Source organism: Neltuma alba, unplaced genomic scaffold (genome assembly GCF_004799145.2).
Source record: "Neltuma alba isolate B1F8T4 unplaced genomic scaffold, ASM479914v2 tig00006052_pilon, whole genome shotgun sequence".
NCBI lineage: Eukaryota > Viridiplantae > Streptophyta > Magnoliopsida > Fabales > Fabaceae > Neltuma > Neltuma alba.
In genome coordinates this window covers 1-56618 of record NW_021634331.1, presented here as the reverse complement: position 1 = coordinate 56618, position 56618 = coordinate 1, and the positions used below count along the sequence as shown (strand labels likewise).

General features: G+C 35.6%; 5 protein-coding genes and 2 pseudogenes across 6 annotated transcripts; 2 read left to right on the top strand and 5 right to left on the bottom strand.

The window, feature by feature from the left end:
- Positions 1-1396: 1396 nt before the first annotated feature.
- Positions 1397-6271, bottom strand: LOC114749460 (uncharacterized; annotated as a pseudogene).
- A 12607-nt stretch (positions 6272-18878) lies between these two features.
- LOC114749459 (uncharacterized) lies at positions 18879-19694 on the bottom strand. Its single transcript, XM_028937956.1, has one exon. It carries the CDS (start codon positions 19692-19694, stop codon positions 18879-18881), a length of 816 nt encoding a protein of 271 aa, XP_028793789.1.
- Positions 19695-24150: 4456 nt separating this feature from the next.
- LOC114749457 (pectinesterase inhibitor-like) lies at positions 24151-24696 on the bottom strand. The gene has a single exon (XM_028937955.1). It carries the CDS (start codon positions 24694-24696, stop codon positions 24151-24153), a length of 546 nt encoding a protein of 181 aa, XP_028793788.1.
- Positions 24697-28313: 3617 nt separating this feature from the next.
- LOC114749454 (RING-H2 finger protein ATL72-like) lies at positions 28314-29968 on the bottom strand. Of its 2 annotated transcripts, XM_028937953.1 has the most exons (2): positions 29047-29156; positions 28314-28963 (listed from the first exon to the last, which is right to left on the bottom strand). In XM_028937953.1, the coding sequence occupies exons 1-2, from the start codon at positions 29067-29069 to the stop codon at positions 28645-28647; spliced, it is 342 nt and encodes a 113-aa protein (XP_028793786.1). In that variant the 5' UTR covers positions 29070-29156; the 3' UTR covers positions 28314-28644. The 2 variants fall into 2 exon arrangements, with proteins under 2 accessions (XP_028793786.1, XP_028793785.1); XM_028937952.1 differs by having other exon boundaries at positions 28314-29968.
- A 9386-nt stretch (positions 29969-39354) lies between these two features.
- On the top strand, positions 39355-42642 carry LOC114749455 (bZIP transcription factor 18). The gene is made up of 4 exons (XM_028937954.1): positions 39355-39947; positions 40306-40438; positions 41106-41190; positions 42049-42642. The coding sequence occupies exons 1-4, from the start codon at positions 39508-39510 to the stop codon at positions 42432-42434; spliced, it is 1044 nt and encodes a 347-aa protein (XP_028793787.1). The 5' UTR covers positions 39355-39507; the 3' UTR covers positions 42435-42642.
- Positions 42643-49777: 7135 nt separating this feature from the next.
- On the top strand, positions 49778-51199 carry LOC114749453 (expansin-A8-like). Its single transcript, XM_028937951.1, has 3 exons — positions 49778-49991; positions 50131-50443; positions 50548-51199. Exons 1-3 carry the CDS (start codon positions 49850-49852, stop codon positions 50849-50851), a joined length of 759 nt encoding a protein of 252 aa, XP_028793784.1. The 5' UTR covers positions 49778-49849; the 3' UTR covers positions 50852-51199.
- A 1764-nt stretch (positions 51200-52963) lies between these two features.
- LOC114749458 (mini-chromosome maintenance complex-binding protein-like) lies at positions 52964-56383 on the bottom strand (annotated as a pseudogene).
- Between the last annotated feature and the right edge of the window lie 235 nt (positions 56384-56618).

Genomic DNA, 56618 nt, shown 5'->3' with positions numbered 1-56618 from the left:
AGAAGAAAATAAATATGGAGAGGAAGAGAGAAGAGGAGCAAAATGGAAATCTTGTTTTCTTTCTCAAATCTCTCCATATATGGAGAAAAAATTTGAAAAGAAAATGAGACATGAGACCTACTTTATTTTTTCTCCTACTTTTTGTTTCTCCTATATTTTATCTCCTATCCAAACAAGAGAAAACTTATTTCTTCTCATGCTTTCTTCTTTAGTTTTCTTTCTCCCTAATTTTCTCTCAATCCAAGCAAGGGGTTAGGTTCCATTTGATACGAAGCATTGAAAATTAGAGGTAAAAATTTTGATTGGGATTAAAAAAACCTATTAAAATAGTATTTAACTTGAAATTGCTTTTTATATGAGATTAGTCAAAACTATACATATGGATTAGAAAATACCATGGAAAAAGTAGTATTTCCAATTCCACTTCTATAGGTTTTGTCTAATCCAATGTACCCAACAATTACTCATACTAAATACTATTTATGATTTTTTCAAATTACAATCATAATCTTTATTTTTTCTTTTTAATGTTTTGTATCAAACAAAACTTATATTTATAGTTATTTAAATTGACATAAACCACTCATTTTTAGCAAAATTATTTTATATCTCATTAAAATTAAATTGAACTTTTGAGTCTTAAATATCATTCCCTTAAATTTATAGGATTTATTAAAAGAATCAAATTAAAATTTAGTAAAACTAGAGATCAACCTAACATTCGCAATGAGATTAACCTATCAAAAATAATTCGCCAAAAATGCGGAGAAAGCGTAGAAAGTGCTGTGTTCGTACCATCTAACATGAAGATCAGCCATAGAAGCTGCTTGTTCCAATAATTCAGCGACTAATCAGAAATTCGAATTTATCAGCTTATGAGCTACCCCAGATTAACAAATGCTTTGCACTTGATCCAAAATGCTCAAGAAACTGAAATAAAAAAGCTGATATTCGTGATTCATGAGACAAATAACCAATAAGAGTTCAGTCCAGACTTAGACTTAGCCATTATCTTCCTTATGGTATGAGACCATTTACAATCTCAATTAACAACTTATTGGTACCAAAGATTTAGGCACAGCATCAATCTAACAGATTCAGACAAATGAGATGGAAAACAGGAGGGAAATTACACCGCTAATGTTACAATGTGAAGTAGAGGCAATGAGAAATAGTTCAGTCACTATCTAGACATAGCATTACTCTGAACAGGCAAATATGAATGTGAAAAGAGGGGGGAAAACGGGTGGGGGAAATATCCCACAGCTAAATGCTAATGTTACAATCTGAACAAACCGCAAAGCTTGCTCATCTCAGAACTGAATGCTGAGTTTTTCTACATGTTGATGACAATTTACTGAAGGCCGCTGCTTCTCACTGAGGAGAAGAAAAAGAAGAAAAAAAATCAGCAATAATTAAATGGAGGTTACAATTCTCAACGTCAAATCGGGATCAATTAGCTTTGTGACAATAGGAAACTGCATGTTGAGTATATAGAAGCCGCAGCTGCACTGACCGCTAACTCTTTCTCTGAGCTAACTCTGTAAAATATGAAATACCTATATTAATGTGACATTCGTGGGAAATAGTATTCTTAAGTACGTTTGATTGGCTTTTTTTGGGGATGAGAACATGCTTTCGGCTATTACAAGAAAACACTCAGAAACTAGTTAGAAAAAGTACCGGCATAGAAATACATGGAATTAGTTGTTCAAACCCAGTTTAAGACGACCGTCCAAGTCAAGGCACCGACATGCAAATTTCACACTCCCATATGTTTCAAAGTCAATAATCCAATTTTCGTAATTGAAAAACAAAATCACAATGTATGATCACAAAGCAGCAAACTAAGACCTTGTCGTTGTTAGCCACAGAGAAAGCAAGTTGCAACAAAAACCAAGAAAATCAATCCATTCAGAAGAAAGAAATTGTTAAAATTTGGGAAGAACGTTAATAATTACGATGTGCCAAGAGGCCAAGCTAAAAATAGTAGACTCGCTAGAAAATGCGGATTAGGTTTCACTTGCAACGAATACTAAACTGAAAAATTGCATCAAAGATCACAACAAAAAGCAAAGTTCACTAGACAAAAACCCCCCAAGATATTTATTGTGTTTGAGAAACGTGAATGTTGTTACTATCCCGGCCTATGAGATCTAATCCACGTCTAGGATATATGATTGTGCTATTTTTTTTTTTTTTTAATACCAGCATTCAAACACAGAATCCCAAGGTTCAGCCGTCTAGAGGTGTCCATAGAGACTAGAACCAGATTTATCAGTAAATCCACGCTCATTCAACCAAACTATAATTTTATCATTTTTGTAAGTTTTTTCTCTTCATCTAAACTAGAGGTAAAAGTTGATCCAAGACATCTCAGACCTTCAATTCTATATAACGTATCCCCTCAATTTTGATAATGTGAACAAGGGTTTTTAGGGTTTTAGACAAAAAATATTAATAAATGCGGTAGTTCGCACAAAATTAAAATTAATAAATTTGTAAAATCCCTGGTCGGTTAAAGTTCAGCCACGACTGAATCCGAGCCAAGGGAAGGTTTGTTTTGATGCATTAGGAGATCTAAACTTTTGACCTCTACCTTTACTGCACACTTATCATTCGAGTTAAGCTCAAGTGGGAAGGGATTTTTGACATGAAAAGTACGTTTCCTTATCATCTGATTGCCCAAGAAAGCAAATCATATTTTTTTAAGGGGGTTTTTATAAGAATGCTCTGTAATTCCAGTTTTTTTTTTTCCTCCTGTTTTCTCCAATTTTATAAAAACATTGCCACATTATCCCCAAAAAAAATGTGACCATTGTTATGCCTATTATCAGCTGAATTGTGCTTTAATTTGTACGTTTTGATCTTTCCTAACACAGCGTCTTGGAAATATCATCAACAGATTATGGTTTTCAGTTTTACCACATGTAGATGCCATAAAATATGCCAAAAGACGAAAGCGGCATACTGTAATATTTTAAATAGCGGAATTCTAGTCGTAAGTTCATAACATCAATATCATCAATAGTTAGTAAACGGTGAAAAAGCTTCAAGTGCAACCTTTACATCTGTACTATTAAATTCTCCGACAAAAATAAGCTTTTTAAAACTGCGGATCACATTATTAGGCACTTTTTTCGCAAGATTCTTCAAACATTGCATGATTAGGTATGAGACTTGCACACAAATGTACGGGTTTACCACGTAATTCAGTCTTTGAACCCCAAAAAAAAAAAAAACAAACAAACAAACATGCCATAAGTGTATCAAAGAGCATTATAATAAATACACAAAATAGAACTCTATCTAAATTTGGTTTATAGTTAATACCAGCTAAGTAAAACATATACCTGGAGTCCTTTTCTATAGTCCCCGGTTGTTGCGAACCATAAGTTGCGTTCCAATTTACATGTTGGAGGCCCTGATCACATAGCAGTTGCTTTTCTTTTACCTGATTTAACCAACTTTCCTGAAATTATGAACCAGGAACAGTGCAGGCTTCGATTAAGAAAAGCAAACAAAGGCCTTCCAGTGCAACCGGATCACAAAACCCTTAAAGCGAAATTATAAGTTTAAAAAAAAAAACCATTATCCTCCTAAAATGTTATTTCACCAGCCCCATATATAGGGCCCAGATTCAGATGTTAGCCGAGTAGATTGGAACCTTGGCTTCGCTGATAAACAGCGGTGCGTACAACATTTCAAACCCCTGGACGACTTCTTCCCATGAAGTTAAACCATCACTTAACCCAAAAACAAATTATTTTTAAACATTAACTATGAGGCCAGTAAAAGGAAATGTTATTTATCTATTGAGTACTCACAAGTTGCTTTTCTTCTTCAGCGAGTGCTTCATCCATCTGATCAAACAAAGCAGTCCATCTTGTCCGATGCATTTCTGCAATTATACTATGCGGGAGTTCGGTAGTGGTTTTCATAACAGAAGAATCATTTTCTTGGATATTGAGAATTCCTTTGACATAAGGTAAGGTAATTCAGTATTAATGACGGTTCGAACTCTCCTTCTACTGCGACGCAAAGCTGAAGAAGTAGAAAAAAGAACGATACTGAATGTAAGCAATTGCACTGCCCCACGATATGGCAAAATAAAATAAAAATGGAATTACCCGAGAGACGCCCTTTGATGTCTTGATGAAGGAGCTCCAACCATTGAGACGCGACAGTAGCAGCTGAAAAAACAAACAGAAGAATCCTTATCAGCAAGACGCTTTTTTTCCGGTTGCCGGGTCTTAGAAGCGCAATTGGCAAGGTGAAATATGATAGATTAAAATCTCTCCCGAATGCATGATGATCTAAGAGGCCAATTCTAAAGCATAAATTTTTTAATACAACGTTGATTGCTAACTTTCAAACAACTAAATTTTCCATCTGTTTTATCTCTACAGCGGGAATGTCTGAACGAAAAAAGCATGAGGGGGGATAAATATAAATCTTAAAGAAATCATAATATTGCATAAGTAGAAGGAAAGTGTGACACTAGCCTTTCAGGGAAAGAGACGAAACGCTAGGAAAGTTTGATGATTCCTCATTTGACATAGAGCTAGAACTCACAGATGCCTTCGCTGAAGACAATTTCAGAGCTAAAATGTCATCTTCGGCGAGATGAGTGAATTGTGATCCACACTTTTAAGCCTTTCTTTCTCCTCCAAGCATCTGTCATTTTCACCAACCTTACCCTCCAAAGTCCAAGAATCATCCGTTGCCATGGGATACTTTTTTGCCTTCCTACTACCAGCAGAATGGTGCACGGTCCCTTCTTCTCGATGAAAGGAATGCTGATGCTTTCCTGTTCCTGTTACGTACTCGAAATCCCTTTTGCTAACTTCTGTACTTTCACCTGCAAAATGTGCTGCTTGCTTGCATCCGACGTTGGCATTTTCATGCTTTTCAGACACAATAGCCTCTATAATCGAATGGACCTGTTTTTTATTTCTTACGTGATTAATAATCCCCGGGTTTAACTCATTCAGCAGTCCACTTGGAGCAGCAATCTTTGAGAACCTGTCAACTTGTTCCCTTTTTGCAAGTTCTAACTTTTTCTTGAGGATATCATTTTTACTTTTTCTACCACGTTTGCTTGGCATAGGAATACCTCCATGAGAAGATGAAAGAAAACCATTTCGCTTCATCTCCCTCCATAATCTCATGGGATCCTTTTCTTTTAAAGGCCCAGTACAGCTACCACTCTCAGAAACGTCCTTTGACTTAAATTGATCGTGTTCTTTGAAAGACTGTGCCGAGCCCAGATTTATACAGCTTGTAACATCTTCTGCATTAAGATCAACGTCAATTCCTTTGGAGTTCACACAAGTAGTAAGGGGCTCCCTGTCGTGCTTCCCAAGAAAGGATACTTTGGCGGGATTCTTGCCACATTCACCACTTCCATCACAGGATGAATTTCTGGGACAGAGTGCTTCGGAATTAAGATCAAGTGATCTGACGACAGGACTAACCTCTACCGAGCATGTGCTCCTTCCAATTTGTTCCGGTTGAGAAGCAGTGTGTTCCAGAGGTAAAGGGACCTCTGTCACTTGTGAAATATCATTTTCACTCGACGGTAATGGAAATTATGTTCTTTGTCCCTAAAACTCCCTTGAGGACGGGTATTAGTTTCTGTAGCATAAGCAGAATAAATTAAATTCGATCTAAGACAAGCATATGCGCAGTATGACTCATATAATTACTTCCTTTCCTGGCTGAAAGGGAAAGCGATTTATTGTGAATGAATTAAAATATAAACCCAATCGACCAAAATCGCATACTACTTGCTCTCGGCAACTCCCTGCCCAGCCGCAAGGAAGTACTACCTAATCATTCTACAAAACATCAATTATATCATTAGAAACCAACAATGTGCTAGTGTCGAAGCAACATTTCAACTGTAGCGTTTCATAAAGCTCAATTCTTTGCAAAACAAATCATTAGACCTTTGCTTGATTAGGAATGGACAGAAGCATACGAAATATCATCGTTCACTCAGACTAACCTGCGGATTGAACCACGGACTCAAGATCTCTCATTTTCACTCTTTTTCGAGACAGTTCATTGTTCTCTCCCAAATGAGTCGTGCTTGGACGCTTCTCTCCGACGGCCTAAAACACCCGGAGGAATGAAGCAGAAGACGAGTAAGAAAATAGAGAACTTCATCCAGGACAACCCAAAAACCGGAGATGCCTACCTTGTAATCTGATCTCGAGGTTGTCAAAGATTTCCCTGGTGCTATCATCGAATTGCTCTCCTCATCCATGAATCCTCTGAACCCAATTTAATCCAAACACTTGCACCGCCAAAAATTGGTTTGAATCATCAATCAAACCGCTGTGACCGAAAAACGGATCTCAGTGCTGTCAATGATGAATGACTCGGAAGTGAAGTGGATCGATGGAATTGGATGAGTAGGTTGGATTAGGGTTTCTGAAATTGGCCAGGGAGGGAAGGAGGGAAAGGGATATGTGGAGTTTGTCGAGAAGTGTAATTGAAGTGGTATAATGGGGAATTGATTTGAATTGAGAGAGAGAGTGAGAAAGTGAGCGCGCTCAGAGTTTAGAAACGTTGCATGACGAAGAATAATAATAATGGGGTAGGAGATATGGATTAGATGAGAACTTGTTGGGCGTCACTAGGAGGGAGACGCCAAAAAGGCCCCCCTGGGTTTTGTTCAAATTCAAAAAAGCTCGGGGGTTGGAGGGAGTCACTGTAGTTTGCGCTCCACGTCGAACACAATTATCACTCGTGTCGTCTGCCATTTTTGCCACATAAACGACGTTACTCCTGTCGCGTTTGGTTGCTATGCTTAAAAGGCCCAAACCCAACTTTCTTTTGGGCTGCATCCAATTGTGTGGTGTCATCGATGATCTTTTTATTTTTTTTTGGAGTACAACTGACAAGTATTGAACTTGAGATGTAGAGGGATGATTTTTTTTTAAATATATTTGTTTTTATAATAATACCTCTTAAGTAGTCTTTTATAATATGACGAATCAGAATTTAAATCTCCGGTAAGAGAGATATTCACATTTAGGATCCAATAATATCTTAAATAGGATTATTTCTAATAGAAAAATATTTATACATAGCAAAAAAAAATGATGATATCCCTTTTTCACTAAAAAAAAATTCCTGAATTTCATATCTTCTTGTTATTTAAATTTAAATTAGGATGTTTGTTTTAGTGTGCTTCACAGATTTGAGACGTACAATAAAATATCCATCCCGTTGTAGATAGTATATTTGTTTCATTTCATACTGTAAGTTTCGTATTGATTGCTTTATTTATCATGTATTTTTTTTATTTTTCAACATTGAATTATATTTTATATTTACATGATTATGGTGATTTATACATAAAATAATATGGTTTAAAATAAATTAAGAGCATAAGAAATCAATTGCATTGAACAATATTCCATGCCCGCAGACACGCCATATTTTTCTGAACAAAAAACTGAATCTATAATCAAGATGGAAAATGCGTAAGAAAGAGAACCAGTCTACTATTCTGCTCAAATGATTAAAAAATGATCAAGAATACAAAAGTTAACAAGAATGTTTCGCTAACCGGATGAGAGAACTAAATTCCCTAGGAACATGATAAAAATAACTCGTCAGTCCTGTGAACTAATAACATAATATCATTAACCAAGTCCTTGAAAGGGTGATCACTGTCGCATCCTCTAGAAGCAAGATTTATTGCTTCAATGCGGCTTGAAGAAAGACAACTTTTTCTAAAACCTTTGGACAAACAGAGGCTAAACCCATTTGGGAAACCAATGGGCCAAGCAATGGTAGGAGGAGCTCTTGTGCGTTTGCAGCTAAAGTCACAAACCCATCCATCAATGTTATCCTAAGTAATGGTAATAGTAGTTGTGGATGGGTGATCAAAGGTAAAGATGGTAATTTGACTGTGGGGTTTAGTTGTAAACTTTCTAGACTCCCGTCAACTATCTCGGAACTCATCAGTATTACTCAAAGATTATACCTCAGTTGGGTTAGGGGTTTTAGAAAAGTTCATCTTGTATTAGATTGTCTGGAGGCCCTCGACTTGGATGTCTGAGGATGTAATCGAAACCAACGTTATCGTGATGTAGCGGAGGAAGCCTGAATGCTACTGTGTAGGGAGTGGCACTACAAAAAAATATGTTAATTCTAGCGGTTATGGTGTTACATTTCTAGCGGTTTTAACCGCAACAAATAACATTTGTAGCGGTTAACGAAACCGCTAGAAAAACAGGTGTTAGAAAAAATTTCTAGCAGTTATCTCAACCGCTACACATCATGGTCAAAACGATAGAACATTTCTAGCGGTTACGAACCGCTAAAAATTATCTGAAGGAGACACATTCCTAGCTACACGTTTCCCCGGAAAAAATTTCTAGCGGTTTTGTAACCGCTAGAAACCTGCTAAACGGGAATTAAATAATTTCAGTAGCGCGCGAAAATTACTAGCGGTTATAGAACCGCTAGAAATGTTTGGGAAATTAAATTTTCACACCAATTGAATTTTTAGAATGGCGGGAAAATTTTCTAGCGGTTCTTAACCGCTAGAAAGTTTGGCGCGAAATTTAAATTTGACGAAATATTTCTAGCGGTTCTGAACCGCTAGAAATGTTTACCGTGCCAGAAAAAAAAATTTATGGTTTTTCATATTATAATTTTAAAAACCATTAAATAAATTATTTTGAAGAATTTTTGTTAATTTGTATAATTAGTTATATGTTACATTTTATATATTCAAATTTTGTAATAAAAAATATGTAATTAAATTATGAATGTGTTAAAGAAGTGAATTTAATCTAACAAGATAATTTAATTGAATATTTAATAAGATAGTTGAATTGAAGATGATATATTTTGGAATATTGAACCTATAGTATTAAGTTGATGAGTATTTGAATCAGTTGAGGAGGGCATGACAAATGTGGAGAAGAAAAATCTGAAAGGAAAGGAGAAATAAATATGTTAGTAAATTTTAAATAAAAACAAATAAAAGATACAATGAATTATAAAATAAAATTCACTTACCATAGAGTAAAGAGAAAAAAACCACAATATGAGATAGTAAGAAAAAAAGAGAGAATTATGAAGAAGAATAGGAGAGGAAGGAAAAGAGATGGAGTAAATGAATGTAGAGAAGATATGGTATTTATAGAGATCAGCGACACATTTGTAGCGGTGTTTTTGTAGCGTTTTATAACATTTTGTAGCTGTTATTCATTTTCTAGCGTATATAAAAGCGCTAGTAATTAGTAGCGGTTACATATGTAGCGGTTATTAACCGCTAGAAATTTAGTATTTTTTATTTTTAAAATCTGAACGAATTTTAATTTATAGGTATGTATTTTGTAGCGGTTCATAACCGCTACAAATTTTTTCACGAAATTGTAATTTGTAGCGGTTATGAACCGCTACAAATGAAAATTTTTTTATTTTTAAAAAAATTTTACGAATTTTAATTTATACATATGTATTTATGGACGAAAAATTTGTTAAATAATTTATTTTGGATGCTGCTACTCTCCATCATCATCCGGCCTGAAAGGACATATTTTAAAAAAATTTGTTAAATTTATGTTGTATTTGGAAAAAATTAGTAATTAGTAGTTAATTATTTAAATAATTTAAGAAAAGACGTGTACCTGATAAGTGGCAAATTATCATCTCCTTGAGGAAAGAAGTCTTCAAAATTCGAGGGTTGGAAGGGTTCACTGTCGTAAATAATGTCACCATCACCCATATCGTAAAGATCCCGTGGCTTGAGGTGAACGACCATATTCCAGTCTTTATGTTTCTCGTCCTCGACATAGTAAATTTGGTGTGCCTCAGAAGCAAGGATATATGGCTCATCATCTTCAGATGCCCCCGTATGAATAAGTCTTGAGAAATTGACTGAGGTGATGCCCAAATGGTCAGTAGCGAGTCCCCGTGAAGTTGTCGTATTTGCCCAGGAGCATTTGAACAGTGTCACGGTGAAAAGCTGGTAAGTCAACTCAATAATGTCAATTAGCTTTCCATAGTAAGTGACGCCTCCAAAGCGCATATCGCCATCACTACTGCTAGCATAACATCTCGTTCCGAATGTCCCGCAAACTCCAGAGTTTTGTGTGAGCAATCCCTGATCACGTGCAACCGTACAGAACTTGAAGCCGTTGACATTGTACGCGGTAAACCTCCGTGCATGGTCTAACGGACCGAGAGAAAGAGCTCTGAATTCATCTGTGTATGGGCTGTTGTCATTACGTATTCGACGTGTAAACCAACTGGGAAACTCTTTGTGGACTCTTTTATCAATGTCAGCAGAACGCGCACGGCCCCGTAGCTGACGCCTGAGATAACTCCTAAACTCACTATAGTAAAGTGTAATTTGTTAGAAGAGTCAATAAGAAACAAATATAAAGTGTAAAAGCTAGTGAGCTTATATGATATATATACTTACTGCATGAAGGGTTCAACTTGGCTGCAATTTATCAAAACGTGTCTGTGTGCCTGGAGTTTCTCTGTAGGAGTGAGTCTGAAGAATTCATATCCTCCAACTGGTTTCCCAACAGGAGGAAATAAAGTTGACGTGGAAGGACCGGGAGGAGAATCATCTACGCGACGCGGGCGGTTAAAAGATGTCTCCATGTCATCAAAGTACCTCGAACAGAAAGTTAGGACCTCATCTCCGGAATAACCTTCTGCTATTGACCCCTCAGGCCATGCCTTATTCCTAACATATGATTTTAATTTTCCCAAGTACCTGTAAGTTAAAATTGCATTAATAATTACGAGTAAATGAAAGAACAATGTGAAATTTAAAGACGCGGGAATAAAAGATAATCTAGTACCTCTCTATAGGGTACATCCATCGATAGTGAACTGGGCCAGCAACCTTTGCTTCTCGAACAAGGTGGACAGTCAAGTGAACCATAACAGTAAAGAATGATGGAGGAAATATCATCTCCAAGTGACAAAGTGTAAGAATAATTTTATTTTGCAGCTGATCAAGCTCTTCCGCTACCAAGACCTTCGCACACAACTTCTTGAAAAATGAACATAATTCTACCAAAACCACCGATACATCAGAAGGAAGTGTGTTTTTCAAGGCCAATGGAAGTAACTGTTGCATAAGAACATGAGAGTCATGACTTTTCAACCCAGTAACCTTTCGAGCCTGCAGATCGATACACCTTGAGATGTTGCTAGAATATCCATCTGGTACTTTTATGTTCTTCAACGTCGAGAGGAAGATATCCTTGTTCTGCTTTGTCAAGGTGAATTTAGCTGGCTGAAACTTGTCGTTTTCATCAGGCCAAGCCTCTTCACGAATTCCCCAGGCCCGTAAATCTTTTCTAGCTGCGAGATGGTCTTTGGACTTTCCAGCTTCATTGAGCAACGTATATAGCACATTATCGCACACATTTTTTTCAATGTGCATAACATCCAAACTGTGTCGTAGCAAATTAGATTCCCAATAAGGAAGAGTGAAAAATATGCTTCTCTTCCGCCATTGCATAGGTTGCGTATCAGATGTCCCACGAGATCGTCGTCCCAATCGTTCGGGATCCACACTCTTACCAAACTCGATATGAACATCTTCTAACTGCCGCAAAATATCCATACCAGACAAAGTAACAGGAGGATCTCTCTTCTCCTGTTTCCCATCGAAGCGAATCCGTTGCAATCTAAGTCTGTGCTTGGAATCAAGGAACCGTCGATGTCCTATGAAGCACCACTTGCGACTGTGTGGAAGGCGACATGGCACAGAATCAAAATTGCACTCAGGACAGGCCAACCCAGTATGCACATTCCAGCCAGACAAAGTTCCCAAACCGGGAAAATCACTTATTGTCCACATCAAGGCTGCACGGAGATTGAATAGTTGCTTGTCATGTGAGTCATATGCCTCAACACCATTCGTCCATAGGTCGAGCAATTCGTGTATCAACGGTTGCAGGTATACGTCAATATCATTTCCTGGTGCTTTCTTGCCAGGAATGATCATGGAAAGCAAAAAGGAGCTCTGCTTCATGCACATCCAAGGTGGTAGATTGTATGGAATTAACACCACCGGCCAGATACTGTAACTTGTGCTCATGTTTCCGAAGGGATTAAAACCATCGGTTGCCAATGCAAGACGTACATTTCTAGGATCATTGGCAAAGTCTGGAAATTTCGCATCAAACGCTTTCCACGCCTCCGAGTCTCGTGGGTGCCTTAACCTACCATCTAGGTTTTCCTCAGTCGCGTGCCACCTCATGTGCTGAGCCATTTTTGATGACATATACATTCTTTGCAACCGTGGTTTCAAAGGAAAGTATCTAAGAAAATAATATATTAAAAATTTAAAATACCGAATATTTTTAGAGACGGAACAAGTAACACGCTGTAATAATTTGTACCTGAGAATTTTGGCCGGTTTCTTCTTTTGCTTCTTGCCCTTTCGTACCGACTTATAGCGTGACGTCTTGCATCTCGTACAAATCTCTTTGTTGGCATCATCTCCCCAGTATAGCATACAGTCGTTTGGGCATGCATCTATCTTCTTATAGTTCAAGCCAAGCTTGTTAATAATCTTTTTTGCTTCGTAAAAAGACGGAGGGAATTCAGCTTGGGGGAAAGCATCTCCCAGTAACTCCAGCAACATAGACATCGCCTTGTCAGTCATACCGCACAAGCATTTGATGTGATACAGCCTCACCAAGAATGACAACTTCGAATACTTTGTACACCCAGAATAAAGAGGCTTGTCAGCTTCGGTCATGAGGTCAAAAAATTCCCGAGCAGTTTCGTTTCTTAGAAACTCCGGTTGAGGTCCCTCTACTTCATCTTCGTTGGGATTCGAGCTTTCGTGAACACCAAAAGCATCACGCACAGCATCATTCACGGCATCGGCCTCATCCACTCGAACTCCCATCCGTGAAACTACTGGCACTGACTCAGCACCCATATCTAGCCGTTCCCCATGTAGTTGCCAAAATACGTACTCTCGCGGAAAAGGCTTAAAGATTAAATGTTCCCTAACAATATCTTTGGGATGCCACTTTTTGAAATTACATTTAGGACAGGGACACTGAATCTTACCATTTACGGCAGCATTGGCGAAAGCAAAATCCAAGAAATAGTTTAGACCAGCCAAGTATTGCGGAGTCGACCGGTGCAAGTTGATCCACGACCTATCCATGACTAATAATGCTCAAATTTCGTGAAAATATGCCACAGAGCTCAAAGAGAAGTTAAAATGAAATTCAGTTGAAGTGCTTCAGCTTATAAAGGAGGGTGGAGGAACGGTCATTTTTTTGTAGCGGTTACAAAACCGCTACAAATTTGTAGCGGTTTTAACGGAAAATTTCAATTTCCAGCGGTTATTAACCGCTAGAAATTCTAAATATCGGTTACAAACCGATAGAAATTTCTAGCGGTTTAACGGGAATTTTCTCTCCATCTGTTTTGAATTTTCTAGCGGTTTTATAACCGCTAGAAAATTCGGTCAAATTTGAGAATTTTCTAGCGGTTATGGAGAACCGCTAGAAAATTGTAGAATTTTCTAGCGGTTCACCAGAACCGCTAGAAAATTCTACAGTTTTAAAAATATTTATTAAATTAATAAATGATTATAGAATTATTTCGAGTAATTAATATGTTTAACGTGTTTAATAAATTGTAATGTTGATGTTGTAATAAATAAATAAATATTTCAATATTAATTAGTACTTGACATAAATAAAATTATAGAAATAAATCAATAAAGGAAACAAATAAATATAAAATTTAGATAAATATCTAAATAATATATAAAACCGTAAAATTAAGATTCTAATAAAATCCGATACAATGAAAGCAAATCATGGGTGGGGGGCAGAAGCAGCATCATCGGGATCATCCTCTGCTGAATCCTCCGGCTGACGGTGGGCAGGCCGCTCAACCTGCTGGGACTGGACTGGCGGATGGCGGGGTAGGGGCGGGACTGGTGGCATGTGTAGGTCGGGGATGTCAGGAACCGAGATGTTTGGAGCTATACTGACCACCACATGACGCAGAGCCGTAGCAGCTGCCAAGAGCTGGTCAAGCTGCGTCTGGAGCTGACGATCACGCTCCTGGAACTGACGATCACGCTCCACGATCCTGGCCTCGAACTCTTGTCTGAGCTCCTCTCGCAATTCCTCTGAAGATGAGGAACCCGGCCGCTTCGCACTCGCATGAGAGCTCCCAGCAGTATATGAAGGGCCAGCGCCACTTGAGCGGGGCAGCCTAGTCGGTGTAGGTCCAAGTCCAAGCCCGCTAACTCGACCAGGGTGCTGCGGCCGGCCAAGACCCGCTAAAAGTGAGGCGGTGGGATCCAAGGCAGACCCCTGAGACTCACGCAACTCGGAATCGACCTGAGTCATCCGTGCCTACCAAAATTAATATAAAGAAGTTAATTATAATATAATGATATCTACACTGTGATATTATATTAATATTTAATTTATTACTTACCGCTATCTCCTCAACCTCATCCGACGCACGCCCGTCTCGGGGTCTATACACCATCGGCCACATCTCGCCATAAGTGGGCGTGTATCCCCGCTCCTGCTGCGTCTTTTCTATCTGTAAATGAAATCAAAGAAATAATTAGTTACAAATTAAATACATCTACATATTTAATAAATTTATTTCAAGTACTCACAATCTCGTCATAAGTGATCGCAAAGCTCCTGGATCCAGCCCTATGACGTATCGTCTGATGCCTGACGCTCCTAGCATTTCTCCTAGAAAGAGCCTGAAGCAAAATGTAAAAAAATTAAATTAAATGAGTCAAGTCGGATAAAAAATAAAGAAATTATAATTAATACAATATTATCATACCATCTGGTCAGCCGTCATCCTAAAATAGACGTAAGTGGACCAGTCTTGGTCCGGGACTCCACCAGGTACATCTGCCAGTATCTCCTGGAGGGGCCTCGTCCCGTCACCTTTCTTCTCCCTCCACAGGTCGGCCCTCCTGTTCTTCCATGCCATCCCCAGCCTCTTGATCGTGTCAGCCCTCAACTCCTCCCCCAGAATAAATTTACTCTATGATTAAAATAATAAATTAACTAAATAACAAATTATAAACAAATAATTAAGCAATTTCAATAATTAAAAACAAATAATTAGTTTTTAACTAATTTAACAATATTATAAATAAAATATAAATTAATCAAAGTTTAATAATAATTAAACAATTAAGTAATTTAAATAAAAAAATATTTTTACTCAACTAAATTTAAAATTATTATAAGTAATAAATTAATGAAATCAATAACAAATTATTTTCATTTAACTACTTTTAAATAATTTAAATTAAAAATATATATTCATTTAACTACTTTTAAAAATATTATAAATAACAAACAAATTAAATAAATAAAAAATTATAATCAAACAATTAAATTATTTGAAAACAAAATATATAATCATTTATTTAAATTAAAAAAAATTATAAATAACAATTTTATATTACCTTCATTATTTCCCAGCCTTGCTGCTTCTTGTCTGAGGTGATCTTCTTCCAGTCCTGCACGTAGATGGGGAACAGCGTCCACTGCTGACCAAGGAGGCGCACGTACTTGTTGTACAACTGGCCACCTTTCTTCGTCGGTTGGCCCAACTCATTGAGCGGCACAACCACTCGTCCGCCCGTCATCATAGACAGCTCTCTGGCTGTCAGCCTCCGATAGGACCTGTTCCCCTCAGTGTCTACAAAATTTAATTAAGAAATAAATTATATATCAATAAATTAATATAATTTCTATATAAATTAAATACTGATCAAAACTTTAAAAAGTTAAAATAAATACTTACCGACAAATTCCACCTCATAACCAGCCTGACGTCTCGGAGCAGGACGCTGTGCAGCCTGGGGATACTCATTCCCCTGATCCTGCTCCTCCTCCTCCTCCTCCTCCTCGTCAGCAGCATCAGCATGGGGTTGCTCATCCCCAGTAAAATGAGCCTCCTCAGTCCGCTCAATACCATCCTGCTCCATAAAACTGAGGATATCCTCCTCGCTCAGATCGTAGTCATGAATGCTGGGAAATGGCTCATCAGCATCATGATGAACCTCACTGGGTCCAGCTCTCTCAGGATCAACTGGGTCTTTCCCATGTCGACGAGGCATCCTAATAACAACAAATAGTAATTATTTATAAATGAAATAAAAAAAATTAATTTATAAGCTATAACATAATAAAATTAATAAAATAAAACATAAAATAAAAATTATTTATCAATAAATTACTATTTTTACTTGAAAATAAGGATCTGCAACTGAATCAGAACTCAAATATGTTTGTGAAGAAAATTCAGCAGAGCTTCGCTTCCAGAACGATTGAAGAAGTGAGAGTGTGGGGGGGTATATATAGACCGAGACTTTCTAGCGGTTAGGCACAAAACCGCTAGAAATTTCTAGCGGTTTTGTGCCTAACCGCTAGAAATTCCCAACGGTCATATGACCGTTGGGAATTTCTAGCGGTTCACGGCCGAACCGCTAGAGATGTCTAGCGGTTCGGCCGTGAACCGCTAGAAATCTCTAGCGGTTAGGGACCGAACCGCTAGAAATTTCTAAACTCCTCGGGGAATGAAAAAAATTTCTAGCGCTTCATGCATCAACCGCTAGAATTTTTCAGTGTCTAGCGGTTTATTAGCCTGAACCGCTAGAAAGTAAACGCTACAAATTTGGCGCCAAGTTCCCGCCAAAGCCCGGGAGTTTTCTAGCTCTAATTTTCTAGCGGTTAGGGGGTAACCGCTAGAAATGTGCGTTTAATGGTCAAACCGTCTGTATTTTGCAGCGGTTTTTGTAGGAACCGCTAGAAATATCTGAAATTTCTAGCGGTTTTGTTTAACCGCTAGAAAGGTTCCGCTGCTACTTCTACAATTCCTTGTAGTGTGGCAAATTCTGATTAGGCACAGGGATCGCGAAGAACTGTCCATCACGGATTATTTGGCAAAAACGACTCACAAGATAGCAGGAAGTTATAAAGTCTTTGATCAACCTCCCTCTTTCGATTTGCAGGGAGATGAGGGATGATGAGAGTTCTTGTTTTCTGAATTGTTTAAATTCTTTTGACCTTCATTTCTTCTTATAGTCGTTAGTTTGTACTCAGTTTAATTTTTTTTTTTTTTTAAAAACGTTGTCTGGATCACACCAAATTCAAGCAATTAAAGCATGGGACTCTCCCTCTACGGTTCTAGCCATACTTTGGTTTTCTAATGCACATGGAACTAGTCATAGTGCTGATTTTTGGGGTATGGAGCTGTATTTTACCATTTTCCCTCTTATTTTATGGACTTCAATTTGTATTTCCTTGGTTTTGCTTTTTAGTGTGCTGCCTCGTTTTTTTTTTTTTACCCTGATGTTCATTCAGTATGATGCCATTATTTTGTTTTAAAGAAGGAGAGCATTTACCCAAAGAGGGTGGGAAAAAAAACCTATAGAATCCTAATTAAGGTTATAAAATATATCATTAATTTTCAGCATATTAAACATACAAACTTAACCTTTCATTTTATTCATTTTATTTTAAAAATAACTTTTCCCCTTCTGAAACATGAAACATAAGTTGACTTAAAAATTCAGAGTGCAAGCGGGTCAATGGAATTGACAAACCCTACTGAATTTTTTATCCTGTCAACGGACTTCAATCATCCTGACCAGTTTCTCATGCAACACACGGCTTTTTTAAAACCAAATATTATAAATTTATTTTATAACTCGTAGTTATCGAGACAATTATTCAACACCATGCATAAAACCGTGATGATCATGCGGGTTTAATCGACTCCCTCAAAAGATGAACTGTGGTTTTGAATATCTGGCAGTGATTAAATAATTTAATTTTTAATATAAGACCTATTTAACTAATTTGATTAGATTAAAAAAAATTAGATAAGTTAGTTAATTATAAAAAAATGACATTTTTTTCTAAAACACCATAACCATCTTTTTTAATATCCTCCCTCCCTTTTCTACTTGATTATGGTTAAGAAAGTATCTATAAATATAATTTAAAAAAAAACTGATAATATAAGAAATATGTACGAAAATCAACTCAATAATTAGGTTTGATATTAAAAATTAAAGGAGTAAAATATTAATCCAGATCATGTTGCTAAGAAACAAGGACTACTCCGACATACTCCCCCCACCTATAAGCAATTCCATACCAAGTCATTCCTAAAATAATGATTTGAGCAATTAATTTATAATATTCATTTGCTAATTTTGTCCCTGCAAAATTTTTTAATTTTTTCCCACAAAAAGTATAGGCTTCTATTTAATTATTTATTTATTCATTTATAACAAAGAGTCCGTGTTGGGGAATGTGCGCAAAGATTCATCAAAGGAAGGCGACTAATAGAGCATGCACGTGGTTTCCCCAGTCGTTATTTATTGTTTATTTGCTGGAATGTGTTAGAAACAGTTATAAAATAATTAATTAACAATTAATGGCTGAAAATAATTGATGTGATACTGGAATGTTTGAATAATTGGATCGCAGTGACCCCAGCCGCACAAAGCTAACTCAAAAGCAATGACGTATGGATATCGGACAGCCACAAGAGCCAGCCACACCAAAGCAAATAAGCAACATTATCGAAAATCATAACAAAGTACAGTATAAAATTTCCATCGATTGAAAATACTCCGCCACGAAGAATAAATTAGAGAATGAAACATGAAATATTAATGTTCAAAAATGGATGCCAATATTAAAATATTTCACTATGTCACTGACTCTGTACACATCCGCAAAATCATGGCCAGAATAAGGTCATGCGGCACACCGCAGGATGAATCTTATTTATATTTTGCAGTTACTTAATCAAGTATCTAAAGAATAAAATTACTTGATCATTCACTGGTTCTGGCTCTGAGTTAGCCAAAGATTCTTGAATTGTGAATCGACAGTCTCCATCAAGTTCTTCACCCTTGTTAAGCAATAATGGGTGCAAAAGGGTCCCGACTGGCATGACCCGACCCGAGTTGTCTTCAACAAATAGCAGGCCGGCCCGCACCCCGCCCGTCTCCCCTGAACCACCACCCCCCACACCTTCGTCGTGTTTTCCCTCCCTTCTGGTCGTTCTTTCCCAGTCTGATCGTCGCCGGTCAATTCTTCCACCAATATAAGGCCTTCCGGCAATAGCGCCATTTCCTGTCGCCATTTTTCCTTCGCCTCTGGCCAATTCTCCTCCATTGCCCTCTTCTCTGTCACCAACGTCGCCGTTGTCGTCGTCGTCGTTATCATATGATCACCATTGTTCTTATCGCCGTCAATATACCCCGTCGGAAAAACCTGCACTAACAACGGCGCTTCCCGCAAATTCTTGACGATCTCCACCACAGAATCCCTCATCCACTTGTCCAACCTATCGATCGTGTCGGCAGCGTCTTTTCCTTCTGCCCGATCGCCAGAGCCACGCGTTTCCATATCCAAACTCAAATAGTCCTTCTCGACACCGGTCGCCGCCATGGCCGGCGCGGCGGTCAAGGCGGCCGCCGCCGCCGCCGTGATCCTCCTATTTTGTCCTCTCGAACTGCTCTGATCGCCAGCGAACATCACAGACATCGGCCGTGGCGCATCGCCACAGAGACTACACCAATTATTGTCGATGCCGAACCTGGCAAAGCCATGATTACTGCTCGTGCAACCAATGCGGAGAGAAAACGCCATCAAGTGGGAAGGCGGGAGGAGCAAGTCTGAACAAAGAATCGAATGGCGAAGGAAGAAGAAGGATCGGATGGAGAAGAGCAAGAACGAGCAGAAGACCAGTTATATAGCTAATTGCTTGCAACACGTAATTGTAAAGAAGACGAGTGAAGATTGAAAAGCGAGGGAGGATTTAGTTATCGTGATAGATTCTCTTGGAGATTGAACGGTCACGATTAGATATAAGAGTTCCAGGGTACAGTCTAAACCGTCGCTTATTATTAATTTTAAATTTTAAATTAATTTTTGAAATATCGAATGCTCCAATTAGGATTCCTTGTTTAGAGAGGAAACATCGCTTGCACGCCAGAGATGTGGTGAAAACTGCAGGTGAAGTTTCTGTGCGGACGGATGTATTAGATTATGGAGCAATCCTCTCCCAGTTGAGATCGATTTCTTGATGGACGGTGACGATGGATTGGAGCAAAAGAGAAAGGAAAGAGTGAGCGTGTGTGATTGGCGGATGGCATTGCGTGTGTTGCCTGGAGAAGGATGAAGAGGGGCACGTGGTTTCACGCGAAAAGTGCATGGATATCGAAGGCGGACACACATATGGCATTGGCCTGTACACAATCCTGTCCAATAAAATCAGTTGCGCATGACACGTCAGTATATGCAATGCCACATCAGCAATGGCGCTGTGAGTTGCGTTGTTTTTTGTAAAAATAAAAAATATAAAAATAAATTTATCCCCCGTTATTTACAGAAAAAAACTCATCATGTGACAAAGGTTGTTTATAATTATAACTTTGATTGGATTCCATTTTATATCAAAATCAAATTTAGCCTAAACAATGGTCATTATTTTTTAAGTAATTTATTATATATATTGATAGATCAATGTTGATTTTTCCACTTCTATAAGTAAATACTACACTCTTTAATTTTTTTAGTAAAGGAGCTAGAGAATTAATTTAAGAATATTAAAAAATAAATTAAATTAGTTATTTTTTTCAGTAAATTAAATTAGTTATTTGTAACAAACAAATAGTACCTATTTTATCATATTCTTTGGAAATATTCTTTGATGAAAATAACTCAATAAGAGTATTTGAAAAGTATATAAATTTAAAAAATAAAATGAATTAAAATGTAATACTCTTCCGGTCTTTAATATATGACCAAATTCTGAGTTGATAATATGTTTGGCAATTAAAAAAAAAAAAGAACGTGATATAATATTATATTACTATTATTTATGGAGTCAACAAATTTTAATAACAAGTAATTTTATTTGCATTAAACCCTCTTCGTCATGAAAGTGTGGAGGCATAAAGCGGGCGCATCCACGTGCAGCCCTTAGGAAGCTAAGGAGAAGGCGAGTTTTTTGACCGGGAGGAGAAGGTGAGTAGATGACGAACTGTTGGCAACTCTCTTGGGAAGTATTCTGCAATAGATGACTAGAAGTCTAGAATTACATTCAAAGCTATTCTTTTTAGCAGGCTAAGATTTAAACTAATTAATTCTTAGTTGAATAAAGAAAAAATTATAAATAAAAACCTCTTAATATGTAAAATTATGATTTAGGACCTTGAATTTAAAAAATAACAAATAAAAACACAGTCTCACTTTTGTAAATATAAAATCATGATAAAATGTCTGAAATACCTCTCAGCTAAATGACAAGTTTACTATGGGAAATGACAAGTTCACTTTAGCGAATGAAAACTCCAGTAGACCAAATCACAACTTGATTAAGAGTATGTCAAATGAGACTATGGAAAATGATAAGTTCACTTTAGTAAATGAAAATTTCAATAGATCAAATCACAATTTGGCTGAGAGGCGTTTTAAACATTTTACCCACATTTCATATTTGTAAAAGTGGGACCCGATCCTTATTTGTTATTTTTTAAATTTAGGATCTCAAATCATAATTTTACATATTGGGAGTCTTTATTTGCACTTTTTTCTTGAATAAAATAGTTAAAATTTGCATTACAATTTCAAATAGATTAAAAAAAAAATATCCAAGTGAATATGTTGAAATACTTTTGAATTAAAAATTTTATAATTTTAAATTATAATTAAAACATTAAAATGTATAGCTTTCTCTAAAAATTGACCAGCATGCGTATGCAACACTTTTAATTTCTTCTACTGAGGGGGTGTTTGGATGAGGCAAAACCATAGTTTGCAGAATAGCTTCTGGAGAATAGATTCTGGAGAGAATAGATTTTGAAAAAATAAATTTTCTAGAAAAGTGATTCTGATAAAGTGAGAGTGTTTGGATAATTATTGTCAGAAGTGCTTTTTGATATGTAGAAATTACTAAAAAGGACATAAGTTTAAATGATAATTACATATAATATATATTTCATAATATATGTTTATCTGAAGTAATAAATTTATTAATAATATATATTTTGACAACATAATAAATATGGCATAAATAATATAAATTATAAGAAATTAGTGTGTATATATATTAATAAAATAAATAAATATGTTTTTAAAAAATGATTTATTTTGCCAAATAATTGTACCCCCAAGCTGAATGAGTACACCCCCCAAGCGTGCTGAATGAGTCCCCCCCTCGTGCTTGTTCCCTCTGTAGCCAATAATTGTCCCTCCGCCTGCTTATCTGAAACCAAGGTTTTGTTGGGTTTTGCCCAAAACCTTGGTTTTAAAAAAAATAGGGTTGTTTGGTAAATTTTTTGCCAAACCATGGTTTGGTTAACCCCATTATTAATCATGCGATACACGCACGCTACAACATGCGTAATTGCGTACACTCCTTTTTTTTAAAAAAAAAATTAAAGGCAACTTTATGAGAACAAGATAAAAAAGACAATTGGGCTCACTACAACAAGCGCACATTTCCTTTGCTTCCGGACAAAAACTTCTTGGGCCCCAAGAATGGCCCAAAAGAAGGAAAAGTGGTGCGGCTCAAAGAAAAGTTAGCATTTTCCCCACGAAACAACAAAAAAGAATTTGAACCAATAAGGGTTGGTCCAAGTGGTAAGCGGTTTAGTATCATTTAAGCAAGATCTCGAGTTTGAGCCTCAACGTATGCAGAAATCCCTGTTAGGAGATTCACCCATCATAGCCAGGTACGCGATGCGGATCGGATTCAGATGTAGTCAGAACAAAACTCCAGTGAACTGAATGAGCAACCAAAACAAAAAACAAAAAAGAATTTGTTACGACTTACACGCCGAAGAAAAGAAAAACTCACACGCCCCAACAAACGTACAGCACTCACCAATCACTCATGAGAGATCAAGGAACCAGCAACAGGTTAGCCTTTACTATTACCTCTAAATAGGAGACTTTAGACCCAGGGAGACTGTGCAATTACTCCCAAAAACCCGCTAAAACAATAAATATGGATACCTTTCTTAACGAGGATTCGAATCTTGATTCTTCAAGAACTAATTTATTCTGTTAAACTTAGTCCTTTCTCTCCTATCATAACATTAATTACTTCCAACCTCCTTTCACATTTTGTTTTGTTAGCCCGTCTTCTTACTTCTGTAGCTAGTCCCTACTCAGTCTATGCAATTTCGAGATAGAAAAAAACGGTGTTCCTATTATTCAGATGAAATAAAAGAAAAATCCATGCACTTTCCTCATCTTCCACATTATAGTTCATGCAACAATTCAAGAAGCGGACAATTCCATGTGTTTTCCTCGTGTTGCAGGTGATGAATAAATAAATCTATACATAGGAATCACATGAAAAATGAGCAAAAACGCTTCAGCTATAATGTAGTACTCCTCCGGTCCTAATTATAAGACCCAATTGACTTATTTGAGGAGATTAAAGAAGTAAGTTAAGTTAGTTATTTATAATAAATAAGTGTTGTCATTCCTAAAATATCCTTGCTAATTAAGTATATTGGATAAAACTATCATTATTAGAAGGATTATCTTGGAAAAAAATGCATAAATATAAGAGACAAAATGGATTAGGTCTTATAATTAGGACCAAATAAAAAGTCAAATTGGGTATTATAATAAGGACCGGAGGAGTATTTGGTTGTTCCAGCAGGATGTTAGATTTTACAACAACAAACAAAATAAGGATAATCAAAACTTTTAAACGGACTTTGTATTTAAGATTTAAAGGAAGTTGTCTCTTAGAATTCGGTACTAATACTATCCACTTAATAACAACAAATCAAATTTGTCTTGGGGCACACTTAATTTGAAAAGTAACAACACTAGGCCAAAAATAGCGAATTTAACGGTGAAATTTGTAAACTTCATAATCGGCTAATTCGCTTCCCTTTTTTTTTTTTAATTATTGATGACTTGTACATGCTATAAATTTTATAGTATATACACAGCGCTTTGATTTCCCCGAAATTATGAGATATTTGCAAGATCAAGAACACATATCCCTTATTACCAAACCTTATTGCTTTAATAAATATCAGATGGGAATCCTGTATTACAAGAAAACAAAACATACAAATCAAACAAGCAAGTGAATGATATCTTGAGCTATATGAATGAGAGACATGAGAGGGTTGTCTCTATCAGATAAAGGCGACTTCATCTTCGGAGGCACCAAAGTGAAAACCTTCTCACAGGAATCAGTACCATTGGCAGCGATCTCCAGATAAGAAAGGGCCACATCATTCTTACCGGAATCCAACTGTGCGACGGCCGATGATACATCAGTTACTATCACAGCATAAATCAGGCGACAACTCTGGAGCTTGTCGACGACAGCTTTTTCTCTGGCCTTTCCGACCAATTCTGGGACTACTTTGTATAAGGTTTCGTTGGCGTTATCCAGCGACTTGTCGCACACGATGTGAGCCAGACCCTTAGTGTCTGATCCGGCGCTTTTTGGATCTGATTCCAAGGTGGACTCGCACAAACTGGGATTTCTGGTTTTCTGACACACTTGATCGATCAAGTCGTTCGCGAAAACTGATCTTGCTGTTGATGGCTGATACTGGTATGAAGAAGAAAGCAAGGCGACAAGAATGAACGCAGATATTAGGGTTTCCATCTTCATCTCTTTGCCCGCAAAATTTGAATTCTGCAAGCTAGAGAGATGGGACGTGTATATATAATCCCCAGTTTTAGTCTGCAATTGATAACGCTATCTCCATTGAATAATTGTGATTTTTATAAATTAATGATCTTTAATTACTTGTAGCATAAGAGTATATATCTACATACATAGAAAATAATTATTATGTAGAAATAATTATATGGGAGAATTACAATGAGGTCACAAGCAAGGAAAACAATTAAAAAATAAGTCCCAAAGATTATCATTCTCACTATAGGACTTGTCATTATAAGTTGTTGATATTGTTATTTGAATCTTTTGGTAATTATTTCTCTGGGACTTGATTGTAATTTTTTCTAATTATATTGAGTTACTTATATGTATTATGTTAAGTTCTTTATTCACGCACCATCACATATCCTTTTTTTTTAAAAAAATATTATCATTTAATTATAAATTCATATGAAAAAAATATAACATTTGATGATTGGAGAATTAGATACAATGAATATAAGTAATTTGAACCAAGTATTGTCATATATTAAATAACAACTCTATTCCTTAACATAAGAGCTAATTGGAGATTCAATTTATTCATAGATATACAAAACTTCAATGTACTTTGTTTCTAATATTTATCAATTCTGCCTTCAAGTGATTTTTATAGAAATTGCACATGATAAGGAGTTTTCATGAAAGTGTAATTTTAATACACATAATTGATAAGAGTATTTTTTTTTAAAAAAGTAACATTTATTTATTACAAATAATTAACTTAATAATTTTTTTAGTATTTGTAAATTAGTTATCAGCTCTTATATTAAGCGCTGACCAAGGCAACAGTATATTGTAAATTTTGAAATTGACAGCTGGTTGGTCAATCTCAAAATTTACAATATGGCCACAACACACACACACAAACACTTGATATTTGTGAATTTCAAAACTCAGTCCCGCGAACTCAAGTTTAATTTGTATGCAGCTCAAGTCAAGCTCTACATAAGACAGTTTGAGAGTCAGAACTCATCAGAAAAACACACACAAACACGTTCTTAATACTTTTGCTAACATAATAATTAAAATGTTTCAAGTAATTGCTAAATATTTTCGATTAGGAATGATGTGTGTGTGTGTGTGTGTGTGTGTTTCAAATACACAGAGAAAGAGATGAACATACTCCATTGTTGCCGTCGAATATGTCAAACTTAATACAGAAAACATGTGAATCTACACGAGAGAAATACATCACACACAGAATGTTGTCTTGAGCTAAACGAACAAGAGACAATAGAGTCCGGTCCCATCTGTACTATTGTTCGATATGATGAAACAAAAGCGACAAGAAGCAAAGACAAATTGTGGGGTTTTTATGTTCATCTTTTATTTTTATCATGTTTTAAATAGGCGTAAATAAATAAATAAAAAGAGTGCAAGGGGAAAGATCTGACTCAAGGACAACCAGGTACTACCCTAACTGGAGCGGAAGCTAACGCAAGTTAAATAAAACTCACAACCTTTTTTTTTTTAGGCTAAGCATAGCTATTTTGCTATTCAAAACATTACGGACATTAAATATTAGCATCTCTCATGGGAGTTTTTTGAACCTTAGTTCATTATATTACGAGAGATTAACGAGTTCTATTATAATCAAATTCTGTTGGTAGCCTGAAATACATAACCATGAATGAGTTCGTTAACGCTTCGGCCCGCCTCATCCACTGAAAAAATCTACGTGAATGGGCTCAAAGCCCATTATTAATCTTTCCTTAAAACGGATGATCCTAACAACTCCCTATCATTCGGCTGTTACACGACTGTGTCTTCATTTTGTTTAACATAAGCAATAATTAGTACGCATCATCTTTAGCTAAAGTGGGTTCTGTGTAACACATAATTTTGCAGTAGAGCGAAAAAGGAAAAATACTTCCACAGTGAAATTTGATGGCTTTGCTTTTTTTTTTTTTGGGTGAAATGACAGCTTGGGATTTTGAATCTTCCAGTTTGATGCCGTACGAAGATGGAGAAAAGCATATATTAACAGTGAATAAATCCTTAACCAAAAAGAGGGAAAAAAATATCTGAGACATGTGATATGGGAAGCCATGAAACAAGTATAAGGAGAGGAGGTGATGACTAATTGTCCAATAATGAATGGATTCCTTCTATAAGAACGTCTCTTTCAATTTTTGCATCCCAAATTCTCACTTCTTGGACGAAATTCGAAGTTAGTGCTGCAATGAATTTCTTTTCTGTGCTTTCAAACTGTGGGCCTCCCAAGTCCACAGAATATCATCAAGCAAACACTAGAGTTTGAGATTCCATTCTCTGAGCAGAGCACAGCACAATTTCAATCATGATTCCTTTGTATCAATTATGCCCTTGTACTCAATTTGCACATCAAATCAAACAGTGAGAAGAGAAGAAATAATAGCAGACCAAGTGAATTTGTCTTCCTCTAGCTAATGAGCCAAGTAACTTCCTCGCTCGCCCCCCCTCTCTCACTTCTTTTTCCTCTCCACTCTTCCTTCCCTTTCCTCAACATTTCTGTAACTAACAATGTCCACTCATAGTTGTTTTCTTTCTAAATTTGTGCCCATCAAATACCTCACATTTCAATTCCACTCATCTAGTTGAACTGAACTTATCATAAATCCTCCCTGGAGGCCACTCAGCGTTAATAAGACTTTGGCAGATAAAAAAGGTTTTGGATTTTCAGTGCTCGTAATGGTGCCAGCATGACAACATTTTGAGTGTCACCTGAGTCTTTCATGAAATAGCAATGTGATGAGAAGGATTTGGAGTATCAAATATGTCTAGATAAGTGAAGAAGAAAAGAGTAAAAAGATATCTCTGCTCTTTGTGCCTTGTGATCTGCTTCATGAAGGATAGAGGAATCTCATGTTTTGGGCTTTCGTAAATTTGGAATGCAAATCGCACTGGAACTCTGGGAGCTGAAACAACTGCTATGAGCACTTTGCAATCACTTTGAATGATAACGGACTTGAGAGTGTGAGGCATGCTTTACGCGTGAAAAAGATTTCTTCTTGTTATTTCTTTTGTACATAAATTGACTGGCTTCTTCTAGTGATTGTTGCAAATTACAGCTCCTAGCTCCATAAATTTTTTACGTATTTGTTTAGACATGGTGTGCTCCTTTAGTTTTATTTGGGATTAGATAGTAAATTTCCATGTGATAAGGTATCTGCCATCCACACTGAAAAAGCCAGATTGATGTCTGCTTTGATATGCAAAATAAATTATTTTTCATGAGGAATCAATCTGATATAGACTCAAACAGAGATTGTTCAGTCACTTGCTATACTTGTTCATACTGACATAACATATCAGATTGTCCACTAGCAACCACTTGAACTCAAATAAGATTATGAGAAAGGACCATTGCAGTTAAGTAGGATTTACAGGTAAATCACTCTAAAATGAACTCAACCAGAGATCCAAGTGCTGTTTATGAACATTCTTCTCTCTCTCTCTCTTGTTTACCAAAGAGAAAAGAAGAGTTCAACAAAGCACCCATTCATATGCACTTTTTTCATTCTTCTGAGGGAGGGGAAGTCAAGCTACTAGGAGGGTATCATTTGGCTTTCAATCAATTTGCAAGAAACAAACATTCAAGATTCAGTACCATTTGCTTTAGGACAGAGAACATTTACAAGCACTGAATGTGAAAAGGCCACTCAGAAACCATTATCAGGAAATTTTAATCTGCAATACTGATGTTCACCTGGCTGATATCTCCATACAAATTACAATAACAGCACCGCAAATCCCCAAAAAGAAAAAGAAAGGAAGGAAAAGAAAATCCCAAGATAGAAAGCTATAAACAACCTAATCTCTATTTCCAACTTTTCTTTTTCTGTGGTACAGATCTTGATGAGTTGACGGTGGAGGGTTAAGAATTGCAAACCTCATCCACAGCTACAACTATACATTGCCAGAACCAGAAGTGCTTGCATTATGCTGGTCAAGCAAAGACTGCCTGCAAGTAGGGCAAGAAGAATGCGAGAGAAGCCATGTGTCTATGCACCTCACGTGGAATCCATGGTTGCACTTTGGAAGAACCCTCACTTTCTCTCCATCCACAAACTCTCCTAGGCAAATTGGACACTCAGTGGCTCCAATATCAGTAGAACCTGATGAACCGTATACAACTATAGGGATCTGACGCAAAACACTCTTCTTCAACCCTTTTGCCGCTACACGAGCTGCAGCTTCATCTGATGTCTCAAAAGCAAACCTGCTGCTGCATCTCAAAGCACATCTTACAATTGAGTTTAGCCCTAAAGCACATATTAATGCACAGAGCAAGGCCGCTAGTATAATCACCATGTTTGTGTCAAAATTGGCATCACTTGTGTTAAAACCCCCTGTTCTGTTGCCGTTACCTGGAGGGGATGAGGCTGAATCCATGCTTAGCAGTAGGCGAGCCATTTATCCGATCTCTTCTTACGTTCTCCAATGATTCCGATCACAAAGCTCAAAATTCTCGTACCCTTTTGATGTCAGCTGAGTTATCTGAGCAAATAGCCTTACAAATCATCCCACGCTTGTGTAGCAGTAGCTGGTTGTTGATTTATCTTTTCTTCTGATGCAGGAAAAATGATTTTGTTTCTACTTTAATGAAACATAAACACCAGGCAGAAGAGGCTTTCAATTTCAAAGAAACATATTTTCCATCACAAAGGACAAGTGGCGCCGAATAGCGTCTTAGACTCTGCACTCCATTCCAATCTAAACCCTCGAAGGCCCTGAAAATTCTGATGTACAGGACTCTGACAACTCTTCAGGAGATTAAACAAGAGAGAGAAAGAGAGGGAGGGAGAGCGAGATAGAGGGAGAGCAAACTTCTTTATGCAGAAGAAAGAGGGAGGAGAAGGTAAAGTATATATGGTTTTTATTATTTTCTCTGTAGAGATTGGAGGCAGTGAAAGTGTTCAGGTGCTATGTAATGTTTAGAGGTTGCAGAGGCAACTTGGGACACAGATACTATATGAGCAAGGGAAAGTAAGACAGATAGCTTGTTTGTTATTTTGTTTCATTTTCATAATTGGTGTGAGACATGACACACAGAGACTTCAATCAAGGAATCAAGAGAAGGATGAAGCAAATAAAAAGAAAACGGAAAAAAAGGTCGTTTTGGGAATTTTGATTACGGGACCTGATCCCACCTAATCTCACAAGCAGCTTATTTAAAGGAGTACTTATTCTGAGCACCAAATCCTTCTCCCACTCAACAATTAATTTAAGGTTGAAGTAATCTCAGCTTCTTCTTATCTTTCTCATCGAACGTCCATTATTTGATTGCAATATTTTTTTGCATAGAAACTGAAATAATTCATATCCCAAAAGAAAATCACATGGGACCATGACATCAGAAGCCCCTTTCATGCTCGTTTGATTGCAACATTGAAATGTTCCTACCAAAGGCTGATATTTTAAAACCCCATTTCGATTAGTGCAATATTAATCCAAAGACTTGAAAGTTACGAGTCAGCATGATAAGACCAGCCCAAGGGCAAGCTACCTTTTCGGTGTAAACAGCAATCAGAATACAGCTAGATAATTCTCAGACCAATTTCCCGGTCATCACACATAACTAAACACCACTCACAAGGGGGGAAACAGTTAAAGGTGGATTAATCGGGCAAACCTTGCTAATCCGAGGGTTGAGGATTCGGTGATGATTGAGTGGAGAAAACCCTTTTGTCGATATGCGGACAAGTGTTTGAGAACATCACGAAAACCGAGTGAGAGTGAGGGTTTTTGTTTTTTGGGGTGTTGCTTTCAAGGACAATGACGTCCCTACTTTGTTAAGGAAGATAGGGATGCATGGCATTAATAGGGACGAAGGTTGGTGAGAGTGACACTGTGTGGCGTGTGAAGACGTTAAAGCGAGGAGCCACACGGTAAAGGTCATGTGGCCCTGTATCCTTTCCAGGACAGTGAAGACGTTGTATGAAAATTGAAAACGGAAACGCGTTCCCTTCCAAAAATTGTTCTTTTATTCGAAACTTCACATCTTACGTTCATCTCGCCACTAACCATTCAACGCCTGGACTTGGGTTAGATTAGAATCCGAGTGATATGAAAGTTTTCATGTAAACAAAAAGTTACAAGTTTGATCTTACTCACTACTACTGTCAGTTCTATTTACAAGATTTTATTTACAGTTTACAAACAAACGCTTATAAATAAAATCAAAGATAACATGATTTTAGGTTATTAGTGTCATAAAACAAGTACATGTGAATATTTGAAAGAACCATATTTTAAAAACTAGCTGTGAGAATTAGAAAACTTGAATATAAAACTCATGATAATTGAGTCAAGTATACTGTTATAATGAGCACATGCCTTTCACAAAATCATAGCTTAAAAGCTAACAATTGGAGCCGGGAAGTCCAAAACCCTCCTTTAAATCAGTTGTCCCCATGTTCTGAATATACGTGTTATGCGATATAACTTTATTTCTGTCAACTAAATCAAGCCTGCCTTGGGACGTCCATTTGGAGAAGGCCACCTGCCCTTGTCTCTAGAACTAGCACCGTGCAAAGTCCCATCAAAGTCATGTTCATTAATTACCAACTCCTTTCTTAATCTCTCGCTTTCTGATGGTTAAAACTGAATCAAATATGGGTTAATTCAGGTAGGCACGTAAAGCTGATCAGTTATAAGCAAACAACATCAACCGGATTGATTGTCCCTTGTCATTTCAAACCATGTGAAATTAATATCTTTGGATTTAGGTGTCATTTAATTTAATTAGACTTAATTAATTGCCTTGCACTTTCAGTTTGCATTGCAAACTTGGACCTCCTCCGGCCTACATTGTCAAGGCCTATCTTCTTCACCGCTGGATTCACTCACACGTGTGATCTCCGCCTTCTCCTGGTTTCAAACTTTGCTTTTAATTTTGCCCCAGGCAGCACGACATGGATTCTGTGCGTGTTCATGACACACGAGTAAAAGCATTATTGGAATTCAATGAATTATTTATTATGCTTATATGATATGAATATACTACCTTCAATTCTTAATATACCACTCTATTCTTTATTATAAGTTACTTATATCTCAAATCCGCAAATTAAGAAATATATTAAATTAACTATTTTTTTCTATATTTATCCTTATTAAAAGTTGAGAGAGAGAAAAAGAGGGAAGAGATGAATTGCATAGGAAATGAAAAGCTGAGAAAAAGATGAAAAGAGAGATTAATTAATTTTTATTAAATTAATAGGGGTAAAATTAGAAAAAGATAATTAATTATATTACAAGTAACTTATATTTTGAAAAAAACTTTTACGGTATAAGTGACCTATAATAAGGAACATAGTAGTAAGAGTTAGGTAATTAATTTATAAATATTATAAAAATTAGTTAAATTAGTTATTTATAATAAATATGTATTGTCTGTTCTAAAATATTTCTGCTGATGGTGTAAAATGGAATCTATTAGTTTTGTCAAAAAATATTACTCCTCCGGTCCTTAATATAAGACCCATTTAACTAATTTGATTAAATTAAGGAAGTTAGGTAAGTTAGTTAATTATAAGAAATGTAACACGTTTTTCCTAAAATACCATAATCATCTTTCTTAATACCCTCTCTCCCCTTTCTACTTGATTATAGTTGAGGGAGTATTCATAGGGGTAATTTAGAGAACATTGATAAATATGAGAAATGAGTCTTATATTTAGGACCAAAACCAACTCAACAATTGGGTCATATATTAAGGACCGGAGGAGTAGTATATTTTAGGCGACTCAAAAGATTAATTATTTATTATGCTTATATAAATATTAGTGTATTTTAGACACTTATCCAAGTATCATTTTCCCCCCGCCAAGTTGCATAAATATCCAGACATATCATTTTGTTGTTGAAAAACTCGACGATAGACTATGATAACAAAAATATAAATAATTACATATAAACCTGTTTTTGTTTTCATTCAGAAAACCCTCTCTATAAGTAAGGTTCGCGACAAATTCCGAAATTCACATAAGATTCTGCAGTTTGTTTTATTTTGCGTGCTAATGGATAGGCCAGATTTTTAATCCGTCCGCTTTCTTATGACCTCTAAGTAATGTATATAGTTAATTAATTAATTTACAAGTCCACAAGATTTGTCTTGCCACAGTAATAAGTCTATCAGCTAAGAATGACAGGTTTTAAGTTTTTCTTTTTTGGTTTTTTGCGAAGCACGTGGTTATGATTAAATCCATGTTAATAAAAGATAATAGAAGCAGTTTGGTGATGTGGAGCGAGAGAGAGAGAAAAAAAAAGTCATATTATACCGACATGCATTAGTTTCAATGGAGTCAGTTTTGGCTGGCCGAGCAGTGGAATCTCAAGTCGGAGTTCACATGAATATAGTCATCTGTTACTATTTATAAAGTATTTTCAATATGTTTTATATAAAAAAATCTTAAATTTTATTAACTCTTATTGCATCTCGTTCTAAATATAAGAGCTAATTGACTAATTTGAGTAGATTAAGAAAATAATTTAAGTTAGTTATTTGTAATAAATAGGTTGACTTTCCTTAAATATTTTTACCAATCAAATATATGAGTTAGAACTAATATTATTAAAAAGATTATCTTGAAAATAAATGGATAAATATAATAGACAAAGTAAATTGGAGTCTTATATTTAAGAGCAAAATAAAAATCAAACGAGGTCTTATATTAAGAATTGGAGTTAGTATTTAAAATTTAACAACTTTTCAACTTTAGTCTTATTGAGTATACATTATAGGGGAAATCACAAATAAAGACCCTCGAATTAGCAAAATCACTCTATGGTCACCTGAATATGCTAAATTACTATGAGGGACCCGGTCTCAAATTGTAATTATGAAATCATAGCTAAATTACCAAAATACCCCTCTTCAATTTTTTTTTTTTAAAAAAAGAAAGCCACTACCTCACCGGAATCCGGCCACCGGCGCCGGAGCTCCGGCGGCCGCTTCCGGCCACTGTCGGCGGCCGGACGCCGAGGTCCGGCGCCGGCGGCAGCTTCCGGCGGTCTTCCTTTGTTTTTTTTTTTGAAACTGTTTTTTTTTTTAAATTGGGGGGAAGTGAGGTTGGGGGGATTTGATCCTCCAACCTAATGCTTCCCAAAATAAGGAATGACCATTGAGCCAACAAATTTTTGTTAACATTATGATGCAAAAAAAAAAATAAGTTAACTCATTTACTCTTGTTCCAGGTGATAACAACAATACATTTGGAAATAACAAGTTCTGATTGTAAAATAACACGTCTAGAATAAAAATTTAACAATATGTTTTTTTTATAACAATAAATTTTATTGTAGGTAATAACAACAATACATTTAAAAATAACAAGTTCTGATTATAAAATAACAAGTTTGGGATTAAAATTTAATAACACGTTTTTTTTATAACAATACACTTTGTTTCAAGTGATAACAACAATACATTTAAAAATAACAAATTCTGATTATAAGATAATAAGTCTAGGATTAAAATTTAACAACACGTTTTTTTATAACAATTAATTATTTTATACTTTTAAAAAATAAATTATTTATAACTTATAAAAAATATTTTTAATATATTTATTTCTCTAAAAAAATACTTTTTAATCTGTATATCTATACAACTCATTATAAATCAAACTACTTCTTATAAATTATAAAGTATTTATAATAAGGCATTTTTGATTTATTAATCATAGTATAAATTTTATATTATTTCATTCTTTAAATATTAAAAATAGTTTTTATATTTAAAGAATAAAATAGTATTTTTAATTATAAATTAGAGATAAATTTCATTTATAAATTTAAGCAGTCAAAAAGTATTTTTAATCCACAATAAATTGTACTATTTATAATTTATAAGAAGTAGTTTGATTTATAATAAGTTGTATAGATATATAGATTAAAAATTTTAAAAAAAAAATTAAAAAAGTGTGTTGCCATTTTCCCTAAATTTTATTTATAAATTTGAACAATAAAAAAGTATTTTTAATCTATAAAAAATTATACTTCAAGTTCTGATTATAAATTGGAGATAAAAATTATTTTTTTAGCAAATTAAATAGATTACAAGTACTTTTTATAAGTTATAAATAATTTATTTTCCAAAAGTATAAAATAATTAATTGTTATAAAAAAAAGGTGCTGTTGAATTTTAATTCCAGACTTGTTATTTTATAATCAGAACTTGTTATTTCCAAATGTATTGTTGTTATCACTTAAAATAAAGTGTGTTGTTACAAAAAAAAACATGTTAAATTTTAATCCCAGACTTATTATCTTATAATCAGAACTTGTTGTTTTTAAATGTATTATTGTTATCACTTGAAATAAAGTGTGTTGTTATAAAAAAAAAACGTGTTGTTAAATTTTAATCCCAAACTTGTTATTTTATAATCAGAACTTGTTATTTTTAAATGTATTGTTGTTATTGCCTGCAACAAAATTTATTGTTATAAAAAAACATATTGTTAAATTTTTATTCCAGACGTGTTATTTTACAATCAGAACTTGTTATTTCCAAATGTATTGTTGTTATCACCTGGAACAAGACTAAATGAGTTAACTTATTTTTTTTTTTGCATCATAATGTTAACAAAAATTTGTTGGCTCAATGGTCATTCCTTATTTTGGGAAGCATTAGGTTGGGGGATCAAATCCCCCCAACCTCACTTCCCCCCAATTTAAAAAAAAAACAGTTTCAAAAAAAAAAACAAAGGAAGACCGCCGGAAGCGGCCGTCGGCACCGGAGCTCCGGCGGCCGGACTCCGGCGTCCTGCCGCCGACAGTGGCCGGAAGCGGCCGCCGGAGCTCCGGCACCGGTGGCCGGATTCGGGTGAGGCAGTGGCTTTCTTTTTAAAAAATTAAAGAGGGGTATTTTGGTAATTTGGCCATGATTTCATAATTACAATTTGAGACCGGGTCCCTCATAGTAATTTAGCATATTCAGGTGACCATAGAGTGATTTTGCTAATTCGAGGGTCTTTATTTGTGATTTCCCCTACATTATATCTTATGTAAACAAAGTTAATATAATAGTAAATATAGGATAAAATTGTTTATCTATATTAAAAAAAATTTCTCAATACCCTGTAAATAGGATTAAAAAAATGTACCAGGGGAGTATTAAAAAAAGGTCTTTTTCTGATAAGTTTCATTGGATTTATCAACTTGTTAGATGCTAATCCCCCACCCAACAAAAGTAAAATATACGGTAATAGAATAGTATATATAAGAAAATCAAATAGTCACGTTTATCATTCTCTGTATCATCTTCATAATTCCACCAACACTAATCTTCTGACCCCTCCCACTTTATCAATGGCAAATCATTAATTATTATTATTATTAATAACTGCCATGACTTGTGTCTGGGAGTATGCTTAATTAATGAGACAAAGATGAACAAGTCTTGTTACAAAACGTGAAATACACTTAGGGTGTGTTTGATTGGAGGGAATGGGAGGGAAAATGAGCCCCTCCCCTCATTTGGTTAAAAATTTTGGAGGGGAGGGGAGCTAAAATGTCCCCTCCCCTCCCCTACCCTTCCCCATTTTGGCTCCCCTCCAAAATGGGGATTTTTGGAGGGGAGTCAAAATTTTAGACCATTATGTCCTTATAGTTTTTTAAATATTCCACTTTTACTCATAAAATATATTATTATAATATTTATTTCAAATAAAAAATATATTATCCTAAGTAAAAAAATAAAAAATATATACATTATTATAATTAAAAATATATTATAAAAATTATTTAAAAATAAAAAATTATAATATATAAAATTAATTGTTTTTATAAATATATTATTTATTAAATATATTTTAAAGCTGAAAAAAAAGATAGCCTAAAGAAAATAAAATTCCATTTTTCTTAGAGCATATAAAATTTGTTAATTTGATTATTTTAAATATATTATTATATTAATTAGAATAAAAAATTACTATACCAATTTTTTAATACACATATTAACATGATAAGACTGAATTTTTATTAAATTATATAATTTAAATTAAGATGTAAATTAATTTATATAACATATCAATAAAAAACATAAACTAATATGTCAGGGTAAAATGGTAAATTGATTATTACTATCCCTCCCCTCCCCTCCTTGAACCAAACAAGGGATCATTAAATACCCTCTCCTCCCCTCCTTTTAATCAAACCAAACAAGGTGAGGATAAAACCTCCCTTCTCCCTCCCTACCCCTCCCTCCCCTCAAACCAAACAGGCCCTTAATCTCGTATGCACAACATTAAGCCATTTGTATGGCAAGTGATAAAGGGAGTGGTGAAGTTAGGAATAAATATTAATATAATTTGAAGGAGAAAATAATGGTGGCAGTAATGATGGAAGTTGGGGACACATCTTCGTCATGGAAAGCCTCCTTCCATATTAATTGCCCCTCTGCATCCCATCACTTACAACTTGCGTACGTAATTTTTGGGTGTGCTGGCCCTTATCTTTTATATTTTTGGTCAAGCCCAATTAACTCCCACCATTATTCCGTTGACTACACCGACTCAAATACTCCATTTGAGCAAGTAAATATCATGTTTTCGTACCAACATTCAAATGTGTATGTTCATGTTATATGAAATAAAAAATACGTAAGCAACAAGTCATTTTAGTGATAGTGTCACTTATCATATTTGGATGAGGTTTTGAATTTTAACGTAACGTTAACATATTTGTATTTGTTTAAATTAACCGTAATAGAAAAAAGTAAAAACTGTCCTCCTCCTTTTTTTTTCCCGAAGTAAATCTAAGCAAAATCACTTGAACTCTTGCATCTCGCATGAGGCATGGCAGAGTAGAGTTTTTGTCTTTGGGCATGGGCAGGTTTCTAGTGTTTAAACATAGGTAAGAAGGCGCGGCCTAACATGCCAGAGATTGTTGGGCGGACCAAGGAGAAGAACGCTGGGCCTTTTTCTGCCCAAAAACCTGGGCCTTTGGGTCCTGTTGTCCTCTCAAAGTTCCAAGTTTCTAAGCAGAAATACAATGCCGCGAAATATGCTTCTACTCTTCTGATTCTTAATATAAGACTTAATTATTGAGTTGATTTTAATTTTAAATATAAGATTCATTTATCATATTTATCAGTTTTCTCTAAATTACCCCTATGGATACTCTCTCAACCATAATCAAGTAGAAGAGAGAGAGGAGGTATTAAGAAAGATGATTATGATGTTTTAGGAAAAATATGTCATATTTTTTATAATTAATTAATTTACATAAATTTTTTAATTTAATCAAATTAATTAAATGGATCTTATATTAAGGATCGGAAGAATATTTATTTATTATATTCAGGACTTAGACATTCTTACACAACGGTTATATAACCGCACGTGTGGCTCCGTCAGATATTAACAAGAAGGAACAGTACCAACATATAATTGTGCAATCCATCAGGACCATTTTTCATTTTAAGAAATAAATAATAATAATTTGAGATTATTGATATAATCGAACTCACAACTTCTTATTTATATTACTAGGCCAGCTATGAGATTGTAGACAAGCCTTTGCGATGTTAAAACCCCTGCACTCGCGCTCTCTCTCTGTTCTGGGTATGAATCAATGATAGGTTTGAGAAGTTAGAGGAGGTCAACGTTTATCCAACTTTTGCTCCTATTTACGGACCAATGCGCTTTAATTTGATCGTTGGATTGAAGAATCTATCATCCCACACATTATTATACTAATATGTGTAATTGATATAAGATAAATCTCATATTATAAACATGCATACGAAAGTAATTAAGTCAATTTTTTTTATATTTGGTATGCTAAGTAATGTCTGACCAAAAAACTTGACATATTAAATATGAAAAAATTGATATAAACATTGTTAGGACAAGGACAAAGAGAAATATGTCATAATGGTAAAGCTGTGTCTCATGAAATGCTCCTTTTGTTTTTAGCTACTGCCTTTACTCTTAAGTATAAGAGCCAGTTGACTAATTTGAAAAGATTAAGAAAGTAAGTTGAGTTAGTTATTTGTCCTAAATAGGCGTCGTCTTTCCTAAAATATCATTACTAATCAAGTGTATTGACTATAACTTTTATTGTTAAAAGGGCTACTTTGAAAAAATATATATAAATATTAGACACAAAATAGATCGGAGTCTTATATTTAAGATCAAAATAAAAATAAAGCAGAGTTTTATATTTAAGACAGGAGGTAGTATGTTTTATAAAGCAACGTTGGAGAAATATGTCACGACGGTAAAGCTGTGTCTCATGAAATGCTCCTTTTGTTTTTAGATATGTTTTATAAAGCAATGTTTCATATATATATATATATTTATTTCATTAACAGTTTCCGAACACTTATAACTTTATAGAGTTATTTTAAGAATATATTTTTATGAAAATCATGTGGTCAAGTGAAGTTGTGAACAGCTGAACATCAACATATTTGTAAATACGCACTGACTATAACAACTCCTTCCACGTCATATATGCACGTAGGCTTGATTTGAGGGTCTGAGACATAAATGAGAAATCGCCTCTTGAATAGTACTAATAGAGCTCCAAACCCGAATAAATAGTACAGGGACAAATAACGGAATAACCGGTCTCGACAGAAAAAAAGACGGCGTTTAACTTTGACCGTCATCCGATCGGCATCTGTCCCTGTGAAGAGTGGAGTTCCGGTGGTGGAAGATGGTAGCGCGGGGAATGTCGCGCGGTGACCTGGCACAACATGTTGCATCATTGACCTCACCAGGCTGCTCTCTCTCCCACCTTCAATCTCCTCCCTAAACGATGTCGTTTCCCAACCATCCTCCTCCTCACTCCTCCTCCTCTCGAGGCCCCTTCCACCGCCGCGCTCAGTCCGAGGGCCAATTCCGATTGCCCGACCACTTCGATCTCGAACCTTGCTTCTTCGATGGCCCTTCCTTCGCCTTTGAAGATCTAGCAGCATCGGAGGAAGACCTCCTCTCCGCCTATATGGATCTTGACAAGTCCGGATCCCAACTTAACTGTGCATTAGCCGACCCCAAACCTGGTACCTCCGACACTAATAATGCCAATGGCGGATCCGTTGGAACTAGCGGTGACGGTGACAAGCCTGCCAGGCCTCGGCATCGGCACAGCAATTCAGCCGATGGGACTTTCGTGCTCGAGGCCATTGACTATAAGAAGGCAATGGCTCCGGATAAGCTTGCCGAATTGTGGATTGTTGATCCTAAGCGAGCAAAGAGGTATGATTCTTCATCTATATTGTGCATAGTCTTCTCGTGGATGTGGGTTTAGATTTTCTTCATTATATAACTTGAGGGAGGAACTTGGTTTTTGGATGAGAGTGAGCATGAGCCATTTATATTTGTTTCGAAGAAGAAAATATGGAATCTGTTTTGCCATTTCGGACCGCGCTGGACCATAATGTGGCTCCAAATATGCATGCTCAGGAGTAACACATTGGATTCTGGGGTATTAGCTCTTAAGTTTGTGATTCATTATTGAGGTTCGAAACTTTTAAATTCTCTATTGTCTACATGCGTAGTGATGATTCTTATTTCTGTTTCTTAAAGAGTTTCCGAAACTGTGCATCTGACGCAGGATTCTGGCAAATCGCCAATCTGCCGCTCGTTCAAAAGAGAGGAAAGCGCGCTATGTAGTAGAACTTGAGAAAAAAATTCAATCCCTTCAAACAGAAGCAACCACTCTTTCCGCTCAATTAAATCTTTTCCAGGTGCTTACTGAAAGATGAATCCATCCTGTTTTGTTGATTAATCATCACATTCACAAACCTTTATCTGAGTAACTTCACAGAACTGATACAATTACTTATAGGGACAGCGACAATCTTCTCAGCCATATCCATGCTTAAGTATGAAGTTGGTGTATATGTGATATGTGATCTTGGATTATTCACAGAATGGTGACTTATATGATTAGTCATTGATATTGTCTGATTTGAAATTTGTCAACAAACCTTATACGCAAATATGTTTCTTTCTTACTTATATTTGAAGCATTTGGACTCTATAGTTCAAATAATCATATATTCTTATCAGATTCTTTAAACGCAGGTGGAAAATAACTGATAATGAAGCATATCCGATCATGAGCTAAACAAGCAGAAATTTTCTATGTTTACTATTTAATTATGACAGATGACAGATTGGATCTTCTTCATAGTTCAAACCCTTTTTGCCAAGTTGTGATGTGTTGTTGGTATTATTCCGTTATTAGTTATTTGTCATTTTTTTTTGCTTCCAGCGATCATTCTGCAGATGCTTATATTTTCTGACTTCTTATAGACTAGTTGTCAAAATGCTCATACATGATGGTGAGGATGCTTTATATGGTACTAGTGCCGATCTAAGACAATTATTTGAAATTTACTCTATTTTCAGAGAGATACGACTGGTTTGACTAGTGAAAATACAGAACTGAAGCTTCGGTTACAAGCTATGGAGCAACAAGCTAAGTTACGTGATGGTAAGTTTCAATTTTCAATCAAACTAGGGTTTGAGTGCTTTATTTGTGCGACCATCTTTTTGGGGTGGGGGATGGCGGGTTAAATTCAGATTACCTGCAGCAGTCTGGTCTAATTTCATTTTTGCACCCTGTGGTCTAAAACTACTTATTTTGTGCACCTTCTGAGCTTTACTCTGTTATCAGATAGGTCCAATTTTTAACAGAAATGGAACAGGTTACCAAACAAACCCTGTTCATTCCCTGATGGATTCTTTCCTAGTCAGATAAATCCCTAATTACCCAAAATGCTACTTCCAAGTCCCATTCTGCCTTGATACCTTTTTTTCCCCCTCATGATGTACCTTAATTTGTTGGATATAACATATTTGGAGCATTCGGGGAGTCGGGGAATTAAATGAATATCAAAGGTTCGGACTGTCGCTTTTTAATGGGGCAGCAAATAGGCCAAATCATAACTCATAAGGAAGTGATCTGAAATTTTCTCTTTTTCCCCGTTCTTTGATCTCTGTCTCAATTGTTACTCGCTATACAAGTTCTATCTCTGACATTAATTCCACAGCAACTATGCTAGCTTTTGTTTTGCCTAAGTTTGAGCAGAATAAAAATAATTTTCCATAAAGTTGTCGGAAATTCTTTTAAACTTTTGATGACATCTATACCATGGAACCACAGCTCATATGTAAACTTTTAAGCTTTCTAGGGGTTCTTAGAGGTTTCCTGGAGTGTTATGTGGTCCTAGGAAATCAATAACCCACTGCTGATATTTCTCGTGTTATAGTATTAGTTAGCTTAACATGCTCTCATTGCTTGCTTAAATATAACTCTCGAGACTTCAAATTTCGATAACTAATTCTGCAGCTTTAAACGAAGCACTGAAGAAAGAGGTCGATAGGCTTAAGGTTGCTACTGGAGAGACAGTAACTCCAACCTTAACCCAAACCTACAATGTGCAAGCGCATCAAATCCCATACCCTCAAGGTTCTTTCTTCTTACATCAGTCACAGTGTGGACCAGTTGGTGAACCTCAGATTATGCAAATGCAACACTTACATGCACTCTCATCTAGTTTACCAAATCCTCATCAGCCGCCGCTTGCAATAGCCAGCCCGCACGACTTGTCGGAAATGTTGCCTCAGGAATCTATTGGCCAATTTCAGGGGCTTGAGATAAGCACCGGGGGTGCCCCCATTCTGACGCCTGATGGTTCCTCTGGTTCTGTCAAACAAATCAGCAGTGCCTTTTGACGCAAATTTGATTAACCAACATGTCACCGCCCAGTTTATTGAATTGTTCATAGACTGACGTTAGCGAGACACGAAGGTATTCTTTTTCTCTGCAATTAATTCTTTACTTGATCAAATTTCAGATTGTTGGCGGCTTATTCAGGGTCCCCGAGCTCACTCTTCCAAAATTTTGTTAGCCTTGTCTGAATTTGAGTTCCTTTTATTGATATTACCACGAGAGACCTTTACAGTCCTATCCTTTCTGCTACTGTTATTTTTTTCCCAACAATGGGACATGTACTTCATTTTTTCGGTACGAGTATAAACACATAACAGACCCTTGCATTCAATGAGGTATTGTCTCTTAGTTTGGGCGTGCATGTGTTTGGATGACCAATTAGGTGTTTTTGTCAGATCTAACTTTCTACTGTTGTTGAACAAAGAACCTGGTCCTCATTAATGTTATCTGGTAAAGCTCAAACACTTGGACATGGGTTGCTACGAATGGACCGTCATGTTTTATTCTTGTCTATTCGAAACTTCACTTGGTTTGTCATGTTTTGTGCCTCCTCGCAATTTTGGAGAGGACATTGTGTGTAGCTATGAGCTCCACATATTTCCATCCCCTATCTCTTTGCTCTACGATCTGTTGAGAGAGGCTCCTGCCAGGACTCTCGCCCCACTCTCCTCGAGGTTACGTTCTTTTTTCCCGGCCCATGAAGTTACACATTTTAATTTGAGTGCGAATAAAGATTGTAATTGAGGGGTGAAAAGTTTTGAATTTTAAATTTTTTAACAGTTGAAAATTTCCATTGTACACCTAGTTATCTGGTCGTTCGTATCCAGCGGCAAATGAAAGGTAGGCGCGAAATCCTTTGGGAAAGTGATAGATATTTAAGATATTGTAAGAGATATTAATTGAAATTTACCTTTGATAATCAATATCAGTAGAAACTACGTAATCAAACAGATTGACATATATTTCTTAAGTTATGAAGGAGAAAAAGTTGTTATTTATGCTTTTTAGAAGTTTTTTAAAACTTGTAAATTTAGTTCTAATTTCAACTATTCATTAAAAATTAATTTGTATAATTTTTTTACTTAGTTATAATTTGGAAAGAGTTCAATAATAATTTGAAGTTTTTATTAAAAAAAACTTGAGGCATTTTAAATGTCATTTTCCTGAATTCTTATTGTCCCTGTTCCTCCCCACCACTACTAAAAGTCGAGAGTGTGATGTGCAAGTGTGTTTTAGTTAACAAATCTTCTTTCATATCTTCCTTTTTATTGAGCAAACTCCTTTCATCTCTAAATATTTAAATTTCCAAACAAATGATAATTCCTACCGAGGGTAGATATATGGAAAGCCAAAGGGTACAAGTGGAATTTAAAATCCAACCATTAAGACCCTTACATATTCTTGAAATGTTTATTGTGGGTATTATTTTAGCAAGACGCGTATCATCAATAACTCCGCCCTCACGGAGGCTTTTTTATGAATTCCATTGACGGAATAAATAAGGCAAACAGTATTACAGTATTTTTATTTTTTTAAAAAAAAAATCAAAGTAGCTTTTGGGTCTGGCGAGTAGCCGCAAGTATTGAATGAAATTATTGAAATGTTCAACTTGGTGTTTCACACTGTAGTCGCAATTAATGCTCCTTTGTCTTTGGCCTCAAAAAACAACAGAGGAAACAAAAAAAAAAGTATCATAATCACAGTTTTAACTTGTTACTCTTCTAGTTCTATTTTGTAAGTTATTTCTAACATATTTTATATAAAATAAAAAAATCTTAAATTTCATTAATTTTTATTTAAAATTCAATAATTTTATAATTTTATTCTTATTTAATATACATAATATTTCATATAAATAAAATCAATACCATAATAAATAAAATGTAAAATTGTACATCTATACAAATTTTTTTTCTTGATATCCTATAAATAGAATTAAAAAAATATATTCTTTTCCTATCCCATAAACAGGACTAGAGGAGTATTATCAAAACCTAACTAGTTCCCAAATCCGTTCGTACGACACGTGCAGGACCCAAGAAGGGACATTCTAATTAACCCCCTTCCGACGTTTCATTTCAACAAAAAAATTTTGTGGGCCAACTTAGATCCTCCAATATCACCCATGATGTGCATAACTTTGGTGCAAGTTGTGAATGTTCAGTCTAATCTCAATTTTTTGGATGGAAGGAAAAATAGGAGAAAGAGAAAGGGAAGAACTGGTGTAAAAGAAAACTTTTTAAAATAAAAAAAATTACCATTTTTGACCGTTTTCTTTCATAATATTCTTTCCTCTTTAGTCTTCTCTCCTTTCAAAATAGTTAGCCCTCGCATCAAGCTACTACAACACTGGGTGAAGTGATGCTGTTTTAATGAAACAACAAACGATGTAATAAACAACAATGAGAGAGATCTTTTTGATAAAATTAGATTGGAAACAAATAAAAATTAAGTCTTATGTACATTATGTCAGCCATCACACTAAGCAAATGGGATGATGATATTTTGGATTATTACATATGGATAATATCCATACAATGACAAATAACATATCAAATAAAGTGATAAAGACCATTCTGATAAGATAGGATTGAAAACCCAAAACAACAAAATTCAAACATTAATTACTCACATCATGCGTAGAGTCAAAAAGACGTGTGTAAAGAGAGAAAAATTGAATCCTGTGTGTATTTCACACTCTTGTAGGTCAAATTCATGTATAGAATATAAGACTGGTATGAGAGATTTTCAAATGAAAAGAAGTTAGATATTCACATTGTGAGTTGTAACGAAAAATTGTCATCTTACAACGGTTGTGAAGGGCCAACATCGCATTGAATGCACATGGGAGGGTGTTGAACATGTAGTTTTAACTTACACACCAGACGAAACTAACTCTCTTTAAGGCTGTCTCTGTGTCTCTGTGTTGTACATGGGGGGGCCATTTCCCTTAACCACCCTTAGACAATGACCCTTTGAATCCCTTTCAGCCATTTGTTCCATCCATTTCTAGGCTTCTTTTTTTGTTTCCTTCTTCTTCATCAAGTGGGGTTTCCGGTCTGGACAGCCCCTTGTGGTCACCACATTCGATTGGTTCCTACACTAACTACATATTCAGACAAAATCCACATGCTTTTTTGTGGACCTCGTTTCAGTATGCTATTCAAGTAGGCCTTTCTTTTATGAAAGAGGGGGAAATTTCATTAAACAATGAAATTATAAAGGGTGATACAAACCAAAAACACTTGTGCATCATCAAATAATTACAACAAAACGAAATATGAATAAACTAGAGACATCAAAAGATATTCTAAATGTTTATAGTCTGTCTGGTGAGATCAGATAATTCTTTGACAAAACGATCAATCTAAAAGGGTGAAGGTATGGTATTTCTAAAAACACAATGATTTCGAGACGCACAGAGTTTCTAACAGGAATTTCAAAAGTGATTTCAATTGTAGCTTAATTTTGAATGCAGCTCGCATTGAGCGAAGGAGTTAAAACTCAACTTCATTTGGCAAGATGATATTGTCTAGAATATTATCCGAATCCTTTTTTATTTACGCTCACAAACAGTGTTCAATTAGGTCTTATTATTAGAGAGAAGATATATTCTTTTGGATATATACAACTTTCATTTGGATTCTTCCTTCTGTTTTAATTGTTTTCATCTACTTCTTTTTAGACTCAGTTTTCTGAAGAAAAAGGGAATGTTGATGTTGCGAAGTCATGCATGCAAGCATATTTCTTAGTCTATGGGGCAGTTTTTATAATTAGTGCTCTCCCTTTTCTGGTTTTTGTGCTTTTTTGAATTGAAGTTTCTAACTCTGTATTTGAAAATTCATGAAAACTTGATATTTTCCATCATGACTTTAAGCCATAACTTGTTTTTGATTTGTTTGCACAAAAGAAGAAAACTTTTGACTTATATGTGCCTAAATTGGTGAACCCAAATGAGTGGTTCATTATCTTGTATAATATTTTAGAAACACTGATGCGAATAAAGGAAAAGGTCAGATTTCGGAGTACACCACTAGAGAATAAAAGTGGTAAATTTCCTATTATTTGGATAGCAAAAGAAAATTAATTAAAGGAGAGAAAGAAAATCGAAGAAGGAAAAGACTCCCCTCCTATTTTTTTCTTTATCCGGACAAACCTAGTAAACATGGTTAACAGTGAGATTGTTGGCCAATATGTAGTCAAGTTTTTGAAGATTTGTAGTTTATATGTTTAATTATGGTGTTTAATTGTGAGTAGGATTGGGTTAATACGAGAAGCATCAGATAAGATAAAATTAAACCTATCAATAAATGTATAATAAAGTGAAACAACTCAAGTCTTAAGATTTTAAATTAAAATACGATGTCGATTTCACTATTCTTCACTCCTGATCACTCTTTTGTACTATTTGCCCATTTCAGGCTTATTATTCATTGTGTCCCATCTCTGCCCCCATTCCCTACAACCATGAAATAAAGTTCAGAACATTTTAAATTTATTGTTAGACACGAGTAAAAATTGAAACTTTTTTCAGCAATCTGAAAGGTATGAGGTAAATCAAATTCCTCCATCATATTCCATATTAATAAGACAAAAATTGATGGTAGAGAGTTAATTTTCCGATGACATGAAAAGACACATTTATTAGGGCATATTAAGTGATTAATTGTTAGTAATCATAATGAAACCCTGTCCCTAACTGTGACAAACAGCAGAGAAGATGATTTATCACAATCCGTCTAATCTCATTAAAGCTTAAATGCAAACATACTTGACACACAAGTCATAATCACACTTTAGTTAAAAAAAATCCTTTTAGGCACAATACAGAGCAACAAGCAAATCCCAAAAGGGATTTTATGTTAGTGTTCATTCTAATTTTTTTTTTGGTCAATATGTTCATTCTAAGTTAAGTAGCCAACTTAAGTTTTGTCAGCTATCTAAAGGATTTTACATTTAAAATCTGAAAATATTAATAATTATTAATTAATTATATATCCACCACGCAAGGGATACTTCGGGTTTCTTATTGTTTCCCTCACATTGACTGTTGACCTTCCGAAGCTGGGGAAAAAAATTATTAGCTAGGCCACGATTCAAAGTTATCATCCTACTTTTTGATAATTCATCATTGAAACATCAACTTTAAAGGGAAAAAAATAAACATTTTTGCTAGTTGAATACTACCTCAAATCGTAATTATAAAACCTCGTTTGCAGTCTATAAATGAGGTCTTATAATTAGAACTGGGGGTAGTATTAATTTTAAATTGATGAGAATTATAAATACTACTCCTCCGGTCCTTAATATAGGACCCAATTGTTGAGTTGGTTTTAGTCCTAAATATAAGACCCATTTCTCATATTTATCAATTTTCTCTAAATTACCCCTATAGATATTCTCTAAACCATAATCAAGTAGAAAAGGGAGAAAGGTATTAAGAAAGATGATCATGGTATTTTAGGAAAAACATGTCACATTTCTTATAATTAACTAACTTACCTAACTTCCTTAATCTAATCAAATTAATCAAATGGGTCTTATATTAAGGACCCGAGGAGTATATCAATATGATAATCGAGGTCCAGGTCCATGTCATGCCATCACACCAGTTGGTATGATAAAAAGAAATTAAATGAAATCCAAAACAAATAATAATAAACCACATAATTTTTTATATATTAATTATTTATGTCATCATTTTTTTCATTTTTTTATTCTTAATATTTTGTGCATCCAACGTGATATTTGAGTCATTACTTTTTTTTCCAGCCAATGATTTATTAGTATTATCCTCTTCTGTTGTAAACGCCTATATAAATACATAAATATATATATATATTCCTTTCTTGACTGAGAACGCAGAAGAACACAAGTAGGCTCAAGTTTTATTTAGAGAAGACGACGTTTTAGGGCAATGGACCGCAAAGAGCGGGACTTGCATGTGCTCCTAACATGGTAGGCCCATCTTCAGATCCTCCCAGTTTTTCTTTTCTTTTTTTTGGTTTTTTTAAATCTTCCCAAATTTTTCTCTGCTCATTAATGCCGAGATTGATGCCTTCAAGAGTCATCATTTAATAAGTAAATGATTTTCGAAGTTTTCAAAGTTTTTGTTTTTTATTAACAATAAACTAGTCCTCCTGTTTCTAAATATAATCATCATAATTTATGCTCTTTGTTTTATCTTTTCTAGCTCTTATCCCCAAATCCCACCACGTGTACGTTTGACCTTTTTTCCCTCAAAGTTCACTAACCAAATTCCTTTTCGATTGCAGAAACAACCACATCAGTTTATATTTTTTGCTTACTGCGATAATTTGTCTTATAATAACAAGTAACCGACAATGGACTCTGAGTGGTTTGTGAAATGACTTTGTTTATAGATTTCTAAGAGAGTTAGGCATGAAAATGAACAAAAGAAACAATCTTTGGCTCTTTTTCAGCACTGGGTAATATATTTTTAACGAGCTCTCTGCATTTTCTTTGAAGGTCTCTGGATTTGAGCAGGATGACACACGTGGAATCAGATTACTTGAGCTCTTGGTATCAGAAATATGCTATACCGTTCTGTTTATTCATGTCGGTAGTCTGCACAGACTGAGATCCTCCTGCATTATTAATAAATCCTTTCACATTTAGATTCTTGAACAATTTTGTCCCCTTCTTACATAATGAGACGGGGTAAATCAACATTCTTCAAGGATTGAGATGCTCTCATTGACATTTAGATGTTTTTGCTTTGATTGATATTCAAACTTCAATCTTCCAGGTTAGTCAAACTTTATTGCTATGAATTGTCCTTTTAAGCTCTGTTAGGTTTTGACAGACTTCATTACCAAGAATGGTTTATTTTGATTTGGACGTGAAGTGAGAATGAAGGAAAAAGTAAAGTGGGCTGCTTTATTTACCAAAGTTCATTAGAGTATGCTATTTTGGACATAACTAAAGGTTAAGTATGGTGTAGCACACTGTTACACCAGAATTAGCGACTTTACTGTCGTGTGTACAAGAGTTTCCATACCGTGATTTCAGGGAAGATTTAGAAGAAAACTCCATGTTAAAGACCTCGAGAAATAAGCATAAAGTATTAGAGAAAATTATAGGGAAACGGTTGAAGAATGCATGTGCCAAGTGGGACCGTAGATTAAGCAGTTGGTAGTCTAACTGAAACATTTGCATGTGCTCCTTCGTTTCTTCTAATGACTTTGAGAAAAAAATTTATGAAATATGAATCTCTTTTTCTACCTCAGAATTGCTAATTTGTCCCTTTCAACCATGGGACCCCACTTCCGAGTCTTCTCTAGTTTCCTATATAAGCATACTACCTTCTGCTATGCTCAAAGCAGCAAAAGCTCTCATATCTCACTAAACTCCTCTGTTTTCCCTCTTCTCTAAGAATTAGCTAGCACACAACACAATGGCCATTGCAGCTACATTCTCTGCTTTCTCTCTTCTCTTCCTCCTCCTTCTTAACCTTCAAGGCTCCTTTGGTGATAACGGAGGATGGCAAGGAGGCCATGCCACATTTTATGGTGGGGGTGATGCTTCCGGGACAATGGGTAAGTTTGAGAACAACATATTCTCATTTGGAATTTATGTATCCATTATAGGCTTTAAGTCTGCTATCATGAGTCAAAAAGTTGGAACCTTTTCATCTGGGTTTTGCGTTTCTGATAAGATTATGTGTTGTTCTTGCAGGAGGAGCTTGTGGGTATGGGAATTTATACAGTCAAGGTTATGGAAAAAACACTGCAGCACTGAGCACTGCTCTGTTCAACAATGGTCTGAGTTGTGGATCTTGCTATGAGATGAGATGCAGCGGCGACCCCAAATGGTGCCTTCCTGGTTCTATCATGGTCACGGCCACTAACTTCTGCCCTCCTAACTATGCCTTGGCTAATAACAACGGAGGCTGGTGCAACCCTCCTCTCCAACACTTTGATCTCGCTGAGCCTGCTTTCTTGCAGATTGCTCAATACAAAGCTGGGATTGTTCCTATTTCATTCAGAAGGTAAAAATAAAATAAACACCACATGTACTGTTATATTTCGTATCTGTCCTTATTATCTAGAGAACATAAACTAACTTGATTTTTTTTTCCTGATTTGGAAACAGAGTGCCCTGTGTTAAGAAAGGAGGGATCAGATTCACCATCAATGGCCACTCATACTTCAACTTGGTTCTGGTCACAAACGTTGGAGGAGCTGGGGATGTTCATTCTGTGTCAATCAAAGGGTCAAGGACAGGATGGCAAACCATGTCAAGGAACTGGGGCCAGAACTGGCAAAGCAATGCCTACCTCAATGGGCAGAGCCTGTCCTTCCAGGTCACAACCAGTGATGGCAGAACCATTACTAGCAACAATGTTGTGCCAGCAAACTGGCAATTTGGACAGACCTTTGAGGGCGGACAATTTTAGAGAGCTTTTAAGGTCACAGTTTAAAGTTATATTTGTGTAATATAATTGGGCTTGTTTGTTTTACGATTGTGAGGGGAAGAAAGAAAGAGGGGTAGATTAGGAGGAGGAGTTCTTCATGCCAATATGGCTTCTAACGCAGAGGTGGCTATATGGCACCCGCTAGGCCTATTATATATATAATAGTTGTTTTAGTTTAGGGATCTTCAATTCATCACTGCCTTTTGATTGTTTGAGGTGAAGGGCAGTGAATATCTCATTTATAGCCCTGTATATTTAATTTCCCAAATGGTCTAAAAGCCAAGGTGGGGCAAGTTATATATCAATCTAATGAGCATGCTTGTTGCAAAAGTCTTCTTCGTCTTCTGCTATTTTGGTTTGCTAGTCGTTGTTCTAATGAAATAGTTAAGAAAGCACTTTTTTTTTTTAATATAGCTTGAGTGTTCGGTTTCAAATATTTCAAATAACGAGTTGGCAAAAAAAAAAAAAGATGACAAAAGTAAATGTAGAAATGAGCTTATTGTCAATATTCTCGGAGAAATTTTGAGCACATAAACTAGTAAAGTTTTGTATGGTAATCTACAATAAAAAAAATCTTTTTTATTATTTGGGAGAATTACAGGGAAGAAAAATATTGCATAACAGCTCTTCAAAGTTGCTATTGCCTACTCTGAAACTTGTTATTACAGGCTGTTTAGGTTGTTATTAAGACTTTTTAGTAATTTTTTTTTGGACCTCATTATAATTCTCCCTTGATTATTAAAAAACATATTCATAACAATTATTTTGGTCTTATTATCACCTTCATAAGTTTTTTTAATGTTTAGGAATTGACTTTAACTTTTCATCCACAACTGTTCTTATTTTATTTCATCAAACAAGACCAAATTCTTACTTTATTTCTTGATAAGACGAATTCTTACTTTATTTCTAAGTCTTGTATACAAATTATTGATATAATTGTACACAGTTTCGAACAATTTTTTTCCTATTCGTAATTTAAAAGAGAGACACAACTGCCAATATCCGGAAAAAATTGATACAAGCACATTCGTCCCTTGTTATATTTTTGGTAGGCAAGGAAAAAAAAAGGGTTGTGTGAACACTGACCAGTACTGCTAATATACAGAAAATCACTAATGTGCAAATTAGAAATTTGAGGGTTTGATTGTTAATAGAGTTGCGAGGCACATGGAAGTCAATTAGTTTTAGTTGCACCTTCAAAAATATAAGTGGTACCAAACCTCCTAAAAGTCAATCAAGGGACTGATCAGTAAGAAATAAAATTAAACCAAAAAAAAAAAAAAGAAAGAAAGAATAGGACCAACTTCTTCATACTCATTCGTACGCAGACAGACTTGTCTGTTTCTCGTTGCCCTTTTGACTATGCCAATGTTTGGACCATTCATAACGTGCAACATTGCTCCTTCCTTTTTCCTCACCTACACTCTAACCAACTCTCCCGCAACCTTGTCCTCATTTAATCACTATTTTTTTTTCGTATTCTTTTTTTTGTATTAAATCATGCAAGAGTAGGCACTAACTAAGAACATGGTGCTCCATATGCATTTATGTATGCAAAATTTGTTGGTCAGCTCAATAATTTATAACCCTTATCTTGTTCTTTTCAAGTGAAGTATGGTTGAAGTATTTTCCATTTTGTGGTATTCACGTAGTACAGCTGATGCTTAGACTTGATGGTCAGCTCAATAAATTATAACCCTTGTCTAGTTTTTTTTTAAAAAAAAAAAAATTCCGACCACAATAAACTAACCATTACACGAAGATATGTGGTATGGAAAGAAATGCATGGTGCACAAACATGTCTTGGATGCCGCGTTTTATTTAATTTCCGTGGAACTCAACATTTCTGGAAGGATGAGTAAGTCCTGGGTGAGTTGTTAACCATAGAACAAATAGGTAGTTGAAATTTCAGTTGACTTCAGATTTGATCGAGAAAGTGATGAAAACCTCCAACAGTTATTTCATACGTATATGGGTTAATGAATATAGTTTATAACTTGGGTAATAGTAAAAGTTCTTATAAACTTATATTTTAGATTAGTATTGATCATTTATATTTTAAATAAATCGATAACTTTTTTTCCCTGTTCATTCGGCCAATAGCTTCGCTCAGGAGATGTTAAGTTTAAATATAATGGTATTCCATAGGTTTTACCGTATGCATAAGCCACTATAGGATCTTAAATATACACGTTATGGGCGGGTAAAAGAGGAAACTGGCCGGACAATTCAGGTTGTCAGGTCGCACAGACAAACTTTTCCAACCCTTTTTGGCCTAAAAACGCTTCTGATGGGCTATCCTTTCTTCAAAGGCCCCAGGAGGCAGCAGTTCAATCTCATAACCCATAAAAGAATGCTTCACTTTAATCTCTCACTTCGCAGCGTCTCCAATTCGTTGACCATTTGCCAATGTTCTGGAGAGAGGCTGGTCTCACCAAAGCTCAAGGACATGAGACGACCCATTGTTAACCATCTGTTGTGAGCAGGACAACAAAGCATGCACTCAATATACAGTTTAGATATGAAAAACAATGCTAGCATTAGCAATGCAAGGAGTATGTTGCTAACTTGCTAAGATCTTGGGGATTTAAACTCCTATCAGCTTGTCTTGCTGCAACTAAATCATTTTCTACCACCTGCAAACACAAGCCACCGGTATAAAGCCTCCAAAGATGCTTCAAGTTGTGTCATTTTAACAGATTAAGAGTCAAAATAACAGGAAGGAATCCAAGCACTCAGCATGAGCGAGACTATTTTAATTTGTTGGTTAACTATTTTCCTGTCAACTCAAAAGAGGCCTAGTTGATCTGAACTTTAACAAGATGACGCAAACCTTCTGCATTTCTGATTCAATAGAATGCGGTAGCTGTCTAACAGTAGCCAAATACCACCTCCAAGAGTCTAAAGCTTCTCCAACAACAGTTTCAGTAGCATTTACAACAGAAGGTCGGAAGGGTACAACTACATCAGCTGGCAAGATATTTGATTTCCCTTCTGACATGACTAGCAGCTGGACATCGGTGGCCATTTCCATTTTGTAGTACTTGAAGTCATATTCCAGCTGAAACACAGTATGAAATGTTAGTTTCTTCACCTCTACTTTCAAATAAAACAATTGCAAACAAGCAGCTGCAAAAGGAGAACAGCATTTTAAATTTTGTCAAATCTTTTGAGGAATGTTAGACATTTCTAGCAGTTGTGCAAGGCATTTATAAATTTGTCTTCTAAATGGACAGTCATACTAAAACAATTCCCATGACTAAAACGAGTGCCAGACAAGAAAATAGCTACCTTTTGAAAACTCCATTAAATTTTTCAGAAGCCTTGCATTCTCCACACCCACAGAGTTGAGGGCTCCCGCCTTTAATTTTGTTCATCAACAATTAAGTGAGTGCCTTCAGCTAGCTGCAGAGCTCCAGTAACCAGTCTAGAGCATCAACACAGGCACCCATAAATGCGTGTTAATATAAGAAATAAGGTGCCCGTAAATCAGAAGAACTAGAAATTAGAATTACCTGTTTGTATCATAATCTTTCCTTGGCGCAAGTGCAGTTGTGTTTAGGTACTCCACGGTAAGGGGTATACAATGTGTGAAAGGCAAGAGATTCTTCACAGCAAGAATTAATAAATTTCCAAAGGCAGACATAGTTTCTTTGCTAAAGCAAGTAAGATTTAGTGAAAGCTTGCCCACCGCAAGAGTGTCTGCTCTAGCATGTACCTGCTCAAGAACAGACTATCATTATAAGGGTCCTCAATTGTGAGGATAGCTGGAAAAATACCATACGCTGAATACGAATTGTTAGCCAGACAGAATCAAGGCAGCATTTACAAAACCATGAAATGACTGGGGAGAAACTTCTAAGAACTACGTACCCTGGATAGAAGATGTAGCAACAAGTAATGAGCAGCCACAGCATCATTGCCAAGAACGGACGTGAGATGTCTGAGTAGAGCTTCCCTGATCTCTCTGATCAAGTGAGATTTTGGCTGCGAGATCATGTACATCCTTTTTCAGCAAAGACTTTCCAATCAATGAAAATAACAAGAGAACCCAGCTCAAGATGTAGAACTTTAAACATACGAATCAAATTCCAAGTCAATCATTCAGATTAAGTGAATTATACTTAAGCAAGCATGCAAATTACCTCTATTAGGTTATTCTGAAGAAATCTGAACTGCAAGTTTTCTGTGAACAAAACAATGAAGGCGTGGCACCTGCACCACAGAGGAAAATGGATATGCATATGTTAAAAACCAGATACTATGTCACCATAACATTAAATTGATGCTCCTTATAGTTGTGCCTGAAGAACAAGGAAGCCTGTCAGATTAATATATGCTTTGGGGGGGGGGAAAACAGGCGTTTTAATTCAATTAAGCATTAAATTGTCTGGAAGTGACAATAAAGTAGAGTTTTAGAGCTAAGTTATGTTTTGTCACACTTAAAGAACTCTTCCGACTTTCAAGTGACTAATCCCAGGAAAGGACCTGCCATGGCAGGAAGAAATTGTGTGAAAGTTGTAACAACACCCCCCCCCCAATAAAAAACAAAAGTTTGTCCCTTAAAATCCAGAACTTGTGCAAACACGCAACGAACAAATCTCCACGACACGAGATGGGGATTGGTAATTCTTTCATTGTAAATTGCAATAAACACCTTGTTAGCTGGAAAATGCTGCAATGGGTCATCACAAAAATCATCTGAAAATTCAGAATCTCTGCTGCCCACAGGAGGCTCCGCACTAGATGCAAGGATACCCACAAACTCAAATACATCATTCAGCTTTAAGTCAGATTCCGGAGAATCATATATCTGTGAAAAAAAGAATGAAAATGAAGGAAAAAGACTGAGAACTTCAGAAAAAATGTAAAGCAATAACATGAATAAAAGCTTTTATAAAAACGAAAAATCTATGTCAATAAATTTCATAAGAAATTAAGAGAGGGACAGACAGAGAACAGTTCTTACCTTCACAAGACAAGGAAGTGAATTACCATCACAGCCTTGCACAATACTCATACCAGAGCTAGAACTCTCAGGCAAAGCTCCCTGAGATTGGGTAGCAAGGGAAGTGTGTTCATCTTCTCTCTGTAAATTACGCCCAACAAAAACCATTAAGGCCAATGGCCAATCCTTGAAAGAATCACTACCAGAGCCCACTAATATGTCTGAAGATTTAAAAAAAACATAAACACTAGAAAGAAGCTACACTATTCATAATTTGTGAACAGCCCAAATACATAAAAATTTTACATTTTATGTTGATATTGGTAAAAATTTGGGGGGGGGGGTCAAATCAAGTCAAAGTGATACAACTAGAGCTAGCAAATCATGCAATCAAGACCTAAAGCAAGCCACTTAAGAACATAACTCATGGTTGCTTCTCTTCAGTGAATGAAATAAAGAAAAAAAGAATGAGTAGCATAAGTTCTACATACCATCTTTTTGGTATCTGGAGAGCCTTGAACCGTATCAGCTGAGACCTATGAATTCAGTATGCTGGTAAGAATGATGAAATATAAATTATCCAGCAATTAATGCTGCAAAATTTCCAAAAACAACCTAAAACTCACTTGTAGGTGTCAATTAATCACTCCCTTTTATGCACAAAAAAAAAATACCAAGAGAATATTAAATTAGAAAATGCATTAATATCTTGTAACCAAATCATTTGAAGGCAAGTCACTCAATCAAAAAAGAACTAATGTTAAATTGACAATTTGCTACTCATCAACTAATTATTTG

Excerpts from the sequence above, each read along its gene's own strand:
- LOC114749457 (XM_028937955.1), bottom strand. The coding sequence starts at position 24,696 with ATGGAAACCCTAATATCTGCGTTCATTCTTGTCGCCTTGCTTTCTTCT.
- LOC114749459 (XM_028937956.1), bottom strand. The coding sequence starts at position 19,694 with ATGGCGTTTTCTCTCCGCATTGGTTGCACGAGCAGTAATCATGGCTTT.
- LOC114749455 (XM_028937954.1), top strand. The coding sequence starts at position 39,508 with ATGTCGTTTCCCAACCATCCTCCTCCTCACTCCTCCTCCTCTCGAGGC. Across the intron at positions 39,948-40,305 it reads GATCCTAAGCGAGCAAAGAG|GATTCTGGCAAATCGCCAAT; the intron begins GTATGATTCTTC and ends CATCTGACGCAG. Across the intron at positions 40,439-41,105 it reads CTCAATTAAATCTTTTCCAG|AGAGATACGACTGGTTTGAC; the intron begins GTGCTTACTGAA and ends CTCTATTTTCAG.
- LOC114749454 (XM_028937952.1), bottom strand. The coding sequence starts at position 29,151 with ATGGCTCGCCTACTGCTAAGCATGGATTCAGCCTCATCCCCTCCAGGT.
- LOC114749453 (XM_028937951.1), top strand. The coding sequence starts at position 49,850 with ATGGCCATTGCAGCTACATTCTCTGCTTTCTCTCTTCTCTTCCTCCTC. Across the intron at positions 49,992-50,130 it reads TGATGCTTCCGGGACAATGG|GAGGAGCTTGTGGGTATGGG; the intron begins GTAAGTTTGAGA and ends TTGTTCTTGCAG. Across the intron at positions 50,444-50,547 it reads GTTCCTATTTCATTCAGAAG|AGTGCCCTGTGTTAAGAAAG; the intron begins GTAAAAATAAAA and ends ATTTGGAAACAG.